At 34.5% G+C, this 72,089-nt stretch overlaps 1 protein-coding gene across 1 annotated transcript; it reads right to left on the reverse strand.

Annotated features, from left to right (window-relative positions):
- Window positions 1-18,523: 18,523 nt before the first annotated feature.
- On the reverse strand, window positions 18,524-47,635 carry PGI1 (phosphoglucose isomerase 1). The gene is made up of 14 exons (XM_089815258.1): window positions 46,940-47,635; window positions 28,536-28,658; window positions 27,988-28,086; window positions 27,805-27,888; window positions 27,169-27,312; window positions 26,982-27,047; window positions 26,815-26,883; window positions 26,545-26,652; window positions 26,372-26,424; window positions 26,121-26,259; window positions 20,465-20,621; window positions 19,344-19,422; window positions 19,159-19,225; window positions 18,524-19,002 (listed from the first exon to the last, which is right to left on the reverse strand). Exons 1-14 carry the CDS (start codon window positions 47,477-47,479, stop codon window positions 18,868-18,870), a joined length of 1,863 nt encoding a protein of 620 aa, XP_089671384.1. The 5' UTR covers window positions 47,480-47,635; the 3' UTR covers window positions 18,524-18,867.
- Window positions 47,636-72,089: the final 24,454 nt, after the last annotated feature.

Genomic DNA, 72,089 nt, shown 5'->3' on the forward strand with positions numbered 1-72,089 from the left:
ATTTCATTTCTCAAATCATAGACATATCAAATTCATTATTCATTTCATCAAAAATATTCTTACTAGATTCATCATTGCCTTCAAAGATAATGTCATCAAAAAAATATAACAATAATCAATAAACCATCTGAATTTGTCATCAAGTACATGTTACTGATTGCATTACCTTTCTTGAATTTCAAACTCGGCAAGTTTTTTTCCAATCTTCCATACCATAATGTAGGTGCTTGATTTAACCCATACAATGCTTTCTTTAGCCTACATACCATGTCTTTGTCTTCAATTAGTGGAAAACCATTAGGTTGTTCATTATATACCTCTTCCTCAAGTTCACCATTCAAGAAAGTTGAGTTATTCGCATCCATCTGATACACCTTGAAATTCTTGTTAGATGCATAAGCCAAAAACATTCTTATTGCTTCTAGTCTTGCAACAAGAGAAAAATTTTCCTCAAAGTCTATACCTTCTTGTAGTGAATAAACTTTGCCTACTAACCTTTATTTGTTTCTTACAAATTCACCTTGTTCATTCATCTTGTTCATGAATACCCATTTTGTACCACTAACATTCTTGTCTTTTTGTCGAGGGAATTAATTCCCATGTCTTATTCTTTTCTATCTAATCAAGTTCATCTTTCATAGCACTTATCCAAAATTCATCTTTGCATGCCTCATCAATAGTCTTAGGTTTAACTTGTGAAATCAAACAAATTTCTTCTTTTACCTTGTTTCTTGTAATTACTCGTCTATTTGTACTACCAATGATCTATTCTTCGGGAAGATTCCTTTCAACATAATTTGGAATTCTTTTCTCCACTCTAGGTTCATCATCAATTTGTACTTGTAGCTCATTATCCAATTCAAATAATTGTTCTTGTTTTCTTTTATGATTAATCATTAGTCTCTGACTTGTTCTAGCATGATTATCATCTGAGTCATGAATGAGTGTTTTTTCTTGCACATGGAAATATTTCATCAACCTTCACATTCTCACTTTAAACTTTTGTCTTTAATCTAAAAGTATAACATCTATATGCTTTTATCTTAGAATAATATCAAAGAAAAATAACTTCATCTCTTCTAGGAAAAAATTTCCCTATATCATATTCTCTCTTAACGTAACATTTACTTTCAAAAATTCTCAAGTACTTCACACTAGATGTGACCAAACCATAATTCATAAGGTGTCTTAGCTATTATTTGTTTGATATGAACTCTATTCATGGTGTATACTATTGCAGTGACTACTTCTCTCCAATAGACATGTGTTACATTACCTTCTAGAATCATTGCTCTAGTTTCTTCACTTACTATTATATTCCTTGTTTCTGCTATTCCCTTCTATTTTGGAGTTTTAGAAGCCGAAATATATCTTATAATTTTGTTATCTTCACAAAAGCTATTAAACTAATTTGATGTAAATTCTCCTTTATTAGATCTCATACAAAATTCATTTTCAAGTTTATCCTTGAATATCTTAAATTTGTCAAAATCTTCTAATTTCTCTCTTAAAATGTAACCCATATCATTTTTGTATAATCATTAATGAAAATACTAAAGTAACTTTCATTATAGAATGTTCTTATCTTTGCAAGAGCACACAAATTTGTATGAACAATCTCAAACTTCTTTGAAGTAGTAAACATCATGCTAGAAAATGAACTCTTCTTATGTTTAGCTATAACATATTCCTTGCACATCATGTCATAAGGTTTAAAAATATTTAGTAGATCTCTTACAACATTAGTATTCCTTTCCTTCTCAATATTATCTAGGTTTATATCAAAAATATTCTACACAATAACCATTTGTCATCAATTTTAGAAACCAAACAACTTATCTCACTAGGATTCAATTGTTTAATATTCTCTAGTTCTTGTACCTTTACCAATTATTTTTTCATTCTTATCCTTGATTGTACATTTCTTCTAATGAATTGTAGATGATAGCTCTTATCAACAAGTTGTCCAACACTCAAAAACTTATGTTTTAATCCATCAACAAAATATAGAGCCTGGGTGATAGTTTTACCATAAAGTGTAATAGATCATTTTCCCCTAATAGGACATGAAGCATTATTTCCAACTCTAACTACACCATTATAATTGTTAAACTCAAAATATTTATCTCTATCACATGTCATGTGATATGAGCATCCACCATCTATTATCCAATCATATGTTTTTCTCAATTTGTGAGACAAGTACTTTTTCTTCTCTAACGGGACTTTCTTCTCTATCTCATCTTAATCATCATTTTCTAAGAAATTTATCTCCTTAAATTCAATTTCATCATCACTTGCATATAAACAATCTTTTGGAATCTTTGACTTATAATGCTTCATAGGCTTAACTTTTGGTTTTCTCATTGGACATTTGTAAGAAAAATGACCAAATTCTTCTTAATGCCAATATATAAAAAAGTATTACCTTTAGATTCTCTCTTTACAATATGTGAAACAAGTTCATCAATTTATTTCTAAAGACTGATAATATAATGCCCATGTCTAACGTAGGGTAAGGTCTACAATGAGATAAATGTTATAATATTTTATTATAAAGGAGAAGTTATTGAATTAAGATGTTTGTTATCATCATGGACACATACAAGTTATGAAAATATTAAGGATCTAAATAAGATTCACATCAAATGATTGCATATTCATATATCAAAACTAAAATATAGTTATAGAATTTAATAAGAGAATCAATATGATATTAACTCCTACTCTAAGCATTTAGATGTACATAAAGAAGTATACCTTGAACGATCATGTTTTCATTGATATAAAATTTATTTGACATCAAATTATAATATAATATTGATGCATAAGGATAAGGTACAATGATTTATTCATTAATCTACTCATCATACTTAGTATTATTTGTTAATATGACTATAACAAGGAGATACATATATAAATAAATAGAAAGAGAAGGAAAGGGAAAGGATAAATGTAACGAGGACATTGAAGAGATGTATAGAATAAGGGAGTTATAGAGAGAGAGAGAGAGAGAGAGAGAGAGAGAGAGAGAGAGAGAGAGAGAGAAGGATGTTTATTATTTTGGTGGATTTTAGACTATATAGACTTAATGTTTGAGATGGATAAACATCATATAGACTATTATGCATGTTTATATTTATGTTTTACAAATATCTTGTAGACTTTGTAGCTATATTTTTTTACATTATTATATGTGTTATGTAAATATGTTTAGATGTTTGTTTATAGACATTTTACATGAGCATGTGTTAATATTTATATCTACTCAAATGTTATATTTATGTTTATGAACTTATGTTGTTCATTATGTGTTACATGTTAAATCATTCACATGTAAATAGACACACACATATATATACATATTTCAATGAAAGTTCTATTTTCTAAGTGACTAAATACATTGAATCTGAGATCTACATTCGTGATTAAGTGGCAAAATCTGAAGGATTCTAGAAGGTGGAAGTTCACTATTTAAGGAGATGTTCAAGCAAGTTTTTGGTTCTTGGTTGAATGTTGAATGGATTTGAATTATCGAAGGAGAAGAAGAAGAAGAAAGAAGCAAGTTGAACCAAGTAGAGCATAAGGAAGATCAAGCAAAGTTAGAGCAAAGTGAAAGTGTGAAAAAGTGAGTTAGCTGGCAAGAGATCGGAAAAGGAAGAAGATAGATTAGAACAAAGATTTGAACAAGCAAGGTATCGTTAAATTTATTAGATCATTTGAATGTTACTTTCTTACCATTTTAGAAGAAAAATCTCTTAACTAAGTGGACCTAACAAGTCTATGAAATCTTATATGGTAACATTGATTAGTGATGTTTGGAAGTCCTTTAGAGCAAGTCACTCTTCATAAAGGATCAAGGAGTGATACTTGGTCTAAATGATATTTATGGTAAGACCCTTTAACTAGGTCATACTAAAAATGTGCATGTAACCTTTAACGAGGTGGGTTCCTAGCAAAGCTCACTTAAGAAGAGTGAACTTATTTGGGTTGCCAGTCTCAAGTGGTTTTTCCTTTTGCAGGGTTTCCACATTTCATGGTGTCAAATGTTTGATTGATTTTATGTTGCAAGTTGGTTTTCAAGCTAGTTACTTAATACTAAAACTTGGTAAAAGAAAGGTAAAAGCCAAGTTAAGTTTATGATACTTGTTAAAGCTAGTAATAGTGAAATAAAAGTTTGAAGTAAATTGGTCATAAGTATGAATTGTGAAGTTGAATGAGATCACAAAGTTATTGTTATTGAGGTTTATGAAGTTTGAATTGGTATTGAAGCATGTAGGATAACTAGACATAACTAGTGACATTAGTAAGTTTGATGAACTTGAAGAAATTGATGATTGTGGAACTGTTAAGCTATAGGTAATGATGTTACATATCTAGTGAAAGGTAGAGGATCACTAATGTTGAATGAAAAAATCAGATGTGATGATGCATACTAGATACATGAACTAAATTATAATATTTTGAGTGTTTCTCAGTTGAACAATGCAAGTCACAAGCTGGAGTTTCATAACAAAAAAGTCAAGATCTTTGATGATGAACAAAATTTGATTGGAATTGGAGAGAAAAAAGAAGGTAATCTATTTAATTATCTTGATCCTACTATTGATACATGGTTTTTTTCTAAGGTTGAGGAAGTAAGGTAGTGGCATAAGAGGTTGTGTCATGTAAATTTTGAGAAAATAGTGAAGGATAGTAAAAAGAAAAGAGTTTTTGGCTTACCAAATCTGCATAAACCTGAGAATGCTATGTACAAATAATGTGAGCTCAATAAGATGTCAAAATCAAGTTTTTCAAGAAAGGCACACACTTCTAATGATACATCGGAATTAGTGCATACTAATTTGTGTGGCCCAATGAAAGTTGAAAGTTAATATGGTGACAGATATTTCATATTATTTGTTGATGATTACACTAGGATGATGATTGTCATGTTCATGAAGGTAAATCCATATGGTTTTGATATGTTCAAATGGTATATAACTAGAGCTGTGAAAGAGACTAGAAAACTATTGAAATATTTGAGATCTAATAGAAGTGGTGTGTTTATGTCTGTTGAATTCACTAGCTTTTGTGCTACGCATGGTTTTAAAAGACAGTTATCTACACTGAGGACACTACAACAAAATGGGATTGTTGGGAGTAGAAATAGATTTGTTGTAGATTGTGCAAGGACATGCTCATTGAAAATGATGTTGTATAAATGTTCAGGAGATAAGCAGTTAATATTGCAGTCTATAGTCTCAACAGAGTTTAGTTAAAGAAAGGGACAAACAAGACACCCTATAAATTGTAGTATGGTCATACTCCTAAAGTTTGGAAGTAGGTGTTACATTCATAAGGAAGCAAGGAATGGTAAATTTGATTCAAAAGAAGATAAAGGTATTTTCCTTGGTTATTTATTTAAGAGAAAAGCATATAAATGTTTGAACAAAGCAACTAATATAATGATTAAAGGTACAAATGTGAGAATTAACGAGTGTGCAGACAAGAACATTGTGCAAAGAAATAAGGAACCTAAAGATTGCAATAAGTTTTCATATGTGTCTGATGATGTACATGACACAACAGCAAAGAGTTATCGAGCAACATCCTTCTATATTCTAGCAACAGACAATACAACTCGAGCAGGAAGCTAAACCCCACTGAGTGAGAATAATGTTGGGAATCAAAGATTTGAACCCGTGTTAGAAAGATATGTTGAGAAAGAACCATTCACCTAAACAAATCATTGGAGACAAAAGTATTGGAGTGATGACAAGAAGTAAGTTAAAAGATAGTACATGTTTAATAGCTAATTTTGAACCTAGAATAGTTCAAGTTGCACTTGATAATGAGGATTGGATAAATGTTATGAATGAAGAGAATAATCAAATAAAGGAGAACAATGCATAAACACTAGTACCCTAACCTGTAGATAAGAATGTGATAGGAACAATGTGGATTTTTATAAACAAGTTGGATGAAAATGGAGAAATGGTGAGGAACAAAGCAAGACTAGTTTGCAAAGGTTATGCCTAAGAAGGAATAGACTATGGCGAGTGCACCTGTAGCAAGAATGGAAGGAGTAAGAACATTGTTGACTTATGCTACTTGCAATAAATTCAAAGTATATCAAATGGATGTCAAATATGCATTTCTAAATGAGATACTTGAAGGAGAAATCTACATAGAACAACCAAAAAAATTGTTGAACTTGATTAGAAGAACCTGGTTTACAAGTTGAACAAGGCACTATATGGACTGAAAAATGCACTGCGAGCATGTTATGAAAGGTTACAATCTTATTTTATTAAAATTGGATTTGTTGGAACAAGTGAGAACAATAATCTGTATTTGAAGAATGAATCTAAAAATATGGTGTTGATTGCTGAAAAATTGTGGATGTTATTATATTTGGAGGAAATGAATTCCTATGTGAATCATTTGCTGATCAAATGAGCAAAGAATTTGAGAAGTCAATGTTTGGTGAGACTAAATTTTTCATTGGCTTAAAATTTCATCAAACAAAGGATGGTATATATGTGACTCAATATAACTATGTAAAGGAAATTTTGAAATTATTTGGAATGGATGAGTCAAGGCTTGTTGGTACACCTATGGTGACTCGAGTGAAATTATCAAAAGAAGATACTATTGTTAAATGAACATAATACAGATCAATGATTGGAAAATTTCAATATGTTGTGCATAGTAGACTAGATATAGCACATGCAGTTGGAATAGTTGTAAGGTTTTCATTTAATCCAAAGGAAATGCATATGACTATTGTCAAGAGGATATTCAAATATCTTAAAGGAACTGAAGACTTTAGATTGTGGTACAAACAAGATGGTGACTTTACTCTTAAAGTCTATACTGATGCAAATTGGGCTAGTAATGTTGATTATAGAAAAACCACAAGTGGTGGAGATTTCTTTTTAGGAGAAAGACTAATTACATGGCTGAGCAAGAAACAGAGCTACATTTCACAATCTAATCTTGAAATTGAGTATGTTGTTGCTACAATTAATTGTTCAAATGTTGTCTAAATTAAATAATTGTTAGAATGAATGCAAGAGGAGATATTGAGCATGTTACTATATATTGTGATAACACTAGTGCAATAAAAATATCAAACAATCTAGTTATGCATGCAAAGACAAAGCATATATCAATCAAGTATCACTGCTCGAGGGAGCAAATACAAGAGAAACAAGTAAGGCTTCAATATGTGAAGTCTAAAGAGAAAAATGCAAACATATTTACTAATCCATTTCCTAATGATGCTTTTGAGTATCTAAGAGGTAAGCTGGGGATCAATCTTCTATCCAAAATTCACTAAGTGAATATACAAGTTGCATCAATTCATGGATAAGTAGAATTTTTGTTGTGGAGTTGATACAAGAGCTCACTCTTTAGAGATTGTTTATTGAAGTTGTGAAAATATTTGTAATGAAACTAATATAAACAATACATGCAAGGTACAAGGTATAAATACAAGGTTTTATAAGTTTCACATTGGAACTTATAGTTACCTTTGGCATTGTTGTCAAAGAGGGAGAAAATAAGTAAAGGAGGAGAGAATGACTAGATGATGAGATGAGTTATGAGTACAAGGGAGAATATGTTAATGAAACATCATGGGAGAGAATCAAGATTATTGTCAAAGGTGATGAAGATAAAGAGAATCTGAAATGAGGATGAAATATCAAAGGGGAAGCTAGTACAAAAGAATGAAGATGTTTTTGAACCAAAAGAGAGCATATCCTAAGGGGGAGAATGTTGAAGATTGGTGTTGCCAAAAATATAGATCGAGTACACATAATGATGAAATTTGTTGCATAGACCCTGAGTCAAGTTAAAGAACTAAAAAGTTGTATTGATGTCAATGCATACATTTAATTATCTTATGTGTAATGTTTTTTAATGTAAAATCATATGTTCGTGTTGTCATCAATGCCAAAGGGAGAGATTGTTAGTCCCAACTAATAATGTAAATGATGATATTGATAATGTATTTGACAGAGTCATATCAGTTGTTATGTTGTCATTGATGTCAAAGTCTTAGTTGGCTAGACATTACGTCAATTCAATAGTTGTTAGTGTAAATAATTAATTATTATTTACACTTTACTTAAGTTTACTTAAGTTAAATGCATTATTATATTAGTTTTCATGTAGACACCTAGGAGTATGCGTACTCATATGAGTTGTCTTGTTGACAACACAAGAGTTAGCAACTCATTTTAACACTTGGTGTCTACAACACAAGAGTTTGCATATTCAACTGAGTTGTCATGTAGAAAACACAATTGTTTGCACTCTAATTAAGCACATGGTATCTACAACATCTTTTTATGTGATACACGTATGTAAGCTTATCCTCTCATCATCACACAAACTTTTGTGCTCAATAGTGGATAATCCACTATTGGTGGACATGTGCTTAGTTGTGAGGCTTATCATTTTGCTAACTCCTAGTCATTCTAGAGGCCTTTATATACAGCCACTTCTAGTGTACATGTACATTAATTCATTCTCATATTGTTATTATGATTATACATCATTTAATCCATATTGTGCTTTGTTCTTGAGCTTCTTGATCTTGGTGCCATTTTTTCCTAAGGCAAATTCTTACATGGTACCAAAGCCATAGGAACGTCATTTCATAGCCATTGGAGACCATTTTTTCTTCACCTCTCGGACGACCACGATTCAGATCCGTAGTATTTGCAGTTATTAGGAGCGTCTAGAGCCAAAGTGGACCTCGCCATTGTGTTTAAATGATCAATTCGGTGAATTTTGACCATAAATTTTCCTACCCTAGGCTATAGTCAAATTTGAGGCAAAAAAATTTGCAAATCGGAACCTAAAGGCTCGATTTGCGAATTTGGTATGATCTTTTAGATCTATGAATTTAATTTTCAAATCTGCATATTTTTATTTGCATCTCTACAAGTTTAATTTGTGTCTCTTCAATTTCAATTTCTCTACAATTATTTTTTGGATTTGTATTATTTTTCCAAAATTTTGTGAAAAATTTTGGCCTATTAGGCCTGTAGAGGAGCATTTTTTTGTAGGCTAACCAGGTGGTCTAACCCCAACGTCCGCAAAATATTTCATAACACCATCATATTCCTCAACATAACCGGCAAAATATTCTTCCAAACCAAATCGGACCTCATACTGGCAAAGAAAGCGGCTTTCACAACAAACTAGTAGAATAACCCACGGTGGCTTCTATGCCAACTTGAACTATGTGGCCTTTTTCTTTTATACACGTTGGCGATTAAAGGTGGGGTGCATGTGGGATTAATCCCACACCACCCGCCGGTCTTTTGTTCCCTGTCGACGACAAATGTCAGCCCCTTCACCCGTCACCAATCATCTGTCGGCCACCATCTGCTTCCATCTGGCCAAAAAACTCTGACGCTATTCTTTCCTCCCACTAGCAATCATGACAATGTTTCCCACTCCACCACATGGCTTTCTCTACCACGCCATGACACAGTCAACGTCCGACACAACAGGGACACATCAGCCCGAACATGTCAGGTGACTCAGCATCCCAGTCAACCATCACATCGATCACGTCTGCCAACTCAGTCTGACATGTCAGCAATACGACCTTGCACAGTCAGCCCCAACCATACAATTTTGTATAGTCCATACTACCACGTCAGACGGACGAGTCTTTTTAACTTAACGTCATCATTTCATGAGCTTAAATTTAACAGTCATTTGATCATCACCAACAAGTTAGATTGCACCGTCGCGACGGTTGTTTGGACGTCAATTTTAACACAATGTTTTGCTGGGTAGACCCCTCACCATATGCAGTTTTGATTTGATAGTCCAACTTCAGAAGGCTATATCTCAGTCATCTGGACTACAAATCAAGAGCGAGTTTTTTTTATTTTGGCTAGAATTTCCTGAATTTTTTAGTGGTGCTATTATTTTTTGGTTTTGGTGCACAGATTTGTCAGAAAAATAGTTTTTTGTGATTGTACCTATCCAATCTTGCATTTTGCAACTTCAAATGTTTCGTACAAGCTCATCTGGACACATTTTTAGGTTCCTTTTTTTTTTTAAGTGATTAATTTTTCGTCTACTTTCCAAATTTGTAATCAAATTATAGGCTTGTGTGGATAGAAATACCATTTTCAGAAATAGGTCCTATTTTTGCATTGTATTGCTTTGATCAAACTTCAAAATTGTTGTACATCTGAGCTACATTGCTAAGTACCAGATTTGAACTCCAAAAGGAGGTTGTAAGTAGCAAAAATCAAAAGTCCACTAAGGCAAAAATTGGCAAATGGCTATTTTAAATGGACTAAGTATAAAGTGCCAAAATCATTCATTTGGGGGGTTTTTTGATTGAGTGAAAAGGGGGGGTATCTCTTGGTGTTGTGTTCTTGTTTCTTGTTGTTATCTTTCTTTCCTTGCATTATGGGAAATCTTAAGATTCCAAAATTAATACCACATAACTATGCCACATGGTCAGTTAAAAAATGGTGTAAATTGATGAATAAAGAAGTTTCTAAATATGCAAATGAATCTTTTCCTAAACCCACAAGTGATCAAGTATCTTAAAGTGATATCAATGTTTGGGAAACAACAGATAGAAAAGCCCTAGGATTCATTAGGTTAGGGGTTGATGACAAGATTCTCTATCAGATCATAAAATATAATACATCCAAGGAAACTTGGGATGCCCTTAAAAACCTATATGGTAAAGTGATTGAGGAGGATGTCTACAAGATTGAAGAGGAGCTTGTCTCCCTAGATCCTAAGAGATTTGATTCTATCCAAGATTTTATCATTAAGGTGAATGAGTTGAGAACAAAACTTATTGATTGTGGTATTCCTATTAAAGATAACAGGTTGATTTATTTCATTCATAATAAGTTGCCATCTGAATACTCCACATTTGTCTCTTCTTTCAACACCATAAAGACTACCTTAGGGGCTTCCTATAAGAAAATCGCTTTTGATGACTATGCTCAGCTGTTAGAGAATGAACAAGCTAAGTTGATAACAATGGGGATTCTCAAGTCTTCAAAGTCTAAGGCATTGGTGGCTAACAATGAGAGTTCTAAGAATTCAACTGGTGAAAGTTCAAACAAAGGAAAGGGAAAAAAGAAGAAGTGGAAAGATAACAAACAAGGGGACACAAAAAAGTCAACCTCAACATCAAATCAACAACAACGCAATTCTTCTCCTAATACCAACGAAAAGGGGGACATTAATCAGGAAAAGAAGTATGCCTATTGCAAAAGAATTGGTCATGATGAACATCAGTGTTATCACAAGTAGATTGATGAATTGAAAAACATCATGAAGAAACACAATGTTCCATTGCCTAATGCTTATAAAGAGAAAGGGTCTTCATCTTCAGATTCTAAGAGCAAAGGGAAAGCTTTACTCACAAACACTGTTAGTCAGGGAGAATGGATTATTGACTCAAGTGCCACACATCACATGGATGCTTCAAAGAGAGATTTTTCTTCCATGATGCATTCAGAGGTACCTCACATCTTTGTAGGAGATGATACTAAAGTGGAAGTTGAAGGAAAAGGTGAAGTTGAGATGGAAAATGGAGCATTCAAGGATGTTCTCTATGTTCCTAATCTTACCTCCAACCACCTTTTAGTCTACCAAATCACTCACTATGGAGGTGGAAATAAGGTTGAATTTCTTCTAGATTTAGTGGTAGTGAAAAGCATCAAAGATGACTCTATGGTTGCAATAGGTGAAGCTAATCATGATTCAAGGCTTTACACTTTCTCTTCCTTTGTGCCTAAATCTAATGCACTAGCCTTGTTAATGCATTCAAATATAGAAAGCAAATTGTGGCATGAGAGATTTGGACATCTCAACAACAGGTATCTTCAACAACTTAGCAACAAGAACATGGTTCATGGTCTACCTCAAGTCCAGTTTTCAAAAGGTGTTTGTTCAAGTTGCACACTTGGGAAGCATCTAGAAAAAATGTTTGATGAGGGGAAGTCTTGGAGAGCACATTGTGTTCTTGAATTGGTTCATAGTGATGTGGTGGGCCCATTTCCAATGCCATCATTTGGAAAGTCTCGCTATGCACTCACCTTCATTGATGATTGCTCTCGTTATACTTGGGTATTCTTCATGGCTCATAAGAGTGAAGTGTCTGAAAGATTTATCAACTTCAAGGCTCAAGTGGAAAAGCAGTCAGAGAAAGCCATCAAAGTCCTTCGAACAGATAATGGGGGGGAGTATGTGAACTCAAGACTTACAGATTTTTGTACTCGAGAGGGAATTGACCTTTAGCATTCAATACCATACATGCCATAGCAAAATGGTGTTGCTAAAAGGAAAAACATAACCCTCAAGGAGATGACCACTTGCATGCTACTACATAAGTCTCTTGATCAAGTCTTTTAGGCTCAAGCAATGAATTGTGCTAATTACATCCAGAATAGGAGTCCTCACAAAGCTTTGAATGGTGTCACTCCTTTTGAAGCTTGGATTGGAAGGAAACCTTCTATAAGCACTTTATAGTCGTTGGTTGTCCAGAATGGGCAGGAGTACCTCCACAGAAACGCAAGGCATTGGAACCTCAAAGTAAACCTTGCATCTTTGTTGGTTTTGCGGACTCACATAAAGCCTACAAGTTGATGGATCCAAAGACACATGACGTTTTTTTATGAGAGGAGTGTTCACTTTGAAGAAAGTTGTCCCAACTTTACTTCTTCAACTCCTCCTTCTTCCTCCTTCATTGAAGAGAGTGACAATGATGATAGTGACTTGGAATATGTTCATCCACAACCCAAATAGAGGCATTAGCCAGATGAGGTTGAGGATATCCCTTCTACATCTTCTTCCACAAGACCTAAATAGGCTCAGCTGACATTGGATGCGGCAGGACCATTGGCAAGAAATCCTTCAGATACTAGGACAAGATCACAACACAACTCACTCCCTCATGCTTATATAGTAGTTGCTTTTGATCCACAATCATTCAAAGAAGCTTCAGGAATTCCAGAATGGGATAGAGCAATGGAGGAAGACTATAATTCTCTTATGAGAAATGATACATGAGGGAAGAAAATTGGTTTGGTGTAAGTGGATCTATCAGACCAAGTTTGCAACGGATAGAAGTGTGGATAAACATAAGGCTAGACTTGTTGCAAAAGGTTTCTCTCAGGTTTGCACCAGTTGCAAAAATGAACTCCATTTGTTTGACACTAACTATAGCAGCAGCTCAGAGATGGGTTGTTCATCAGATGGATGTGAAGAGCACATTCTTGAATGGTGATCTTCATGAAGAGATTTATATGGAGCAACCACAAGGGTTCATGCAGGATTCGACCTTGGTTTGCAAATTGAAGAAGTCTATCTATGGACTTAAACAAGCTCCAAGAGCTTGGTATACCAAGATGGATTCTTTCCTTCTCTCAGCAGGGTTCACCAGATGTCTTTCTGATCCAAATGCCTACATTCTTCAGAGGGATGATTCTCACTTGCTACTTGTGCTTTATGTTGATGACTTGATCATTACAGGGAGTACAGCATCCATCATTGATCATGCCAAGGCTACTTTGCAGGATAGATTTTCGATGACAAACTTGGGCCTACTTCATTATTTCCTTGGTATCGAGATACATCAATTTTCATCAGGGATTGCATTACCACAACCCAAGTATGCTCTTGATCTACTTGCTCGATTTTGCATGACTGATTGCAAGGCTACATCTACTCCATTTCTTTCAAGTGTTAATTTAGAAGCAAAGTGTTCCACTACACTTGTTGATGCTACTTTATATAGACAGTTGGTTAGAAGTCTCATCTACTTGACACATACACGCCCTAACATATCCTTTACAGTTGGCATGGTTCCTCGTTTCATGCAAGAGCCACATGAACTTCACTGGAAAGCATCCAAACGCATTTTGCACTATATCCAGGATACACATACATATGGGATATGCTATGCAGCTGGTACTGGACTACAATTAGTGGGTTATATAGACTCAGACTATCTAGGGGATCTTGATTCTCGCAAGTCTACTTCAAGATATATGTTTCATCTTGGTTCTAGCCCCATTTGTTGGCAAAGTAAAAAGCAGAACACTATTGCTCTTTCATCGACTGAGGTTGAGTATCGAGGAGTTGTCAATGTGACTACAGAGGCTATTTGGTTACAGCAAATTCTGAAGGAGTTTGGTTTTGATCTACCTAGACCCACAGTCATACATTGTGATAATCAGAGTGTCTTTGAAATCTCAAAACATCCAGTGTAACATCAACGCACAAAACACATTGAGGTTCATATGCACTACATCAGAGAGTTGATTCGTAAGCAGGTTGCATTGTTGTATTGTCCTACAGAGCAGCAAATTTCTGACATTTTCACCAAACCCTTTACTGAGGTCAAGTATCTTCATTTGCAAGATCTCTTGGGGGTGCGAGATTTTTCACCAAGGGGGGTCACATGACCCTTCTCTTCTTTATTGTACTTATCTCTCTTTTTGGGGGAGGATTTTTCCCATGCAGTTTTCCCACTTTCTTCATTTTCAGAGAGATTGCATTGCATCACATTATATGTAGAGCATTGCATTTGTACATGGGTACCTAACATGGCCTAGTAGCCGGGACCCATTATGCATTTTCATCATAGCTTTTGTGCGCTTAAGTGCATTCCCCTAAGTTGCACTTAGGGGGGGTGTTAGTGTAAATAATTAATTATTATTTACACTTTACTTAAGTTTACTTAGGTTAAATGCATTATTATATTAGTTGTCATGTAGACACCTAGGAGTATGCGTACTCATATGAGTTGTCTTGTTGAGAACACAACAGTTAGCAACTCATTTTAGCACATGGTGCCTACAACATAGGAGTTTGCATAGTCAACTAAGTTGTCATGTAGACAACACAGTTGTTCGCACTCTAATTAAGCACATGGTGTCTACAACATATTTTTATGTGATACACCTATGAAATCTTATCCTCTCATCATCGCACAAACTCTTGTGCTCAATGGAGGATAATTCGCTCTTGGTGGACATGTGTTTAGTTGTGAGGCTTATCATTTTGCTAACTCCTAGTCATTCTAGAGGCCTTTATATACAGGTACTTCTAATGTACATGTACATTTTATCATTCTCATGTTGTTATTATGATCATACATCGTTTAGTCCATATGGTTCTTTGTTCTTGAGCTTCTTGATCTTGGGTCAAATTCTTACAATAGTGTCATATCATTTCACTGATGAAGAGGATTTAAAAAAACATGTTGATAATGACTGAGTTGATAAGTATTTGCTATGGTTGAGGTACAACTAAGATTGGTCAAGTAGTTAAAGATTTGATCAAGTCCCTAGTAGTGGCCTCTTCTCTTGGATTTGCCAAAAAGATATTGTACATTATCTTAAATTAATATCATGCAACATCTCATAGAAGATTACACTCGAGCCCCACGTATATCTAGTTCTTGCATTTTTTAAGCCATGAATTTGGTAACAAGTAGCCATTGTATGTAGCCCATATCAATGGGTAACCCTATATAGCCATATCGATGGGTAGCAAGTTCTTAGCAACCCTTAAATCCCTTATAGCATTAAACTTTTTCCTTGTGCAAAGAGAATTTTTATTGTTATGTTTTCTTCCTTTGAAGACCATGATTTGATTTTGAGCAAGTTGTGGGTCTGGGGAAATTACTCTTTTTCCACCAAACCCTAAACAACCTCTTTCAACCTCCTCGCTGAACTACTCAATATGTTCTTTATGTTGGTTCATCTCCCCAACCTCACACTCTAGTTTTGGGAGATCTATTGCTTTGAGGACATTAGAAACTCTATTGATCATTTCTTGAAGTAGATGAGGCAACGATTTTGTTGCCAACTCTATGTTCACTTGCATTTTGGTTGACACAGATATTTTTGCTAAGGGGGCATTTTCATGCCAATCGAAGCACAAATTAGGTCAAACCCTATATAAGCCCCAAACACCATTATTGAGAGATGTGGTGCTCATGCCTAGGGATAGGCATTAGACTCGATTGTTGGATTACGAGGGCATCCCCTTTCAATGTTGTTGATGCTTCTCTATTGGACATCTAGCTACAAATAGTTCTCATTTGTGCCATAAAAGTGTTGTCACTTGGTGGAAAGACAAATGATGATTATTTGATCATTTAAGCTTTTGATTTTACCTCTGAGGACACCTCACAAGCTAACAATGAGGATGAAGCACCTATTGCAAATCTAAAAGATTTTCTTGTTGCAAACTAGGTGATGCTCATGTTGCAAAACTAGGTGATACCCTTGTTAAAAATAATGTGGATACCACTCTTGCTCCTAATGCAACCCCTCTAGCCATGTGGACCATTCTTCACCTTCTACTCTTACTCTACTCCAAGCTTCAATTGATAATGTACAACTTTCTCACCTTACTGCTGATAGGAATCCAAATGGTGCTTCATTAGTGGCTCCACCTTGTGGATATCCTAATGACAACATCACTTGGACAGTCCAATAGTGCATGAAAAATAGGTCTTCAAACTCGCGTTCTTCTCCATATATAGTGAGCATCCCTCTCATTCTTGAGGAGGGCTACTAGCCTTTACACAAGTATACTATTTATTTTGTTTGTGTATTGTTAAAATATTATTGATAGCCTATTAAAGCCAACACCCCTATTTTAGGGTTGTTCTTGATGCCTTCAAGTTGTGATTGTGTGCTAGCCCCATGTTAGATTGTTGATTAAATCAGAAAATAAAAACATCAAAGTGAATTTGATTTTAGTCACTAAATCCATTAATTACTAAAATATTTTATGACTCGTATGGTCAAGGGTGTTATCAAGATTAAGGAGACGAGTAATCTTTTAAACAAACTTTATTTATTTCATAGAAATGTGTGAATTACATTACCACATGATTTATTGGTGGTAAGAACAATATTGGAAACACATTGAGAGTGTCCATAGGCCAAATAAAACCAACTTCCAAAAGCTTTTGCAAAGCCTCTTTGACTACAAGGGCAACTTCAAAGTGCTTCACCATGGATTTCTATTCAATTGGTTTTGCATCAAGACATATCACAAGGAAAGGAACAACTAGTGAAGAATACAATCCTATTATATAGTTGTAGGACCGTACAAAAAAATTAGTCGCCACCTAGAGAGTGGGTATCAAACTTTGTTACATGGGTGAGAGATTTTTTTGACATAGATGGGCTCACTCTTGTCTTGCATCCAAGTTAACACCAAAGTTTATTTAAGACAAATTAACCTCGGCATTGAGTGATTGTTGGGGGAAGGTTGAGTTCCTCATCTTCTAGAGCCTCAACGAGGTTTTCGCTAGAATATGTCATTTATTTTTACATTTTCAATATGTGATAGTGCTTCAGCCATTCCGCTACCATTTTCACTTTTAATTTTGCAATTAAGGAACAATTTATGCTCCCCAATATAGGCTATATTGGAATATGATTATGGAATCCCGTGAGTTTTGAAATAGCCTCATCTTTTTGGTTAGTTTAGGATTCAAAAGTACTTTATTTCAATCTTTGCGCTCAAATAATGAATCTTTCCCTTGGTTCAAATACAAATATTGATGGATCTTTCTAGGAGCTGTAAAAGCTGAAGCAAACTTCAAATAATATTTTCTAATTTTTTTTTTTTCTCTTTGCCTACCTCTTTTAACCCTTATTAGAAATATATATTTAGTTAAGGAGTATCTATTTCGACTTTGAGCACAAATCATGAATTTTTCTATCTTTTACAATACAAACATCGATGGACTTTTCTTGCAGCTGAACAGGTTGCAATGGCCTCTAGCAAGGAAATAAATTGACACAAAAATTTACTTGGTGTCCTGAATTATTCTGCAGGGTGGTATAATCAGGAACCAAATACTTACAGTTCCTACATTCCCACCCTGCATGGCTTTCAAGAATAGTAAAGTTGACAAGCATAGTGTAAAGGCCTATACCTTGCTGACTGCCCCTTTTTTAAAGCAACTCTTGTAATAAACCCATATTCATTAGGGGAGTAAAATTGAAAACTAAGGAAAAAAAAATAATGATTTTAATTCAGACAAGAAATTAGTCTACAAGAGAACAAGTCTAATTCCAACAAAAACTTGAGTAGACGTCTAAACTTAGTTGAAGAAGCAAATAACTATCAAACAATTCGAAATTCAGTCATGCAAATTAACTAAGGGTCATTAAATAATCATGGAAGATCACTGCAAGGAGACTACTCTTCTTCTCTCTTCATCCCTCTTTCATTATCAATGGTTCAGAATAATAATTTTAAACAGTTGCTAAAAACAAATATTCACAATGCTGTAGCACTTTGATTTGAATGTTCAATGTCTTTGCCAGTTGGGAGTGGCTCAACTCAAAGGTTTGGCTATTCTCATAAATTGAGAACAAATTTATTCCTTCCAATATTCTCCTTTTCTACTTTTGCAAAATGACAGAGAGCCAGATACATAACCTTCTTGAAATGCATGTATTGTATTTGACTATTTTAGTTAAGATTGTGCAAAGGATCATATTACGACTCATTTTCCTATTCATTCAAAAACCTAGCAAATAAGATGATTAGATACAATGCCGCTCAGAGAAACCATCATATGCAACCAATCAATTTCAGTTGCATAGATTATTGTTTCTGCTTGTAAATCAAATGACACAAGCAGATAAATAGAAGTCACTTACCAGTTAAGTTCCAAACTAATACACAGCTTTTGCTGTGTGATTGTTTGGTTCACAAGCAGTAACAAACACAATCTAATCAGTCAGAAAGACTGGCTGTTCCAAAAATGAATTACTTACAACATTTGTAAGCTTCAGCTCCTTTCTGCAGAAAAACGTAGTTGTTCCAATAATTCTAATTTTATTCATACAGTGCTTCCACATTGCACTCTTCGGTGAAAACTTTTATACTGCGGGGGGATCCACAACTTCCTTCAGCAATCAGTGCCCGATCATTTGCCGAAATATGTGCAACAATTTTATATATCATTTCAACCTGCAAGGATGAAAAAGTCAATGCAAACTGTAACAATATGGATCAGAATGCAATAGAGTGAAACAAAAAAATGGAAAAGTGTTTGCCCATAATGATAACTAAAAAGGAACAACGAAAATAACCTTAATCCCATTATATACATATATATTTACATACTTGATCTTCTGCATGGCATCGTTCGGCTATTTGTTCCAGTGTCAATGCCTCAACTGGTTCTTTGCAACTGAAAGTGCAAATAAATCAAATTCTTTGATCACGGCAGCAAAGTAAAGACATATTATAATTAAACAAAAGAACATCGCACACATTCTTGCCACATCACAGGGAAGCTCAGAAATTACCTGGCATCATCTAGAACTGTAAGGACCCTCTTCTGAAGAGCCAATACTTCTCCTGCTGCCTTCTTTCCTGCTTCCACACCTGAAGGAATAATCCAGGTCCAATTCATTTAAACAATATTAATTATGTAACATGTATCTAGTTTCCGGATTCAATTGTGTAGTGCTTTATTTATCAAAGTTTCACATCACACTCCCTGATCAATCATCAGGATAAAGAGCGGTAGAGGAGAAGAAATGAATTTATTGTAGACCAAGTTACTAAATAGAAGGAAGTAGGAGGGAAGAGAGTGTAGATGTCACAAGGATAAAGGAAGAGGAGAAAGATTAGGATAAATAATAGGAGTTGAAAATTCACGAGAAGGAAAAAAATATAAGTAGATGAGGATGAGAGATAAGAGAACAATAAGACGGAGAATGAAATTAAATGATGCAAAAAATGAAACGAATAAAATTGTTGTGTGGAACTTTCATGTGAAAATCTCTAGACAAATACAACAATGAATGTGTTGCATCAAAGTGTAACATTGAAATGTGTTTCAATGTGGACTAAGATGATAAGAGATATGGAGGAGTAACCAATCAAACATTTAAGTCTAACAGCCAAAAAGTCAAAGCACAAAAACTTCAATTTGAAAAGGTGGTTTAATTTGCAGATAATAGATAGAGGTAGGGCACACTAGGGACAGCAAAACAATCTATGTAAGAATCATTGTCCAAATATAGAGTAACAAATGTTCCATTTGATACAAACAATGAACAATATCAAAGATAACAAATTTTAGGGCAAAATACTAGCACAAGGCTAACTGTTTGAAAGATAAGAACTACTCAATTGAATCAAAGTTTCTTTAAGCATTATAATCACATCAGACATCATTCTCAGTATGGGAAATTTCTACCATTTTCCAATGCAATAGGAAACTCCTATCAAAGCTTCTTTGAGCTAGTCAAACAACTGACAAGGGTGGAGCTACAACTTGCCAGAATTGTCCATGCTTAACCAACAATTATTAGCAGATACATTGATGAAAATGTATATTCAATGCAGTAGCTAGCGTTTTAACCTATATCCAAAAACTAAACTCACGGAGTGTCAAATTGCATGAATCTTAGGATCTTACCAGGTTGATGATAAGCATTAATGTTGACAAGGCTGGCATAAATCCCCACAGCACGCTCATAGAGGGCAATTAAAGCTCCAACAGATCGAGGAGTTACTTCTTCCACTGTCACTGTAAGAGATTCTCGGTTCTTTGCATAAAGAGCAGATCTTGTCCCCTGGTGAAAAGGAAAGTATCATATTAAACAGCAGCCAGAAGTGTGTTAACAAGAAATAGGGAAAGGAATAGTTACAGAAGCACCCAAAGAAACAATTGTCCAATACTCCAATCAACTCTATGAAGCGTGCAGTATTTCTTTAAAGTTCAATCTACTTTTAAGCTATAATGAAAAGAAAGTAATGAATACATAGAATGGTATCCATGCTGCTTATGAATATCTTGAAATACAAAGGTGCTGAATGCCTTGTGGAATGTTTCCTTAAAATTCAATCTGCTTGTAAGCTTTAAGGAGAACTAGACTTGATATATAGTAAAAGTTATTGAAATCTTGAAATATCAGAAGATTAATTACAAATAATCTAGTATTCTGAAGGAAAATTGGCATATGTATTTGCAACAGCCTGTGATCACTTGAAGGTTTTAATTACAATATTAACCATGTATGTGTGTGTGTAAATCTATATATTTATACAGACATACACATATACATACATACATACATAAACACACATCTACTCTGCTACCAGTTTGGAGGGGTCCTGCTCTTACCCAGTCCAGTTCACTATTGGTGCAGAGTCCGCAGACAGAGCTCTTAATTTACATATTAACAATATATAGAATACACACACGTATATATATACTCTATTACTAGTTTTCTGGGTTCACGTGCTGGATTCAGGTCCTGCTCTAACCTGCTCTGATTTTCTGGGGATGCAGGCATGAAACCTGCAGAGCCAGATGCAACCAGCAGCTATCAGGAACCACTTTTTTCACTTTTATTAGATGTGCTCTTTGTCGAACAGCATCATCACAGTTTGGAAGCTGTGGAAAATGTGGCAGAAGGCCATCAATCCCATCTACGTATCTACATATGTCCAGATCAGTATCATTGACTATATTTAGATTCGCCATCGTATTTGAAATGTCAATAAAAGTCACTACAACGAGATTTCATAGGAGTCTATTCTTTTAACACACTTGATGACATGTCACTCTTGGTAGCTCAAGTGTGCATCCATGTAGCTCAAGCAGCTCAACTAAACAACCAAACAGCTCAAACAGCTCAACCAGACAACCATGCAGCTCAACCAAACAAGCAAGCAGCTGATGAACATCTGATGGATTATCAGCACCTTGATAAGCATTTCATTCCAATTCTTCATTGCTTTGAGTAATCCCTCAATGTTTTAACTTTATACAACCTTGATCATCAACCTTTGATATCAATGACAAAATATTCAGCAAGTGTGCGTGTTTTGTGTGTGTCTGTGTGTCTATCTATATAATGGGACACAAATTTATTAGGCAGCTACATACATACAGCCTGACCAACATAATTATTTCCCCATGATCCATCATCAGGAGATAGTGAAAGAGAACATGTGTACCAGCCAGGAAATATCAGGAATACAGGAAGTAAGCTCAGAATAAATTCTGGTAACTATATCAATTGTAACATAACCCTTCGTACAAATATATTTGTCCTTGAGAAAAATGTGGGCCATGTATGCAGATGCTTTACATTTGCTATTTCCATGCTTTTGGCCATAAATTCAAGTTTTTTAAGAAAAATATCATTGCCGTTAGCTCTGACAATTTAGGCACACTAGAAACAAATGAGACCCAAGTATTTTTTGTTCCATAGTTAATGGTGTACCAACAATAAGAAATAGATACTTCAGAACTCCAGAAATGGAAGATTAAACAGGGAGGAGTAGATTCAGGAGACAAAAAACCTAGGGGTAAAGCTCTGTACAAATTCAAATGAAAGATAATTAAAAACTGGAAGAAATAAACTCCTGCACAAACCAACCTGCACAAACCAACAAAATCCCATTATCAATTATGTACTTTCCAACCCTTTGAATAGCACTTAAAATGAAGCTGACATATTTAAACATTTTCAGCTTAGCTAGATACCTTTCAAGAGTTTGCCCTACCAAAGACAACATTTCCAAATAAAATGGGTCAGAAACATAACTAGAAGAGGAAATTAATTCCCAGGCTCACAGAAACAGCCTAAAAAAATGTACCGACCTATAATGGTTTCTGTCTATGCACTGTTTTTATGACAGGAATCGGAAAATATTATAATAACCTACTGTAGGAGAGGAAAATGAGGGAATATTGCATGCTAACACAACCACAACCTATAAAAGCATACAAAAATTATCCTAACCTAACTTCAAATCTATGAAAGAAAAGTGCATCAATTATTGAACAAAAGCAACAAATATGATATGTTGCTCACATGTGATAATATGCACCTAAATCATGAAAGCAAAATGACAGCAAGAACACTAGAAAAATGTGGTTAGGAAAAAACATAAACAAACTACCTCAATTGAACTCCTGTGTTCTTCCCAGGCTCACAGAAACAGCCTAAAAGAATGTAACAACCTATAATGATCTCTGTCTATGCACTGATTTTATGACAGGGATCGGAAAATATAATAATAACCTACTCTAGGAGAATAAAATGAGGAAATATTGCATGTTAAGGCAACCACAACCCATAAAAGCATACAAAAATGATCTTAACCTAACTTCAAATCTATGAAAGAAAAGTGCATAAAATATTGAACAAAAGCAACAAACTCCCTTCAACTTGCTCCAATGCCTTTCTTTCTTCTTTCAAATTGATATGTTGCTCACATGTGATAATATGCGCCTAAATCATGAAAGCAAAATGACAGCAACAACACTAGAAAAATGTGATTAGGATAAAACATAAATTACCTCAATTGAACTCCCTTGTTCTTTCTAGCTTCTCAAAATAAGTGGATGTAACTCCCGTATTGACAAAATGCACTCAATTATGAAATCAAAAGACTACAACGGCAGCAAGAAGATTCAAAAGATGACGGTTAGCTTTGAATGAGAAATGGATCTCAATTTATTTGAGACTGAAGGCCAAAATGGAGAATAATAAAATAGATGCACAAAATAGAAGAATGTCATAATTGAAGAGTTAGATTTGGATGAATGTCATACTATGACGTTATAAGAGTTGCATTTTAGAATGCACAAATTAAGGACATTTTGTAAGGGAAAGGTGGTGACTAAATTAATTGGAAAATGGCAAAGGAAGGTGGTGGCTAGAAAATACAAGATGAAGCTAATTAGTAGGAAAGTGGAAGAGTTAGAGAATTTGAATTTAAAATTCATTTCTTCCCACCAAATTAGCAAATTAAAGTTAGGATTTCTAAAATTCCGACATGATAAATTAACCAATTAATTAATTGTGTAGAGTTGGGGGAAAGGGGATAAATAAAGTCTTTATTTATCCAACTAGGACTCAGGGATAAATCATGGGTTATTTACCCATAAAGCGAAGATAATTTGATTTTTTATCAAATTGGTGACATTGAGGCGAAACTGAACCAATCTTGATGATTTTGATGCAAGTTTGAAACCATTTTGATGATTTTGAAATGACATTGACAACTTTGACAATGCCTCGGATTGTCTTTGAATATGATTAATAAGATTTGAATTGATTTGACAAGGTTGATAAACAGCTGAATTGATATTGATGCAATTGATAAGGACTTGACATGATTTGATAGATTTTGAAAATAATTCGAGACAGCATCAATGACTTTGACAATTCCCTAGATTGATTTTGAAAGAAATTTGACAAAATTTGCAATAATTTTGAAATGATTTTGAAAGACTTGAGTTGATCTGAATTGATATTGGAAGGTTCGATAGGGTTTGAATCAATTTTGAAGATATCAAAAAGAATTTGAACTGATTTGACAGGTCTTGACAATGATCTTGAACGTGATCAATTTGGCCAAAGCGATAGAGGTTATGTTGCAAAATGAGAAAAATGTTAATAACTAATCGGACAATTTTCAATGCTTAATTTATGATGAAAGACACAATGCTAACATACAATGAACCTATACCATAGGAGAATAATTAGAGTGCAAATAACGATGTTTCAATCACAATGCAGAAACATTCACACAAACTTGCAGGTGCGAACCATTATGCCAAAAATGGGAATGTGCATAAACTTGGAACATAAAAGCTTTTTCAAGGTTTGCAGATATTTTAGAGCGAATCGGTACAAATTGTAGCATTTACACAGGCAAAGATGTGCAATATGGAAATAAAAGCAAGAATGTAACCTTTGAACATTACGTTTCATAATTTTTACTACTATCTGGGAATCTCACTAATCACCACTTCTACATTTAACTACCATTGTCTATGACTAAATGAAAACAGGTACGATATATTAGAAGAAAAAATATTTTCGAGTTTTTTCATTCATAGCCACTTCAACTTCGATTCCCTGCTACGTTGAAACTACAAAATAGATCAGAAAATACATTACTGCATGTATGAGCTATCAGGAAGCTCATCAATGCCCTTACTAAGGAGAAGGCACGGGAGGATTTGAAGGTGTAACAGACAGTGCAGCAGAAACAATAGTCATCAACAAGACTCTACCATGTTACTGAATGCAAGTAATCAAAAAAGGGCAAGCTTCGACTGACAACATACTAAGCAATGCACTACACTTAACAAAAAAGATGTGCAAGACCAGATGTTAGAGAGAATCATAAAGTCATAAGCTCCTTCATGGAATACCATCTCCTTTCTTTTCTTGTAATGCTGTCTACCATTGTCCTGAAACAATAACCTCAACAGTAAAATGGCTAAACTATGATTATGGAATTGACCCTGGAAGCTTTAAATTGTTTTCACTGATGGTATGACTTCCTTATTGAACCCCTTCTCTCAATAACTTAGCATTTCTAGACAAAAGCTGTCTATTTAGAAAATACCATGATTTTAGCTTATCTGTGAATATTATCTGTCACAATATCTTATCCTCCACAGTTAGTAGAGGATGAAATCTATCATAATGAAAGAAACTTCATCCCAATAAAGCTTACAAAAATCTGTTGGAGGATCAATTTTTCATAAATTTCCCTTGTGTCGCATATTCTTGTAATTGTTGATGTCCATGTGAGAGTTGTCTCTGAAGCCTGCAAGCACTAAAGGCATCTTGACACACTTTTCAACAAAGAGCAGCACAAAGGGCCCTCCGTGTCCTCATGACGGGGCAACTGATGCTCTTCTTTGAATAGATATCTATTGATGTGCCAATCCACAAATCCAATTTCAGCAGCCACATTATTGTACAGCCATAACTTGATTAGTTTTCAATGCACAGTAAGCATACTTCAAGTAGCCACACCATTATTCTATTTTCTTTACTGACAATGAAAGACCGTATTAACCACTGTTGCTAGATGGCATGTCCTATTCACCGGCACTGTCATATTATGGTGAACCATCTGATAAGAAGACATTGTCAATAAATTTCGACTGCTAAAGAATTACTATGTAACCATACTTCCACCAGAGGTATAATAAATTGAAAAACTGAATGCCTACTAAATCAAGAAATATGAAAACAGCTAAATACAATTTTTCCAACTAGCAAGATATAAACATATACTTTCCTAACTCTCACCTGCAGCATACCAAAGAGGTAGTCACCACAAGTCACACCTGGTTCAAGTTCCCAATCATGACCTGGTGGCCTGTCACGAAGCACTTCTATAAAAGTGACAAAAAAGTTGTGGACTCCTTCTCTTAATTGCTGAATATACCTGCAGAGGCAGAAAATCATAGCAAAGGAATCTGATCTCCAGTATACAGGAGTCCAAAAAAATTTAAAATTCAGTTCATAGCTATTATACATGCATCAGCAATCAGACTTACGCATGCTGATCTGTGCTTCCTTTATTTCCATATACCGTTAGCCCTTGGTTGACCTGAATGGTGGAAACATTTATCTCATAATTTCAAATAAGTCACCAATCGATAAGTAAGAAAGATATGTCTACTCTAAAAACAATGGTTACAAATGAAAAAATACATTTCCAAATAATTACCCGCTTTCCATCTAGATCAAATTCTTTTCCTAGAGATTCCATGACTAGCTGCTGTAGATAGCGACTAAACAAAAGTAGGCTATCTTTGTAAGGAAGAACAACCATATCCTGGATAAAATTGATGCTGAGAATTAATAGTGTCCAGAAAAAACACAGATAATGATTAAAATTTAAAACCAACAAAAGGAAATTGTACATTTTAGAATACTACAATAGGAAAGCTAAAATTAATATCCATACAATCCTCTAAAGATTTATTTTGGAACAAACCTTAGAGCCTATGCCATCAGAGGCCCAATACCAGCACAGTGCTAGTAAGGCTGCAGGGTTTGTCTTAACCTGAAAAAAAAATGCCAATTGTTTAAGTGGAATTCATCAAACAAAGCAGATGGAACACAAGATCCAAAAGCATCAAATTAACTAAATAGGATGCATACCACATTAACCCGTGTGGCTTCATCCATTAAAGATGCGCCCGCCAGCATTTCCCTGATATCAATCCCCTAATTACCAATATAAACTGAGCTAGAGATTACATGTATAATATTAAAACAAACAAAAAAATCCCACCTATAAGCAGAAAAGCAACAGAAATTTAATTGCTCAATCAACAAAGCAATGGACCTGAAGAGCAGCTGGCAGCAGTCCAACAGCTGACATCTCTGATGTTCGACCTCCAACCCAATCAAACATCGGAAATCTTGCCACCCAGCCTTCTAATCTAGCCGTGTTATCAAGCAAAGAATTTTCTTGTGTGATGGCAACACCCTGAAAGAAAAAAATCATGAAATTTTGTTCATTTAAATCTAGAAATACCAAAACAATAATATCCACCAAGCAATAATATCCAACCGATAAATCATACCCCAAATAAATGAATCCCATCATGTAAGTGCCAATTGTTTACAGTAAATCAAAGTTGATGTCAAAAAATTTATCTGCCCAATTTTTATTTTTATTTTTAAATGCAGATTGACACAACCTTAACTGGAGGACTTGAAGATATTCAGGGACATGAACTTCAAAAGCAATTGAAATAGTAAGAACTCTATATATTAGCGAAATTAAAAAGCAATCATAATGTCCTTTCAGAAAAAAATGTTCATAGCAATAATTTACTCCAATATATGGTAAGATAGCGCACTGTGTGTTTCTCTTAGGTTTCTGTGTCATGTGCCAACAGTCCTCATCCTATGTTTACTTCTAAAGCCTCTAATCCATCTGATACTAAACATAGAAATGTCAACAAAAGACCCAAACCTGTTTGGAGAAATCAAGGCCTGCTTCACGAAAGGCTTTCTGCACTTCCAACAGTCCATTTCTGGTTTCAGGAGTTCCTCCACTCTATACATTTAGATTCACTAAATCAATTAGTTTCATAACTCTAGCTATGTCTTTAATTGTAAAATTCATGACATGAAAAACCTTTGGAAATTCACAGACCTTAGAAATTACAATAACAAGTGTAGAGGCAAGCTCTGGCCCAAGCTGTGCAATTTGGTGATCAATGCCTGCAGGATCTGTGTTATCAATAAATCTTATCTGCAAAATGGAGAAACTGTTTTTAGCGAATTGATGACCTGATGTAAACAAAACCAGACACTGTCTTGTGCACTGAGCTAAAGGAAGTAAGATATAAGATTGGTAGTCAGTCTAGAATCCAATTAAAAAAGGCAACTTATTGAGTTATATTCTTGGCTTTAATATCTGTTATGTGAGAGAAGGATAAAAGTTTAAAACTAGAATAATATTCCACATTTGTGGAAGCATAGACATTTCATTAGGTGATCAAGTAGAAACCAATGATACAATTTCCTAATTGAATAACACTAAATTTTAAACAGTGTGAACCTCTTCAAGTTGTAAAAAACTCCAAAATTTTAAAGAAGATTTATTTCACAAGCAAATAACCAAAGGAAACATTGTATCTTACCACAAACAAGTCTACCAAGTCAAGACAAATTTACTTTTTATCTTAATAAAACGGATACCTTCAGAGGAGGATTATCTGGAGCCAATGCCTCTGCAACAAATTCTGGACCCAAAGCAGAACCTCCAATCCCCACAGATAGTATTTGAGTAAAGTGTCCCGTCGGAGATGATGGTGGTTTGATCTAATTCAGATAACCATGCATTTTTAGATGAGTTAGGACTCAACGAATATAGATGCGAATAATAAAATTAGGTTTATGTGTATCCAACACTGATAAAAATAAACGTTATCAAAGATGACAATAGGCTTCATGAATAGCACTTAGTAACAAACACAACATTGAAAACATTGATTGCTAAATTATATGGATCACTCGGCCCATAATTCATGTTTCTCACCCTTTGCATGGTTTTCCAGAATGCACGCCAATTCAATTTGCCAAATCAAATTGTGAAAGTATTTAAGGATATCTCCCAAATTAAATCAAAAAGCTAGCGAACACAATAAACACGGAGATCCCCATACTAATCTAAACAGCTAGGAATAGTTACAGTTAAGAAAACAAAATCAGAAACCCTATACATATTATATCCAAGACTGACTTCATTCGAGACCCATGTACTGTTGTCGTTCTTTCAGAAAACATAATAGAAATGAAATTATAAACTATGTGATCTGAAGGAGATCAAAATGGAAGATGAATCAACTTATATTTACTATATAAATTGTAGCCCTATGGAAGTGAAAAACAATCATGGAAGTGTATCACAGTCTAAGACCAAAACCAGTAGCTTGCAACCACATCTTTAAAATCGCTTTTCATCCTTCAGCTCTAAGATTTGGCTACAAAATTTATTTAGCTAAGGTAAAAAGTAAAAACAAATATAAAGACATACAAAAACAAGAATACACATTGCATATACCTGTAACATCACATCAGGAGTCTCAATTTTTGAGAAACATGACAGGTCTCCAAAACAGTATAAGCAAAAAGTGTATAACTAATTCTGAAAGTTATTGGAATTCAGGCTCAAAATGCCCCCACAAAGAGCCAACTCTGTCCCTTAGAATAAGAAACAACAATCACTTCTAACAAAATGGACAAGGACCAGCAGGCCATGGTCCACTGCTAAGGCAAAATAATTAAAAGCATAAGACCTGGGTTCAACCTGCTAGGCATGTTCCCTGTGTCAAACTTTCATAGGAATCTAGGGACAAGAGCCACTTATTGACGGAATGGAAAAACTCCATATGTTAGACAACTGATTTATAAACTAATAAAAGACAGATGAGAATCAGCAATGACACACTTGAACTGGGATAAATTGACATGACCTGTTGAAAGCATGCTTGTAATTAAAAATATATGATATCATATTACAGATACAGAGTGTAACTACCATCCCTTGTCCACATTTACCCATAAATGTTGATCAGTGTAAAAAATGCAAAATGTGCTCCTCCACCTCTTAAAGTATAGCTCTTAGCACTAAAACCACAACCATCAAATTTCAATAATTCAATTAAACATAGTTGCAATTTTGTACGTGCAGTCATGTTGAGAAAACTTGAGTGCCATTCAAGTTATTTCCTCAGTGCTTATGATCATGTTCAGCATTCTTATTTTTCCAGTTTCTATTTGGACAAGGACTTGAACCAACTCCTTAAAGAAAAAACATTAATTGGGAAGACAATTTGTTACACCCCTCTTTTGCTATATATTATTCACTTTGTGAGATGCACAACGGTTTAGTAATGCAATGTTTGTAATGTTTGAATTGCAATGCTGAACAAGTGGTTCAACTATTAAAAAAAAAGTGTTTATGTGGAAATGATGAACTTGATATTGGTCAGATGAACAGGATTCAGGACTCGTGTTTTGATAAGCAAGAGTGCATTTCACATTTTGGACATGTTTTTGTTCATGATCCAATTTTATAAGATGTTGGCTTATGATCCATTTTGGACACTTTTTTGTGTGCAAGTGTTGTGATATAGAGCCTAATCAGGCTCAAAGGTTAATTTTTTCCCACTTTATTCGGCACGGTATCCCCCCAGATTTTACTATGGGAGTTTGGGGGCAGTGCCCCCAAGACAATCAAAGGGTAGCACCCCTTGTAGGGTCTTGAGGCATAACCCCAAGTGCACTCCCTGACTTTATTAATGTAAAAGGCGTTGGCTGCTATTTTTCTATTGGGCAACTTATTCTAGCCATAATTTTTTAAGCGGCAAAAAGCTTGTATAAAATGGCTTACGGTTAGGGATTTCATAATGTATGATGAGATTGTAGCTTCTTGTGGCAATATTGAGTTGTAGGGGATTACAGATTGGAATCAAGTTGTAATCACTGGATAATAAGAATATTAGACTCGTTGTTGGTGGATGTAGCCCAGGGATGAACCACGTTAAATCTTTGTGTTTTGTTCTCTTCTACTTGGCTTATTATTTTCTAATATTGGTTATGTTTGCATGTAATTGTTATTTATGTCTCTTTAATCCTAACAACAAGTTGATGTAGGAGTCGTTGTCCTCCAAGAAAAGAAGGGGAATATGATCAAGTATAAGGTATGACATCTAAATAAAGGATCAAACTGCCGTAACATCAGATGTAATATCAAACATTATTTGGGTATTTGTGAATATTATGTGTTCATATTCTAAAAGACATATACTCATGATATTGAATGTGATATCAAATGGTGGAAATCTTCTTAGATATCAAATGAAATATTCTTAAAATTGCCATTTGTAATATTACGTTGAAGTAATATTTATTCTTCTGTGTTTATCCTTCTAAGCTAAGACGGAGTGTTGATGTTTGGTAGCTTCAGTCAAATAAACCTATTATATATGAGATATAATTTATTTGTGTTCTTTATATTTGAGATATAAGATTATTATTATATGAGAAAAATGTATGTATATATATATGATTACATTTGTTATTATATTAACTATATGATTAATGAATAGGCATGTCCCATGAAGGGACGTGTCTATTCATGGCTTATTCTCTATATATAAATCGTCTATTCATGGCTTATTCTCTATATATAAATCTAAGAGGATGTTGCATTTGGAAGACACATAACCAATAATGCAATGCTTAATACATTTGCAGCAGATCAATGAAATTCAACATGGTATTAGAGCAGGTTACCTACCTGCCTATGAGATTTCACAAATAATAGAAGTACAAAAAGTACTTCATGACATTGATCAAATTATTTGAGAAGAACATTCACAAAATTTAATTCATCATAGGGCTCATCTTACTTTAGTGATAAATTAGTTTGAAGAGAATGAGACCTGGCCATACAATGTTGCGTGCATCGATTTATAATTAAAATGTGTCAACTGCCATGCAAATACTGCTGTGTTGATCCAGATCCCTAATATCCATGGAAAGAAATTTAAAGCTTTAAAGCTAGTGCCCAATTGGAAGTCCTGTAATGGAACAATGGTTGCCAACATATAGAAGGGGCCACACGAACATATACTATATAAAGCGAGTTAATTTGAAGGCAACGATGAGTATAATGGTCGGCGACAAGGACCGATGATGTAAAGGACCAACAATCGTCAATTTAGATGACAATCAAAGACCAATTATGTAGCAGATATCCACTCAAAGATATTCATCTTTGCTAAGGTTTGAAAGTCCTTGTGCGATTTTGCCATCGGGAGTTAACCACAAATTCATGCTGTGATAAAAAGAAATTAATTAAAATGAAAAAAATACGATATGTAATGATGAAACTAACACTATAAAATAAGTATTATTAAAAAGGATACACTCATTCCCTGAAAAGTGCAGTATGGTATCAGATCTGGTATTAAACATTGTCCATGTCAGCCAAAGCCAAATCTGTTTACAAGATATCAATATGAAGAAGATATTACTTAGCAATATTGACTTAGCAATCGATGTAGATATTCAAGACCTGAGTCAGCAAGGGTTGAGTAAGGAATCCGCCGATCGTACCAGGATTGTGAATTGATAATGGTTACCGATAATGGAGATGTTGTACATAGGGATGGGATTTTCCTAACAAGTATCTGCACTTGGTCAAGTGGACCAGCATGCTCATCCCTATTTTTGTGAATTAAAATCGCATTGTCACATTCATTGATGAAATGAGCACTACCATTATTATCATAAAGACCAAGAAGTTTATCATTCCGATTTTGTAGCTTCCTTGGGTGCACAGCGACATTGGAGAGCACTTGGGCCTTGACTACATGACATAGACCTTAATTATCAACATGCAATAAAGATAAGTATTAGGTATTTGTTTGATTTGGCATATGAAGATAGTATATGATTTGACACATATGAGATGAATATATATTATTATTGAGTATTATATTTATCTACTCATTATTTGTATTTCTATACATACTATAAGAGTTATTTGCCTTGATCTTTTCCAAGAATTTTCTTGTTGGAAAAAAAGGATTGATATCAGATTCAAAGGGAGTTTGACACTTCTTCAAAGGAGCTCAGAAGATTGATGTTTAGAGGGAGTTTGACACATCTATCTGAAGGGGTGGATAGAGGATACGTTTCAATTTGAAGATCTTGATCATATCAGATTCAGAGGGAGTTTTGATTTCATGTAAACTTTTTGTATTATGAATGTGATTGCATGATTTAATGGGCCTACCCCCTATGTACATCATGAGGAAGTGACAACTTCCAAACGATCAACACTTATATTTGCAGAAGTTATTGAAAGGTGATGATCTTAGAATAACTTAGTTTCCTATTATGATGGATATCTTATGATGTCTATGAAAATCATGATAGATTATACTTTGCATGGTGGATGTATATATGGTAAACATTATGTGAAAGTGTGTGCACTTAACTTATAAACATTTTTTTGAGTACATGGTGAATGCTATGCAAATTAATGTTCTAGAAGGCCATTACACAGAGTACTTGGTGAATATCATGCAACTTGATGTCTTGGAAGGCCATTGCTCACAGTACTTGTTAAAAATATTGCATCACAACATTCTAGAAGGCCATTACTTAAAGGGTATTTGGTGAATATCATGTGTTGATATTGTGGAAGACCAATACTCATGATATTAGATGTAATCAAAAAATTTTAAGTACTTGGTGCATATCATGTATCAATATTCTGGGAGACCAATACTCATGACATCAGATGTGATTTCAAACCTTATTTGAGTATTTGGTGAAAATCATATGTTGATATTTTGGAGACCAATACTCATGTCATCAAAATGGTGGATATCTTCTGATTAAAGATGTTTTATCATTCCTAATATTACCAACGACGTAATATGTCTTGTGTTTATCCTCCCTAGCTAAGAGGGAGTATTGATGTTTGATAGCTTCAATAAGATAAACCTATATATAATTATATATGAGATATAATTTATATATATGTTCATTATATTTGAGAAATAAGGTTATTGTTATATGAGATATATGTATATGTATGTGTGTGTGTGTGTGTGTGTGTGTGTGTGTGTGTGTATAATTAAATTATTTATTATATTCATTTCTCTGAATAACAAATAGACATGTCCCACGAAAGGACATTTCTATTCATGGCTTATGCTCAATATAAGTATAAGAGGTTGTTGCATTTGAAAAACACATACCCATCAAGCAATGCTATTACATTTGCAACAATCACAAAATCAACATGGTATGTAAATGTACTCAACACTGCCATTTGTTGGTATGTGCGTTCCAAATGCAACATCCTCTTATATTTTTATAGAGAGAGAATAGGCCATGAATAGACATGTCCCTTCATGGGACACGTCTATTCATTGATCAGATAATTAATAATCATAACAAATTTAATCTCATTTATATATATATAATTTTATCATAAAATAATGACCTTATATCTCAATATAAAGAACACGTTAATATAAATTATATCTCATATATAAATATCTATAGGTTTATCCAACTAAAGCTATCAAACATCAACACTCCCTCTTAGCTTAGAAGGATAAAGACATAAAAATAAATATAACATCAACGTAATATTACAAATAATAATTTTAAGGATATCTCATTTGATATCTCAGAAGATTTCCACCATTTGATATTGCATTTGATATCATGAGTACTGGTCTTCCAAAATATCAACATATGATATTCACTAAGTACCCAAATAAGGTTTGATATCACATATGATATCAAGAGTATTGACCTCCCAGAATATCAATGATATTCACCAAGTACTCAAAAGGTTTTGATATCACATCTGATATCAAGAGTATTGGCCTCACAGAATATCAATGATATTCACCAAGTACTCGAAAGGTTTTGATATCACATCTAATATCAAGAGTATTGGCATCCCAGAATATCAATGATATTCACCAAGTACTCTTTGAGTAATGGCCTTCCAGAGTATTGAGATGCAAGACGTTCAACATACACTCAATTTGTTTGATCTCATAATACAAGTTATTGTAAAATCGTCACCTTACAGTAACTTCTACAAATACAAGTGACATCATTTGGAAGTCATCACTTCCTCGTGATGTACACAGGGGTTGGGTCCATTGAATCCCATAATCATGAGATATATTCATAAACTACAATCCTCTTGACTACTCCAATTTTTTAGAGAATCCGTCTCAACATGGTTTACTCCCTCTGAATCAATATGATCGAGATCACCGAAGGTTAACTAGATCGTATCCTCTATTTGAACCCTCTCTTTCAAGGTTGCCTCTAGCAAAATGGCAGGCCCCCTCTGAATCTCAATCTCCCTCTTCCTGCAATAACATTCTCAGAGGAAGATCAAGGCAAATAATTCTTATAGAAATACAAGGGAGAGCCTACAGTGAATAGATAAATAAAATACTCAATAATTTTGCATGATAATATAAGATCAGTCCAATAAAATATAGATAAATATCTAACTAAATATATACTTTGAACATATATGCATATATTCAAATTTCTAGATATATTATTCAATCTATATTTTAATTTACATCTCATCGTATATATAATGACACTATATTTTTATAAATAGAGCCTCACTTATGTAAAGGAACCGCATTACCTTAGTTTACCTCTGTGGGGCCCGATGCTTATACACTTAATGGTTCCTTATTTTATGTTAAGTCTTTACTTGTATTACATGGATGCCATGTTCATTCTCAATGCATGTACTATTATACTGCTCTTGCCCTTAATAAATGTTGTTATTTGGCACAAAACCGGCCTCCTCCATAATCTTCATAGCTTCTACAGCCTCATCAAATCTACCAACCATCGTTAGACATTGATGAACATCAAATCTTTCCTTGTTAAATTTTCCATTGCCATTCTCAAGTTTCTAATACTATATAAACCAAATCAACATCACAGCTACCAGACAATGGGAACTCGTGCAAAATCATACTATAGACCAAGCTGGAAGGCCTATTTTTATCACTGACCAGAACAAACAAAGCCACAACATCCTCCTAAAGATTTTTCTTCCGCATCTTGTGGCCTTCGTTTGTCATTCTGGTACAATACTGTGAAAAAATAATAGTCCAAAATTGATCAATGCATGAATTTTGTCATAAAAGTGCTAACAAATGTGACTGAAATCGATTTTAGTGGATGCCTAGTTGAAAACAAAAAAAATTAGAAAATTAAATGTGATTTCTGATCGATGAACAACGAATGCTTCTCTACATTGAGTGATCGAAATGCGAGTAAAGCCCCCTTTAGGTCGTCAACTCTTCTTGTCAACTGAATCATTTCAAAAGGATACCGTGATTTGCCTTTGGAGTATGTCGCCGAGCCCCTTCCAAATCTATTTTGTGGAAGCACCAATTACTCCCAAGTCAATGATTTGATATCAGGAGTCATAGAAGAAATTTCCCAAAAGTAAACATTTGTCCATTTCCGAAGACATTGATATCTCTTGGCACCATATTGTAATGATGCGATTTTACAAGCTGTGTTCCATATCATCTGCAAAATAATCCCTTGTTGACAGCGATCTCATACCATTCAAGGCATATCAAATGGTAGGATATCATCTTCGATAGCAATTTGATCAAGGTAGATGTTTAATTCAGATTTGATCTTTTGAAAGATCCCTAAGACCAAGTGGCTCTGATACCATGTTGGATTTATTCAAATATGTTGTAAATGTGCTAAGCATAGTTTGTAGACTTGGACTCGGAGAGTACTCAACAAGCCCAAAATTTTAAACTCGGAAAAAACTCGACATATACTCAACAAAAACTCGAGGAAAACTCGACAACTCAGAAAGTACTAAAATTTAAAATCTCTTAAAGAAAAATATATTATTTTGTAGAATACAATTACAAAATGTATTAAATTAGTAATTGACATTTCAATGGAGAACATGTATAGTTTTATAGCACTATAATGATGTGAAAAATGCATCTAATCCAATGTTTTCCCTGCATCAACATATTTACCTATATTTTTAACATCTATAAATATGCGAGAGTTAACCTTGAGAGTACTCGCCTAGCAGAAAAACTTGAGAGTACTCGGAGAGTTTGCAAACTATGGTACTAAGCATTGCCATTTGTTGGTATGTGTGTTCCAAATGCAACATCCTCTTAGATTTATATATAAAGAGAGAATAGGGCATGAATAGACATGTCCCTTCATTAATCAAATAGTTAATAATAATAACGAATTTAAATCTCGTGTGTGTGTGTGTGTGCGTGCGTGTGGGTGCGTGTGTGCGTGCGTGTGCGTGTGTGTGCGTGGTGCATGTGCGTGTGTGTGTGTAATTACTTTTTCTCATTATTTTGTGTGTGTGTAATTACTTTTTCTCATATAATAATGACCTTATATCTCAATTTAAAGAACACATAATAATATAAATTATATCTCATATATATATATATATATATATATATATATATATATATCTGTGTGTGTGTGCGTGGGTGTGTGCGTGTGTGTGCGCGTGCGTGTGCGTGTGCGTGGGAGTGCGCGCGTGTGTGTGTAATTACTTTTTCTCATATAATAATGACCTTATATCTCAATATAAAGAACACATAATAATATAAATTATATCTCATATATATATATATATATATATATATATATATATATATATATATATATATATATATATAATGGCATTTAATCCATCAGATGTTACACCCTTGAGCAAGGCAAGGCCATTCTCCAATTGGATACTGTGCAGGAAATAATTTGTCTCATGGTTGGGAGTAAAGCACCTTGATGATGTCTCCCCTCTCTAGCAGATAGATGTATTTGGAAACACTTCAACATGATTCAGAATTGTATTAGGTTCTGTTATTTACTTCAGTACTTGTTTTTCTTACCACAATAGTGATAAAGATAAAAGTATGTTTCAGCTTAAAGTCTATTTGAGTTGCTGCAATTAAGAAATGATGATTATTAAAAGCCGATCAGCTCTTGCACTTCCTCTCTTTTCCAAAGGAAAATTGTTATTGCTAAATGTGTAAATTTGATTTACAGCAAGTAATGTTGAGTTTATAGTATTGCATACACAATTATTATAAGAGTTTATCCTCGAGTCCTTATATGCAAGGTACACATCCTAGGTTCTTAAGGAAGCTAACATGTTGCAAACTGGATGGCTTTTGCTAAAGCCCTTATGGTGTTTATTGCTCAAGCAGCTCATTTTCTAAATGGGTCAAACTAACAACACTTCAGTGCTCTTTAGTTGGGTTTCGGCTCATTTCAACTTAAGACAGGCCTGATTGCTGGAAATAGGATAACAATAAGCTCTTGCCATTATATTTAAAGGATTAAGTGGGTCAATTTCATGTGCAAAGTGCTCCAAACACAATTAAATTTTAAAATACCTAACAATCACAATTTTAAATTTCAAGGTACTGACACATTGCATTTTCCCTGAAGCAAACACAATTTGGGACTATTGCTTGCTCGTGGAGGGTAAATGATAGTTGTGAATTCAAAATCAGTTGAACCAGCAACCACATTAAAATCTGTCACTGCCCATGCCAGAGTTTTCTTAAGTTTACTTAGGAACCACAAAGTACTATTCCACTTTCGGTGATGTTATCACATATCACTTTTCCACCTTAAGTGGGACTTCCACCTTTGGTGGACTTATAACTTTATCACTTCTCCACATTTTGAGGGTGATCCACCTTTGATGGAGCTATTACGTTCTCACTTTTCGACATCTTGAGGGTGATCCGCCTTTAGTGGATGTGCTCCACAAACTCCTTTCCACCTTGGAGTGATCCACCTTTGGTGGACATGTGACACTTCACTTCTCCACCTTATGTGTGTGATAAAGTTATAACTTTATACATCATGTCATTAGATCACCACACTCATCATAATTTTTAGCACTCCTATGTTCTTAGCTTGGTCTATTTAACCAAGGGGTCTCCTTTGTAATGATTCAATGATGTGCATTAAGTTAATTCAGTCCTCCACTAGATCAATTATATTGCATTCTTAGTAAGAATACAGTTTATTCTTGTCATATTATTTCTCTCTTGTTATTGTGCTTTACATTAGGCCTCCAAATATTGGGTGGCTACCTTCATAGACAAACCTTACAATCTTAATCACTATGCACATGCCAATATTGAAATAGCAATTAGGTCCCTGCACCAACACCAATCAATTCCTCTTCAAGACTCAACACATTTTCATTTGCATCACCATGATTTCTATGGGCTTCATATAGCACTAATTGTCTTCAACTTGATAAACACCAAACTAATATTTAGCATCAATAGATTGGTGCCAACTCTGTCATTGTTGCTCATTGCTAATTCTACGCTATGTTCATGTATGTGAAGGATATTTTATCATGGCGACACACATCCACTAGCAAAACAAAACATATTTTCTTGTAACACATGGCATGGAACCCTTTTCAATCCATCAATTGATTAGAATGTAAGCTTGTCAAACTATGACTCCAAGATGAAAAAAAATCAAAAACCACTCCACAATGAAAAAAATTCAAAAACCAAACTTTGGTGGCACCTAAAGTTGAATAATCTTACAAATTTTGTATGTGCCCCTTTTGACAAACACATAGCCTTGAACTTGTCAATACAATACAAACAAAGTTGACTTAGTCTTGATCAGCATTCAAAGGGAATAATTGTCTCAATTACTTAGCCAATACTCTTCTAGTTGGTTCTTCGGTAGTCAAGCCCATCTATAGTGCCTATAAAATAGGTAGGTGCAAGGAAACAACTAAATTTTTGGTTAAAAATTTGTGGAGGGGTGGAAGATTAGTTAAGGTGGTTCTCTCCATTTAGGGACTTGTTTGCAATGATTTAAAGGCACAATTCAAAACCACCTGAATGGAAGTAAATATTAGACAACACCAAGAACTAGAAGGATGAGTTTGTTAGAATCACCACTGCTATTACACCAAAAGCTCGAGTTGTCAATGAACGGCACAATAGCTAGAGACAAGGATCCATGAGAGGCAATTAAGCACATGTCACAAATCCATCAGTCTATGTTGAATGGTACCTTCACCTAGAGGAGATGGAAGCACCAACCTCCCAACAATCCCCTACTCAACATGGCCCAAGGGATTTAAAACCGTAGCCCAATGCTCTAATACCACTTATTGGAATCACCACTGTCATTACACCAAAAGCTCGAGCTATCAATGAACGTTACAACAGTCAAAGACAAGGATCCACACGAGGTGGTTAAGCACGTCACAAATCCATCGGTCTATGCTGAATGGTACCTTCACCTAGAGAGGATGAAGGCACCAACTTCCCCACATAGTTTTCTTTATTGTGAAAATTACAAACATACACTAGAACCCCATTTTTTGTAAGTCACAAAGCCACAGTCATCTTCTTATGCCTAAAATGAAAACCCACGAGTCAACCATTGTAGGTTTTGACACCGTAACCCTCCAATAATCACTACTAGTTCAATTTTGCAATAGTAGTCAAGAAGATATAATGTAATGTCCCCAATTGGGACTAGACTTAATTTATCCAACATTTCTCAATTAGGGTTTGAATTGTAACATCCCCAATAGGATTAGTCAGTCATCTTATTAGGTTTTCTTTAACACTTATGTCCAACCTATTAGAATAATAGATAATAGTCTATAATTAGTTAATAATAGACTATTTGTAAACTATTGTAAATATTAGAATGTTTCTAATATTTAAGTTAGCTGTTGATAACTGATAGCTAGAATAGGATGTTTCTATTCTTTATGATATTTTCCTAAAGAAACATCCTTCCATTCATTTGTATATAATGACCTCTTGGTCTCTATTAATAACAAGCAAGTATTTTACCCATTACTCCGTAATATGGTATCAAAGCCTGTGGATGTTCCATGAACGAACCAAGCATGTGGATGTTAACTGTCACTACATATGACAGCTGGTTGAAGACGGAACAATAGACTTGCAATATGTTCCTACCATAGATCAAACCATAGACATTCTCACCAAGCCTCCTGGTCCTGATAAGTTTGTCAAATTTAGAGGATAACTTGGTGTTGTGGATAAATTAACCATTAAGGGAGGGTATTACGATAATAGATAATAGTCTATTATTAGTTAATGGTAATTTATTTGTAAATATTAGAATGTTTCTAATATTTAAGTTAGTTGTAGATAACTAATAACTAGAATAGAATGTTTCTATTCTTTACGATCATTTTCTAAAGAAATATCGTTCCATTCATTTGTATAAAATGACATCTTGGTCTCTGTTAATAACAAGCAAGTATTTTACCAATTACTTCGTAATACAACCTTAGTGTCATTCCAGCTCAAGATAGAAGGAGTAGTTGTTAACCAAGTTGCCTAGATACCAACTTTGCAATGGATTCCCTCAAAGTCCTTGAGCCTTTCTTGGGACAATGCCCACAAGGCACTTGGGGTTGTTGATCCACACCCTATCTGGGTGAAAAGATCCATTGCTTGGATTTATACAAGCCCCTCCTTGGTAGCATTACAGCTTGCCTTCTATATGTCAATAGCAATAGGATTTGGATACATGTAATTTTATTAGTTTGTTATGAATATGTTTATTTTACACAAATGAATATATATAATTCTTATTTAGTATTTTTCTGTAGATCAGTATTTCTCATTAGTACGTTACAGCATTAATTGTTGTCAAAAACAGTGCTTGCCAGCATTGCAAATAATTCATCTCCTCTATTGATAATCATTTTGTTTTCTTTATATTCATTGATATAAATCATCCTTACTTTATGATGAGTAATAATTGTATTTACAATCTACTCTTCTTCCATAGAATAGCAGATATGATAATAAGAAATGTTTGATGGTGAAAGCAATGATTTTGATCTTCATTAAACATCCTAGGCACCAAAGAGTTGCATCTTATGGAGAATAGACATGCTATTTGATAATAATTAGTTAATAATAATCAAGTTTGTTAGTTAAATATATATTTTATTATGTTTTATTAAATATAGAATTAAATAGATATTTATTATGATTATATTTTTTTAATTAATAATTATTTATTTTGATGATCAATATATAATGTATTTATTTACAATATTAGTTATTTTATAAAATATTTCTCTTGCAAATATTAAAATGATTTAATGTAAAACTATAGGGCACATCACAGTCCTACCCTCCCCAAAATTACTTGTCCTCAAGCAATATTAATCTTTACAAGTCTTTCACTGCAAGTAGCTAGGAAACTCTAATATCTAAAAATTCATATTTTTGAGTATTACTATTCTAGATCAACCAAATAAGATATACATTTGAAAGAATATGCATGAATATGTGAAGACATGAAGCATACATGAAACATAACCTCTAATGCATGAAGACATGAAGCATACATAGAGTAAACACATAATACACACATTGTTAGGTTAATTCATTTATGTATGATCAATTCTTTATTAGTATAATTTCACGTATACACGTATATACATGTAGATTCGTTTTCATTAGAATGGTTCTACATTTTATCTTTTTACCCTGGAGGATGGCAGGATCATGCTCTGTTACCACTTGTAATGTGCTCTATTGGGAATGGATTTAATTCATCTTACATTTCTCAATTAGGGTTTAAAATTTAAATTGTAAGAAGGCTAATCAGGCTACCCACTAAGTAATGGTACACAAGGACCATCTTCATCTAAAGAAATAAACAAGAACATTCTGACAAATTGTCACAGGTACAAAATAAGTCATGACACAGAACAAACTTATAACAATCAGCATGAGGACGATTTGAGTGACCTCCTAGTAGATTACAGAGCAAAGAGTTTAAAAGAATCCAAATTGGATATTTCTCTCATTATATTTTTTATACATGAAACCAAATTTATAAACGCAAGCTAAACCTCTACAAGCAAGCCTCGCAAAGGCCTTCAAATCAAGCTACGAAAGATAATGGTTCCTGCATTCAATGAGTACAACAAAACCTCAGATAGAACTTGGATCCAAAAGCTGAACACATACTTTTCATTGAGTCCAACTTTGGACCCATGTTTTAATTAAACTCGTTCTTATTCTATAAATGAAGGAGGAACTGCTTTTGACTTTTGCAAATTCATTTATTCTGCAGGTGTTTTAGATTATTTTATATCCATGCATTTTTTATATTCCAAAGACTTGCCAAGGTTTTTCTGACTAAGTTTTTAGTGTTTTCAGGGTCTGCCTATGTATTACCAAATCTGAGTTTTCAAACTACAATCCAGTTCAAAATAGCATCTCCTGTAAAACAATGGCTGTGCTTGAGAACAAGAGCTGTGTTTTCAATCTAAATGCAAGCATGCCAAAGAAATCAAATTTGTTGCCACAAATTCATCAATGGTTTCCTCACTAAGGTGATTTAAAGGCTCAAGGATAGACAATAATTTTATGAGGACATTTTACAAATTTTTCCTTCAACTTGATTTGATGTCATTTTAGTATTTTATCATTCCAATGTTATAATACAATGAAACACTCTAAAAATAGGCAAGAGCCTACAATGCATCGGCAAATTGAGAGCCCCTCATCGAGGAGGTCTTGGGTTCAAATCTATTTGAAATTAACACAATAATAATTAATCTTAACAATAATAATAAATGAATAATAAATCATCTAGGCTTCGGCTGATTACCTATCGAAAAAAATTAAAAAAATGAAACAATCTAAAAATATCAAACCCAAGAATTGAAGTTGTCTGTAAATTAAATCTAGATAAGTATAGAATAAAATTTTACAAAAACCATCATCACAAAGGATGCACTCCATTCTAAATTCCTTCAGTCAGTTGCAATTAAAATTTAAGGAAACTTACCCAATAACTTTCATGGGTGCAAAATTGATGCCTTCATAAAAAAGAAAAGCTCGCTTTGGCAGGCTGGCACAATTCATTGACAAAGTTCCTTAGATAAGTTATATCGTCTAGACTTGAGCAGTCACAAGAAATTTGATAAAAAAAATACAAATAAGAGTAAGCAACCTTATCATTTGCTTGAGTCCTTGCCATGCACCCTACGTAGGCCATGGTGCCCATGTAATGCAATATTTGTTTTCAAATACAGTAAGGAATTTTATATTGGCAGCTCCACAATTGCAAAAAAGCTCACCAAGGAGAATGGTACTTTTTTCTAGTTGAAAAGATAAGAAACTGTCATCATCATTCTAGTCAATAGAGATGATGATTTATCAAAACATAAATTTTTGCACCAAAAGCAAAGCATACTCTGCTCCACTCTGTTACTGGCTACATCAGAAGTGAAGTCCTGGACTGTAGGCCCAGCCCAGTTCTGTCCCTAGAAGAGGCCCACAGTCTGGTACTGTAATGGGGTAACTCACAACCCCAAACAAAAAACATATGATTTCAATGAAAGATGAAAAATTAAACAGTTACAGATAAAAAGACCTAAAATAACCCTAAAACTAAGTACATCAGTAACCGCTGACTATTCCTATAATTTGAACATATAAAACTTTTTGATTTATTGTCAACTATTAATATTGAATATCAACTATTTGATTTTGTAAAACTTGTGTACGATGTTGCTATTTATTATATTTCTAATATTAAAAATCTCTTTGGCTATTTGTTATATTTCTTATATTAAATGATTTTATATGGTCATGCCTAGGCATACCAAGCCTGGGTGAAAAAACAATTGGTGAACAACAAAGACAACACATGTACACAAAATGACAACTTAGGTCGAGGACCAAATCCATTTTGTGCATCCTTAAAACAAATCAGAATAAACAATAAATAGATTGATCAAAATATAACACACACAATCATTTGGAGGGCTATCTTAGACACTATTGCTCATTTTGATAAAGTACAAGGCAGGAGAATCCCCAAAGGAGATGTCCTAGCCCCCAGCAAATAACCACACAATACACAAGATATAAGATCTGATACCAAACGCAACTCTTTATTCATAAAATAACCGATTGCATGCAATGTGTCAGGCTGTAAGGCCTTCCCAGTTACGGCAAGTAATAGTTCTGCAAAAGCCTCAAGATCCAATCCAAACCCTAGATAGTCTAGATCCACACTCTGCTAGAAACCTCCAAGGGAAATCTAAATTTGTGCTCACAAGTCACCAAGCAATCTCCTTGTTTCCCAAGCCGCAGCTACTAGCTCTTCTCAAAGTTCGCTCCTCTACTTCATCCTTCCCTCCAAGCTTCTACTAAGTAGAGATCACACCTTGAGAGCTTGATTACAAATGCTCATATGCCTTGCTTAAATAGGCACTTACCACCCAAGATGTTACAAACACAGCCAATGTGGGATAAAAAGTTATTTGCAACTACCTTGCAACAAATATTTAATTCTGACCCAAATACAACTAAGCACCACCATGTGGCCATTTAGAAGTTTACATTGCCTTTGTGGATCACAACAAATATTAAATGCATGACTTAAGGAACTTTCCACAAAATCTTAAGATGCCACCTACACACCTCGACAAACGAAATAACAACCATTTTTTCTTATTTTTCTTTTTATGTCACCCATGCACCTCGGTAAATGATAGAGCCTTTTCTCTCCATTTTTCCATTTTCTGTTTTTTTGAATAATTTTTCCTCTAATTTTCGTCACTTTCTCTCTCCTCCACTTTTTTTTTTTTTTTAATTTTAAATCACACCCCATTTCGTGATGCAAGATGCTCCTGCATCACATTTTCTTTCAGCTTAAGATATCATGAATCTTAGGAATGCAATTTCTGAATTCAAACAAACCGAATGCCCATCATCAGAAATTTTAAATTATATCCAGAAAATGATATTCTCTCAATGAAGTCTCAAAACAATCGAGTTGCAATTTAAAAAGCAGCCGCAAATACAGCAATGCACCCAATCCAGAAAATTGGCAATGCAAAAGAGTTTTAAGTTCTCAGCACTTCCAATTTCTGCTGAGACTGCAAAACTAGTACTATAAACATCTTCTTTGAACTTGTACTAACGCAAAGTTTTGAAGCTCCTGACACTGGTGAGAAACAAAGTCCATAGTTTGACCAGAATACCTAACTCTTTTCTGTGCAGACTAGCTTCCGTTTAACAGATCAGCTTCTCAGTGGCATAGCTTAACCAATTTAGGAAACATAAATAGAAATTTCATAGCTTAACCAATTTAGGAGACATAAATAGAAATTTCACGTTTGTGGTTCCACAAACTATAGCGGCCCTCTTGTAGAGTTGGATTACACAAAATTGCATGCAGCTACAGCTATGTCTATACGTCTACTGCTCCCAATCTGTCAAAGCAAATATACCCATGCCTCTGCATATACGAATATCAGAATTTCCCTTGAACTAGGCAAAAAAATAAAGAATCTACTCTTGATTGCCTTGCAGATATGCAGAATTGTTCATTTAAGTTTATATTTGCCGAAACTGTTGAAAATTCTGTGCTATATGATTGATTGGATGCATTGTTATACTGAAGACCAACATTCAACCCACAAGGTTCTGGCAGGTTCTGGCCGAGAAGGACACCCTCAAAGGGCATCGGAAATAATGCCTGCCAGATTGCCCCTAACCGTGTCCCCAGTTGACCTGGGCTGGGTGACGTCTCATTTACCCTTGCCCGAATTAAAATATTGACAAATGCCGATAAAATAATCATCCGACTGCTTCAACTTGCGTATGATGTGTGAATTGATTAAGATTCTGTACTTCCTTTGATTTCAAAATTCAAAAATGATCTAATTATATGATTATGTATGTTGTGGATAGCAACATAAAGGAGAAGAGTTCACGTAAAAATAAGGAAAATCTAAGTCATTGAAAAGCTTGATACCCGAAATTGCCAAACAATTAAATGAAATTAGAAAAGCATAAACACAAAATCACATTTGCAATCTCAAAGAACAAATGCATGAATAAGAAAAGCCTCTGCGATTGAATAAAATCGTAGTCTATCAAAATCTTTTTGGCAAAATTCAAAAAGAAGGAAAGGGAAAACCCACCAACCTTGCCACAGATGACATCGTCGGCAAACTCGCAGATGGCGTCAAGCGTTCTATCAATCTGCTTCCGCAGAAAAGGATTGGGAGCAATACTGGACTTCCTGAGCCAATAATGCCCGACCATACGACCCTCGTCCGGATTGGCAATCGAACCACCCTCAAGCTCTTCCATGGCCTTAAAAGCGCGTTGAAATTTGGGTTCCATCGCCTCCACGAATTCATCGGTAAACCCAATTCGGCTGACATCGATATACAATCCGAGCTCCTTGTGCTGATAAAGCCAATCCAGATACCGATTCCACAGGACCGTGGGCTCGGTCTCCAGCCCTTTCTTCTTTTTCAGAGAAATTGTATCAAGAACATTAACCTCTCCAGCCACAGCAGCCCGAGTTCCACTCACAAGACGGCATTTTTTAACGCTGATAATGCCGAAATTTGAAATCTTGGGCGAAATCCTCTCACTGGGAAGCAAGCAGCTTTTTCCACAGGCTGTTGCCTGTGCTCCCCCGCGGAATTTGAGACAGACAGGATTTTGGGCCATCATAGTTGTTCTTGGAGCCTAAGGAGACTCGATCCCCTGATGGCCAACTGATTTGATGAAATGCAGAGCGGCCAAGCAAGTTTTGATAGACGACTTACGGCCTTACATCGCCCAAAGTTTCGTCTTGTCCGTCTCTGGTATTCTTCTTTTCGTCTTTTTCCAACTGTGGTAAGCAAATTTTGTTTATATTTTCACCGATTTCTCAAGTCAAATCGATCGATATGGAACTTGTGACCGGGTCGGAAAAAGAAGACGGCCATCAGTTTTTCCTTGTGACCCGGTTTTAATAGGGAATGGTTATTTTGTACTATATTCTTTATTTTTAAATAAATTTCATTGGGCAAGTGGAGAGTTAGTTGGGGGCACTTGTGAATGAATGAATTTTAATTATATCTGTGAGATCATGCAATGCAAATTTAAGGGGTCAAGAGAACTAGAGTTATCAATTTTTAAGTTTTTTTAAAATGTTGATTCTATCTTCTGTCACCTTCTTAATTAAATGAATTGATAAATTTGTAACATCAAAGAAAATTAGGGGAAAGGGGGTGATGATGATATCAATATGTGTGGATAGGTAAGATGCAAATGTATATTGATTACCCCTAATTTTAAGTGGTGTATTAGGGAAAGTGAAAGAAGGTCAAAGATGTATAACCCTTCAAAGGGGACTAAACTAGATCAGCACAACCGTAGCAAGATGCAAAGGATGTCAATGTCAAATCTAAGTCCCTTATCAAGATCTATACTCCAAGGACAACTATCTATCAATGTTCCTTCCCTTGATTATTATGTTATAGGTTGATTTGATTAAGTGATTACTAAATGCAAGTAAATTGATCAAATAAGATGCAAATTATGAATGAACTTCCATAACAGCTAAAACCATGCATTTTTTAAACCAAATGATAAATACGATGAAATGATAATGTAAAGTACCAACCTCACCTTGTGGGCCAAGGTATAGGAAAAATTTGTGAAATTGTTGTCAAATTTTGTCAAAATTTGAAATTATTTAGGATATGGGATCTACAAGCTAATATTTATAGATTTTCTGAACCTTCGGACCTCTGGATAGAGATGACTTGGAGGTCAGGGACAACTTGGGTGAGGGACAAGGCCATCCCTCACCTGATCTGCACAGATTTTTGAGATCCAAAGTTGAGTTTGCAACATGAAACCCTAGATCTAAATTCTAAGTTCTTTGATCTAAAAAATTATAGATTTGCACCTACAAGTGGGAAAATGGGATTTTTTGGGTGGGGATGGACTTGCATTGGTCAAGCCCTAGTTGAGGAATCAACGTTCAAATGATAAAGCATAAATAAGAAAGACGTGTAAATATTCACCTTATTTTTTAAACCTTTGTGGAAGGATTCAGATTTGTTCTCCACGAAGATGTATCAATGCTTGTATGTAGATGATGATGTAAAGCAAATAGATCCATTAATACTAATTTATAGATTCATGAATGAAGACGTGATTTTGAATGCTTGGACAGTTGGACTCTTGAATGTTCCTTGAAAGCTTGCTTGAATAGATGATGCCTTGGATGAATCTTGCTCTCAAATGGATGCTTGAAAATGATAACGGATGATTGATGAATGTGTGCAATAGCTTACATTAACTATGAATCGTAAATGGACTACCAAATGAGGAGATAAAACCTTTTTTATAATAATTTTAGAACAAAAAATGAGAAGGGTTGACTCAAGAAGGAAAAATTAAACATGTGATATGAGGCAAGATGCCTTGGGTAAGGGACTACCTCATCCCTTATTAGGGGTGAGGGACAAGGTCATCTTTTACAAAGGCTTCTCCAAGTCTCCTTGTCCACTTACAAGGGATATCTCCCCTTTTATACAAGAAAATAGCCATTTTTGGTTTACAACCAAATAAGCATTTTCCTATTTTACCATAGAAAAATAATCCCTAAACATATTTTTGTTTATAAAAATAGATATTGAAACAAACTTATCCCTTAATTTGTCTTTAAAAAAAGGCTCATAATGTTCGAGCCTTAATAAAATCTCATTTCTTTAGCTTATCCATGAATAAACTAAGTATCACCTTAAAAATAGTTGAGATACCCAAATGGTCTAATGGTGGGAAATATTAATACAAAGGGATAGTTCTTAACTCCTCATACATAACCGATTGGACACAATCTTTAACAAAATTCGCTGACAATGGTGTAGAATGTATTTGAGGATGCTCAGTTGTGGGTTCAACTCACACTAAAGGCACTTTTGTCTTTTACATATTTTGTCTTATATAACATAACGAAACAAAGTTGTCACCACCATTTGGAGGTAAACTAGAGGATAGAAGAGTCCATGGTCGACTCCCATAGCTACCATTTTGCCACCACACACAGCACACCAAAGTCAAATGCAACTTGTCATTGTCAAATATTGATTGATTCATAGATGACACATGTCAACTTGTTATTGCTCCATGTGTGTCCAAATATGATTGGTCGACATCATTCAACTATTGTTTGTACCTACTCACTATGTGTTTATGTCATCGTGATGTCACTATTTCACTAGTCAAGCTTTTTTCCTAGGTAACTTTGACCAACCATACCTTTTGCGTATAACTTGGATTTCATCCGTTCAAAAAGCATTGAAAAGATTTTGATGAGCTCTTCAATTTGAGACCATTTTTTACCAATTTTAAAATGGTCAAATTTTCACCTTTTTGGTCAACCTCTTCTATGCCTATTTGACCAAATCATTTACTAAGCATGTCTCGAGCAAATGGACTCCTTTTGACATGTTTCAAGTTGTGTCAGGAACACTCCATCATGCTCTATGCGTTGATGCCAATTTTAGTAGATTTTGAGTGGGTTGAATTTTTGAGGTCTTCAAGATCCACTTGGATCAAAGCATCACTGATTTTCTCTATAAGTCTTTTTAGTTTATTTTGACAAAAGAAAACTTTATATGGTCCTATGGTATTCTTATTTGTATAATTAGTTTTGAATTACTCAATTCTCAAACCTTTTTTTAAGTGTAAAATATTTGTTTTCTACAATATAGGAAAAAAGAGACTTTTGAGTAAGCTTAATCCTTTTACTAACTTCTCAATATCGCATTACTCTAAAATTGCTAAAGTATTCCTAAAGTTTATGAAGTGAGATGGAACACATTTAATCTAGTTATTTTTTAAGTTTTATTTTCCAACTAAATGATCAAAATAAGCATATAGTCCTATCTTGACTTCTTATTACTTAAAAGTTAAGTTATTACTCTATACAACAAAGTCTTTCTTATATGGTGAAGGTAGGGATAGAAACATACACTCCCTCAATTATTTATCATCGAATATTACTACCAATATAATCTTTTATTACAGTCAACACAAGATATATTGTTGTTTTGAAATAACTTATAAATGTGATATCCCCTAAATCTAGCTCAATTTGTAGAGTGAGGATGTGTGGTTAGGTATTTGCTAGTCCTAAATGCAGTTTTATCATTTGTAGAAACAATATTTTATTCTCTTTTCCAAAAAAATGCAACTATAAGGTATGGTTATGCATTAAGAGTGAATTATTGTATTCTTATAGTTCCCTTACACCAGGTGCAACCACATAAATTTGTCAATATGCATTATCCAAGGAACACAACTCAAAATAAGGTATATTATACTACATAGAAGCAAAATCAATTAACAATATAATATTATATGCATGAAGTCATATCATGTGAGTAAAATTATTGGTTATCTTATAAATGTTTATAGGGTAGAATGAGATACACAAATGAAGCCTTATTTTCTCTTTTTCTAAAGAAGAATTGAGGCATAGTTGCCTAAAGGTATTAACTAGGTCGTAATGATCCAAAATTCTAACATATGTATGCTAATAGAGATAAGTCCAGCATAAAATAGAGAAGGCATTCATTTAATCTCTAGTTATACTAACCATCTAGAAGGCACACAAAGAGTTCTATCTAACATTGAGGTTATAAATGAGCCAAATTTGAATCCTTAGAGTTCCCAGTGTGGAAATATAGGGCTCTAATACCAAATGTAATGCCCCCGCTAGGGAACCCAAAAGGACAAAGCTAAAAGCTACTATGTTTGGTTGATAAATTTATGCAATGATTGTAACACGAACTCCTTATAAAGGATTGGAGATTATGTGTATATGTATCAGGAATTGAAAAGATAAGTAAAGGGGAAACAGGACATCTCTAGGAGAAATGAAGGGATGTATGAACACATTGTATTATTTCAAAAAGATCAGTGAGGTAATAATGAGGTCATGGTATTGTATGTTTCCTTGTATATAGATGATGATAATGATAATATGTAAGATGAATAAAATAATAATATACTCTTTATAATGTTGTTAAATTAATGATCAAAGTAATTATTGAATAGAATATAATTTGATAAATATGCATAGTTAATTGTTTAAATTTGTCTAATGTATATTTATTGCATGTTAAGTAGATGCTTTTGATTTACAAAGCTTAAGACATTAGCTCCTAATTTGGAAATGGAAGTTGTATAAATATTGCTTCAAATCAATAAAAAAATATTTAGGAAAGACTATGAAGTGTTTTTTATCACACCCTAACTTCTACAAGAATAGATGCGGAATAACTTGATCAAAAGTGGCTCAACCTTATATGATCTCTAAGACTCTAAAATAATGCAAAGAAAGAAATATAAAGATGAATACCAAATCAAGTAAGAAATGGGAAGTAAACATAAACTAGAAAGGGACATAAATTAAGTAGGGAAATGTTAGAGAAATTTAATTGAGAAACAATTAAGAAATGCTTGTTGAGTTAGATGAGTAAAAATAACTCTTGAATATGGAAACTAAGAAATGTGTTTAAGGAAAGTGTTAGGGAACATATTAGGACTATTACATCTATGATTAAGTAAACTAGTAAAAGGTGTTCAGAAAAAGAAAAAAAAAATTATCCACCAAACATAGTAGCTTTTACCCTTGTCCTTTTGGGTTCCCTAGTGGAGCATTACAATATTGGAAAGAGAGAAGATAGATCTTGGTTTAAAGCTATTTATTTTAAGTGCGGAAAAGGATGTAGAGATTTTGAATGTAATTTTTTGGGTAAGAAGATAGGAAGTAGTAGCATAAATGCTTTGATTTAAGAAGTAGTTGATACACATAATGAACTTGAGAAAAGAGAGAATTTGATGGCTAGAAGAACCTTATGGAGTGAACAAATGAATAAGGAACTTATTTTGAGGAAAATTGATTTCAAGACCAAATGTAAGATTGAAGAAAAATGTTGCAAAGTAATCATTTACAGTGGTAGACTTGATAATTTGTCATTGAAAGAGTTGGTAACTAAGTTGATTTTACAAAGATTGAGACACCCTAATCCCTTTCACATTACTTGGATCAAAGATGAGCATAAGTTAGTGGTAAGTGAACAATTCCTTGTGAAGTTTAAGATTGGGAATTAATTTTATGAAGTCTTATGTGATATTATATCTATAAATTGTTATCATATTCTTTTAGGAAGACCTTGGTAGTATGATAGACAAGCTTAACATGATGGTAGATTGAATCAATATGTTATTTGGGCTAATGGAAAGAAATAAGTATTGTTGCCTTTGGTAGAGAAACATGAGGAAAATCATTGTACTACAGTTAGAATTTGATTGGTTGAAGGAAATGAATTTGTGAAATATATGAAGAAACAAAATGTTTACTTTTCTTTGATTCATAGGAAGACTAAGAAACAAAATGAACTTGAGCACGCACCTGAGGTTAGATCTTTGTTGATTGAATTTCAAGATATTATTTCAAATAATTTATATGATAGATTATCCCCTATAAGAATTGGTTGAGAAAGGTTTGATTAAGGAAAGTTTGAGTCCTTGTGTAGTACTTTCTATATTGGTACCGAAGAAGAATGGAGAATGGATAATGTGCATTGATTCTAGAGTTATAAATTAAATAATAGTGAAGTATAGGTTTCCTCTGTTAGATTAATTATATATTTCCTAATTAATTGTTTTCTTAAGCTAAAATTTAGGCATATAATAATTAATTATTTTATTAATTATTATCATGCAACCTAGGTTAGTTACCTGTTAGGGTTTTGATCTTCTTTTATAAGGATTGATCTCTTTGTAATTTATTCATTCACTTTTGATTATAGAAATTTATCTTTTTGCTCGTCAAGAATGTCTAATCTATGGATCTCCATAGCTTTTTTATTCTCTTTTTATGTGACAAGTGTTTGCATGTAGGTGATTCCTGGGAGTTGTGGGGTTGATCTTTCATCAACTTCAACATGGTATTAGAGCTCCAAATCTGCATGCCCTTTTTCTATTCTTGAGAGATTTGGCATCAGTTTTTAGATTTGTGGTTTTCAAAGGATTTTTGTATTGAATCTAGGGGGTCATTGATTTTCAATGCATTTTGAGCCCAAACAGACATCACCATTGAGCTCAGAGTGCCCAAAAACTCCTATTTTCATATTAAATTTGTTGAATTTGGACACAGTTGGAATTTGAGGCAAAATAATATTGCTTCCTCATTTGGCACGTTTCTTGAGGTGGTGATTTTCTAATTCGATTCATTTCTCGAGGCTGTGATTTGCTAATTTTTTACACAAAATTGAAGATTTTTTGATACAAAAATTGAGATTTTTTGGTGCACAAATCAAGATTTTTTGGTACACAAATCATGATTTTTTTGGCACAAAAATCAATATTTTTCAATGTGTGCATCGAGATTTTTGGCGCACACATTGAGAAAATTTGGGTGCGATACTAGTACACTTCTCGAGGTAATTTCTAGTTCTTGTGGGAATGCTTCCCAGTGTATTTTGGCATGGATCCCGATGCGGTGATTTTTTTCCTTCTTTGATTTTTTTTGGACCTACATGTGGTTTTTATGCCATAACTTGCTCATCCAAACTTTGTATTTCACAAATGAGATATTGCCATAAAGTTGATTTCGAGCTCATCATGATGGTACAACTTATTTATATTTTTGATGCCATTTGGTGGCTTATTTTGGCTGTCAAAGTTAGAAGTTCTATTTTGCACTCCAATGATATATTTTAAGACATTCAATTTTCTAGATTTTGCGTCAGGCACATCCCATTTAGTTTTTTGTTTTTCTGCATTCTGATGGATATCTTGGTTGTTTCAAGTCTGGGATCGATTTTGTTGTTTCATATGATTTTTCATAGGTTATACTATCTATGGTATTAGTCTTGTGTCTCTTTTTATCTTTGTTGAGATCCTTTTGTAGTATGCTTGCAAACGCACTGAGATAAAGTGGCCCTTTATTGCATTTTGGGATCTTGTACATCTTTGTGTTTTGTTGTACTCACACTACATTATAAAGTGACTTGGAGGTTTTCATATTAGCCATATTCTCCATCTTCCTATGTCAAGTGAGTGTTCTTTCCATGACATTAGCCTCATGACATGTCGATGACAATGCCATTTTAGGTTTTTGTACTTCTTTTGCACTCTCGATGTTCTCGATTCTTCTTTCTACAAAAGATATTGCATTTAGTTTCAGTATTCATGTCTTACCTCTCAACATTATAAAGGGGTTATGTTGGTTCTGTTGTTTTATTGGTTCGATATACTAGAAAATTGCATTGGATGAATACCTATGCATTTCGGTGAGATGGATTATTTACCATATAGACATTCTTTCATTCCTATTTTTAGAGGCCATGAAGATACCCTCCATCTTCGATTGATAAGCTCTTCAAACTTATTATTCTCTACCTGGTCATGTTCTATATAGTGGAGGTTCTTCGGATCAGCAGTTTGGCAGTGTTTGCAGCTTCATGCATCAATGGTGTTCTTCATGATCATCCCTTTGTTCCATCTTCTAGAACATTCTTTCCATCTCTTTTTTGCATAGGGTTTTTCCCATGTGGTTTTCTCTATTTCTCCTCTTTTTAGATATTTGGTTGTGCTTGGGTACCTCATCAGGCCTTGTTGTCAAGATTCAATTTCCTTTTTGTAATAGTTTCTAGGTTTTTAGCTACTCCCTAAGTTTATCTTGGGGTGTGGGGGTGTTATAGTAATTAGATATTTCCTAATTAACTCTATTTTCTTAAGCTAAACTTTGGGCACATCATAATTAATTATTTTATTAATTATTATCATGCAATCTAAGTTAGTTACTTGTTAGGGTTTTGATCTTCTTTTATAAGGATTGATCTCTTTGTAGTTTATTCATTCACTTTTGATTACATAAATGTATCTTTTTGCTCATCAAGAATGTCTCATATATGGATCAAGAAATTCCATCATCCATAGTTTTTTGCTTCTCTATTTGTGTGATAGGTATTTGCATGTAGGTGATTCTTGGGAGCTATGGGGTTGATCTTTCATCAACTTCAACATCCTTTTCCTAGGATGGATGACATTATGGATCATTTGAGTAGTGTTAAATATTTTTAAAAGATTGATTTGAAAAGTGGTTATCATTAGAGTAGGATCAAGGAAGGGGATGAATGGAAGACTTCTTTTAAGACTAATGAAGGTTGGTTATGCCTTTTGGTTTGACTAATGCACCTAATACTTTTATGAGGTTGATGAATGAGGTTTTGGGGAATTATTTGGGTAAATTTGTGAGTGTATACCTTGATGACATGTTAATCTACATTAAGACTTAAGAGGAACACCTAGTGCATATCAAACAAGTATTGCAAAGACTAAAATAAGAGAAGTTGTTGTTAAATTTGAAAAATTGAAAAATTGTTCTTTGATGAAGAGGAGATTGTATACTAATGGATTGAAGATGGATTCCAAAAAGGTAAAAGATATTTTTGAGTGGCCTACAACTAAGAATGTGGGAGAGTTCAATTATTTCATGGCTTGGAAAGTTTCTATAGGAAGGTTATTAGAAATTTCAGTTTAGTATGTAATGTGATGACAAAGATAATGAGAGATGATAAAAAGAATTCAAATGGACACATGGAGAAAATAATTTCTTTGAAACATTGAAAGAAAAGGTTCCAAAATTACATGTGCTTGCTTTACCTAATTTTAACAAAGTTTTTCAAGTTCATTGTGATGATAGTGGGAATGCAATTGCACTTCTATGAGTCAATAAGGTAAGCTTATAACTTTCTACATTGAAATTTAAATGATGCTAAGAGGAAATATTCAATCTATGGTCAAGAGTTTTATGCAATTATTCATTCTTTTAAAGAAATAGAGACATTATTTGATGCCTAGAGAATTTATGTTGTACACTGATCATAAAGGCTTACAATATTTGGGAGAATAAGTTGAATCACAACTTTTCTTTTGTGTTGAAGCATAGACCAGACAAGGTAACAGATGCATTGAGTAGAATAATTTCGTTAACAAAGATAAGAATTTAAGTGCTTGGATTTGAAGATTTGAAGAACTTGTATGAAACTAACCTTGATTTTGTAGAACCTTGGAAGGATTATAAGAATTACATCACCTATGAACAAGATAAGTGGGTTGATTATTCCCTTTAGGAAGGCATGTTGCTTAACAGAATTCAGTTGTGTATACCAAAAGGATCTATGTGAGATGATACCATTAAGGAGAAACATAATAGAGGACTTGCAAGATACTTTAGGATTGATAAGAAAGTGAAGTTGGTTGTAGAGAGATGCTTCTGGCCATAGTTGGTATAAGGATGTTAAAAAAATGGTGTAGAGTCATAGAAATTGTTAAGTAGCTAAGGGAACTAATCAAAATATTGGGTTATATACACCTTTGCATATTCCTAGTAATCCTTAGGAAGATGTCATTATGAATTTTGTTCTTATATTACCAAGAACTCAGATAGGTAATGATTCTATATTTATAGTGGTTAATAAATTTTCTAAAATATCACATTTCATACCTTGTAAGAAGACATAATGTGCAATACACATAGTAGATTTATTTTTTAGAGAGCTAGTGAGACTTCATTAATTGCCTAAGATCATTGTTTCAAATAGAGGTTCTAAATTTACTCACTATTTTTGGAGAACACTTTAGAAAAAAGTTGAATACTGAGCTTAGGTTTAGTTATACATTTCATCCATAGGCAGATGGACAAATTGAAGTTATAAATAGAAGTTTGGGTAACTTGTTGAGATGTCTAATTGGAGATAAACCTTCTAATTGGGATTTTCTTTTTGCACAAGCAGAATTTGTATATAAAAATTTAGTGAATAAAAGTACTAAGAAGATTGGTGTAAGGGAAAATCTTTCTCTTTGCCCTATCTTCTTCTAGGGTCTTTCCTGGGCCTCTTCTCTAGCCTATTAGGGTTCTTCCACTAACCTAACCTCTAAAAGATTCTAATCCACTTCTTCTTCCCTTCAACTTGCCCACACCAATAATGCAATCAACTTAACTACTAGCTTGTTTCTTGGATCCCTTCTTGGTTCATCCACACTAAATGACCAAAGGTGATTAAAATTGACTGACAGTGGAGAGAGGGGTTTATCTCTAGCATTTTGGATCCAACCCAAGACTTGCTAACCAAAAAGTCAAATTCATCCCTATCGATTTCAAGAAATTGCCTTGAACTAGGTCTAATAGGGCTACAAGGAATTAGGCCTCCAAACTCACCTTTTGGCACATAAATTGGAAAAAGGTTGAAGAAGATGAAAAAAAAACTTCTTATCCTAATACCCTTTTGGAATACCTTTGAGATGCACCTAGTCTCACTTCGCCAATATGTTTGTACAGTAGGATGTTATTTTTAAGCCTAGAGTTTCATTAGACTGCCGACAACATTCACATCAAGGGTTTTCTCAAATCCTTATAAAAATGTGTCCATAGGGATTCTCCTTCGGCACATGGATTCTCCCCCTTCATAACCTTATCTTCATCCACTTGGGTTGAAGCTACCAATGCATTCAACCCCATTAAATGTTGTTCCCATCATTGTGATCCCTAACCATGCTCACTTTGCTTACCTAGGGAATCATTGTAAAAAGGCCAAACTTGCATTTTAGGGGCCATGCATTTGCATTCCTATGGTACAAGGAATCATCTCACACATTCCAAGAGACCGTAGAGATGTCGTAGTGGAAAGGTGAGTTATGACCCCATCTTCAAAATCTGCCTAGTTCAAACCAACGATAGTGAAGAACATAAAAGATTTTCAAGATGCAAGGAAATGAAACTGAAAGTACTAACTAAACTCACACATAACCTAGTATTTACATCTACATGTAGACACCTAAAAATCCTTTAAAAAATAAAGTATTTTTATTTTTTGAAAAAATCCCTGATGACATCATCATTTATTAATTAATTATTTAATTAATTAATTAATTAATTTTTATGCCATTAAATCCCTTTATCTTAATTAAAAATATTTAATTAAGGAATCCCTCCCAAAAATGTTTAAATCTTATTTAAACATTATTTCTTTATTTATTAATTATTTAATTAATAAATTGACCAAAAATCCCAAAATAAATAATTTATTTATTTTTTTCCCAAAAGTTGGCCAATTTCCTTAAGACCAATAACCTCTTCCAAAATCTTCTAATCCTTCTTTAATTTCGATTAAAGGCTAATCTCATCATTTCCTACCCCTAATCCCAACTCAAAATATTTAATTAAGATTAAATATTAATCCTCATGTTTATTAAAAAAGTTTTAATAAATATCTCCTCAACCCAAACCCTTGAAATAAATAAAACTTTATTTATTTCCTAAAAATCTAATTTATCCTCATCCTAAGAAGTTCTAGACTCTTCTAGAAAGTCTTCATCTTCATCCTAGGAAATTCTAGACTATTCTAGAAAGTCTTTATCCTCATCCAAAGTCTAGACTCTTCTAGAAGATGTCTTTAAACCTAATCCTAATCCCCTCCTAACCTTGTCACATTCCCTAAACATGGGTTAAAACTTACTAACCCAAGCCAAAGTTAACAAATATCTCCTCCTTCACCCACCCTCATTAAATGTCATCCACTTGCCTATCCCTAAGCTAATCCTAAACCATCCTAATCCATCCTCTAATCATTTGCACAAGCCTAAGCAAGCTTAAAACCTTCCTAATCAAGTCCAAGTCGAAATTGCTCTCATCACCCTCAAAATATCTCAACCATAAAACTTTATGAAGTCCACTAGGTCATAAATGACTCTTACAAGCCCTTTTATGGCTCTTACAAGTCATTATGAGGGTCTTTATGAAGATTTTATCCCTTGAGCCTCCTTTGTTGACTCATCCTTCCCCTTTCCTCCATCCTCTTACCATGTGACATGTGTCACTCTTTGATTGGTTGTAAGGAAGCACAATCCATGTGCTCTCCTCTCATGCAATCTGAGCCCTCCATGAGCTTTTTCCCATCCTTGCATCTTAGCTCTCAATCCCTCAAGCCTCTTGCCTATAAATTGGATCCTTCCCCTTTGCAAAATAACACAATCCATGAAGTAAAGTTATAATGCTATTTTGACAGCCAAATCCATACTAAAGCCATCTATCCACACCAAAAATCCACAATCATCCATTGAAGCCTTTGGAAGCATATTGAGCATACATCCTATCCATTTAGATAAAGCTACTCAACAAGAGAGCTTCTTATTGAGAGAGTCCATTAATGGCTCATATTCTCAATTGAGAGCTCATCTTGGTCTATCTTGAAGTTTATGAATTTTGTTTAGTTTGTAGAAGCTTTATTTAAATTTGGTTTCTATTAGCATACTAACATTGCTCATATACACTACCAACCTAAAAAAAAGTCACAGTATGGAATTCAATCCATTAAGTACCCAAAATGAACCAAAAGAGCTATGTCTGTGGCAAAATAACTTAGCACACAATTTCTTCATTAACCGAAATTCTTCACAATGTCATCCAACCTTCTTACAGGTTGAGGGAGGAATTATATAGATCCATTACACCTTTTGATTGAAATTTCACTTTATGCAATAGAAGTTGTCATGACAACTCTTACAATTTTGCAAAATTGTCATGTAACTTGACAACTTTTGTCCTAGTTAGACCAAGCTTGGTCAAAGCCTTTTTAAACTCTACTAAATGCTTGAATATGTCACTTAGGACATGAAACCACCCCTTTACCCTCTCTTTGTCAAATCTAGTACTCTAATTGCACAAATGGCATACTTGACAACTTTGACAATAATTTCTCATTGCCTAACAACTTTGGACAACTAGGCAACATGGCATGTTCCTAGGGACCTAATTAGACCTCTTGATGGAAAGTTCATACTCTAGGACTCACTAGACCCCTTTATTACACTAGGGGCTTGGATAAGGCCACTACAAGCCAAAACTCAACTAGGAACCCTAGGTTACTAAGTAGCATTAGCTAGGCGCTCTTGCACCATGCTTCCCACAAGAGAAAATCATGTCACTCCTATAGACAATATGTCATCAACAATTCCCATCTTCTTGAAATATGTAGCTGCAATCCATGTTACCTCTAACTTTGGTTTAGCTTTCCACTTGATGAGATGTTCCATGTACACCTTGTGTCTAGTAGTATTCTTGACTCTTGAATCCAATACTTTCTTTGCCTCTAGCTGCATCTTGGGAGGCAGGACATCAAATGCCACATCCTTTCCAACCTCCTATATGTTCAAATATACTTCAGTTAAAGGCCCTTTAAACTTGAACAAATCTGCCACATTGAAAACAGTTTGAGATGTTTAGATCACTAAGCAATTCCACCTTATATGCATTAGTCCCATATTTAGCTATGATCTTGTAGGGTCCCACTCTCTTCATCTATAGTTTTATAGGTACTCCTTTCTACAACCTAGATTTGTTTAAATGTACCATGACATAATCACCTACTGGCAAACTAAACATCCCTCCTTTTCTCGTCCACTTTATCCTTCAAGCTCTGTGTAGTCTCTTGTATAGTCCTTTTCACCTATTCTCGAATCTCCTTCATGGTTTGGGTGAAGTCTTATGCATGTCCACTCCTAAGCTACATAGCTCTAAGGTCTCTAAGTTCACATACACCCCTTGGATGCATCCCATAAACAACTCTCAAATGGACTTCTACCCGTTGTCCTGTTCACACTATCATTATATGCATACTCTGCTTGGGGAATAATCACATCCCATGTATGACCATAATCTTTTGTTAGGAACCTTAACAAGTTACCTAAAACCCTATTAACCACCTCAATTTGACCATTAGTCTAAGGATGGTAAGTTGAACCAAAAGATAGGTTAGTTCCCAACCTGCTCCACAAGGTTTTCCAAAAATGACTCATAAATTTAACATCCCTATCAAAAACAATTCTTAAGGGTAGTCCATGAATCCTCACAATCTCCTTAAAAAATAGTTATGCTATATGGCTAGCATCATGGGTAGTCTTACAAGGTATGAAGTGAACCATCTTGCTAAATTTTTCCACCACAACATAGATGCTATCACAAACTGATTTGTCTTAGGTAACCCTAAAATGAAGTCCATCCTAACACAATCCCGTGGCCTATTAGGGACTGGTAAAGTTTGGTACAAACCTGCATTACTAGCTCCTCCTTTTACCTTCATGCACACTACACATTGTTCAACATATCTTGCCACGTCTCTTGACAATTTTGGCCAATAGTAGAACCTCTTAACTAACTCTACGGTCTTGTTGATGCCAAAATATTCACTTAGACTTCCATTATGTTTTTCATGGATAAGGTTCTCTCTCATAGAACCCTTAGGAACAGACAATTGGTTTCCCTTTAACAATAGTCCACTATGCAAGGTATAAACAACAAAAGAACTATGAACATGATTTTAAAACTCAGTGCACACCTTATAAGCTTCAAAAAAGTCTTCATCATCCTTGTAGAGGTCCTTGAAACTCTCTATGCCAATGATATGTAGTTTAATTTCTTAGATGGTCAACATCCTCCTGCTTAGTGCATCTGCAACCTTATTCAATTGCCCCTTCTTGTACTTGATAGTGAATGTAAATACTTGAAGATATTCCATCCACTTCAAATCTATATTGCTTAACATTTTTTTTGTATTGATGTAGCTAAGGGCTTGATTTTTAATAAATACCACAAACTCCTTGGGTAGTAGGTAATGCCTCCATTTCTTAAGAGACTAAACCAAAGCATACAATTCCAAGTAATAGGAAGAATACTTCTTTTTGTCTTCATTTAGCTTCTCATTGAAGAAGGCTATTGGCCTACCTTCTTGGCTCAACACACCCCCTATTGCTATCCCACTTGCATCACATTCTGGGGTAAATAATTTATCAGAACTAGGCAGTTTAAGGATAGGTTGTGTGGCTACTTGTTCCTTCAATTTTTCAAATACATTTCTTCTTCATAAGTCCATCTAAACATGGTTTTCACTCCACCCTTAATGGTGTCTAGCAATGGTGCATAGATACCAATGAAATTCCTAATGAATTTTCTATAAATTTGAGCTAACCCATGAAACTTCTTACCTATATCATTGTAGTAGGTGGTAGCTAGTTTAGGATAGTTGCAACTTTGTCTTGTTCCATCTTCAAAGACCCTTTGGATACTACAAATCCTAGGTAGACAAGCTCTTGTTTCATGAATTCACATTTCTCCAAATTGATAGCCAACTTCTCTTCATGCAACTTGCTTAGCACCATCTCCACATGTTCAAGGTGTTCTTCTCTTGTCTTGCTGAAAACAAGTATATCATCAAGATACACCACTACAAACTTTCCAGTGTAATCTTTCAACACTTCATTCACGAGTCTCATGGATGTGCTAGGAGAATTTGGGAGTCCAAATGGCATCACAAGCCACTCATACAATCCATCTATGGTTTTAAAAGTTTTCTTCCACTCATCACCTTCCTTTATCCTTATCTATTGATAACCACTTTTGAGGTCCAACTTTGTGAAATATTGAGCTCCTCCAAGGTATTCCACCAAGTCTTCAATTCTAGGTATGGGAACCCTATACCTTATGGTGATTCTATTGATGGACCTTGAATCTATACAAAGCCTCCATTTTTCTCCTTTCTTAGATGCCAAAACTACTGGCACTGCTATCAGGTCCTGATCTAGGAGTTCTTGCACTTGCCTAGCTACTTCTCTATTTTGATATGGGTAAGTTTATAGGCTGATTTATTTGGTAATGAAGCACTAGGTACAAATTCAATCTGATGACTTATCACTCTCCTAGGAGGTAAAGTTTTAGGTGTCCCATCATTGACAATATCCTCATACTTCACAAGCATCTCTTGGATCTCAATTGGTAAGGGCTCTTGTTTAGTCTTTTATTCTTCCTTAGGATTGAGAAGAATGTTATACCCTTCACTATCTTCATGCTCAAGGGCATTAATAAACTCTTTTCCACTACTTAATAACATACTAGGAGTTTTAGACTGTGATTCATCCTCCTCTAATAGGGACTGAACCTTAAAAGTTCTTCAATATTTCTTGAAAGATATGGAATTATCCTTCCCATCATAAACAACACCTCTATCATATTTCCAAGGTCTAACCAATAGTATATGGCATGCATCTATAGGAAATATGTCACAAAGCAATTTGTCCTTGTAGCTTGCAATTGAAAACTCAACCCAAGTTTTCTCATTCACCAACACACTCTTCCCTTTTTTCAACCAAGTCACCTTGTATGGATTAACATGAGGTACTTTTACCAACTTTAGCTTATCCATTGCTTCCTCTGATATGATTTTATCTATGCAGCCTGAATCCACAATAACTTTGCACACCTTGCCCAAAATCTTGCACCTAATTTTGAACAAGGCTCTTCTATGCTTGGGTTCATCCTTGGTTGGTTGTCTAATCAACACTCTCTTGAAAATTAAGCTATCTCCTCTCTCTAACTCAATATGGTCCACCTCAGATACCTTAGAACTCATTGTGTCCTCATGAGCATACACAACTCTCTTATCACCACTTGAATAAGTAGGCTTGTCAGGATATCTATAGACAGGGTGGCCCAATTGACCACAAGTATAACACTTCATACTTGCAAAATAAGAGATACTCTTACCTACATCTCTCCCTCTATTAGAGTATCCTTGATTACCTCTTCCTCTTGTATAACCTCCCCTTGAAGCAGTTTCACTACCCTACTCAGCAAGTTTAGACTCACCTTGGTTCCTCTAATCATTACCCCTGCCTTGGTATCCACCACTATGTCCTCTTTGATCTCTTCCTCTTCCTCTATCTTTGAAGTTTGAATCTCCCTTTTTCCTATTATTCTCTTCCACCTTAAGAGCCAATTGATGACACTTCTAAACAATGGTAGGGGTCCATAGGCTTAGCTCTTCTTAGATGCTCCACTTTAGTCCACCCAAGTATCTTGCTACCTTAACAAGTTCCTCTTCCTAAATCTTGGATCTTAAGCATAATTTTTGAAATTCCTCTATGTAAGAGGTCACATCCAAGTATTTTTTTCTTCATTCCTTGCCTCTTTCTATGTAATTGTACCTCATAATCTTCTGGCAGATAATTCTTCTTCACTTTGGTCACCATGCCATTCTAGTTAGCTATAGGTTTTTTACCCATGCTGACTCTTTCATCTTGCATGTATTTCCACCATGTCAATGTTGAACCTTTGAGTCTTGATCTGGAAACCTTTACCTTTTGTGCCTCTATTACACCTATACATTCAAAGTGATTCTCCATTCCCTCAATCAACTCCATCACTATATTAGTGTCCATCTTTCCACTAAACAATGGAATTCCTTCTAGGGTTTTTCCTCCTAGTGCTTTGATGGTCTTTATGAACGATTCTTCATTCAATGGAGGATTTGGTTCAAGGATGATATCCTCTTCATCAATCTTTTCCTTTACCTTATCACTACTTTCACCTTCTTTGTATTTTTTATTAGCTGCTTCAACAACCTCTTCTTGCTTTGTCTTCATTTGTTCTAGGGCCTCTTCAAGGATTCTATTTTTTTCCTTTTGTTCACCCATCTCTTTGGATAACTCTACATTAGTTACCATGATTGTTTCACCTACTAATTCTTCTTTAGTCTAAAACATCTAACCATGATCCAAAATATTTTGGGCTCTAATACCACTCTAGTGTAAGGAGAAATCTTGCTCTTTACCCTATCTTCTTCTAGGGTCTTGACTAGGCCTCTTCTCTAGCCCGTTGGTGTTCTTCCATTAACCCATCCTCTAAAGGATTCTAATCCACTCCTTCTTCCCTTCAACTTTCCACACCAATAATGCAATCAACTTAAATATTAGCTTGTTTCTTGGATGCCTTCTTGGTTCATCCACACTAAATGACCAAAGGTGATTAAAACTGCTTGACAATGGAGAGAGGGGTTTATCTCTAGCATTTTGGATCCAAGCCAAGACTCACTAACCAAAAATTCAAAGTCATCCCTGTCGATTTCAAGAAATTTCCTTGAACTAGGCCTAATAGGGCTACAAGGAATTAGGCCTGCAAACTCACCTTTTGGCACATAACTTGGAAAAAGGTTAAAGGAGATGACAAAAAAACTTCTTATCCTGATACCCTTTTGGAAGACCTTTGAGATGCACGTGGTCTTACTTCCCAACTTTTCTATATAGTGGGATGGTATTTTAAAGCCTAAATTTAAGGGTTGCATAACCTTCTCTCTATCCACTTGGGTTGAAGCTACCAATGTATTCAACCCCATTAAATGTTGTTTCCATCACTGTAATCCCTAACCATGCTCACTTGGCTTACCTAGGGAATCACTATAAAAAAATTCCAAACTTTCTTTCCAGGGCCTGTGCACTTTTATGCCTATAGTACAAGGAGTCATATCACACATTCCATGAGACAATATAGATGCCCCAATGGAAAGTTGAGTTATGACCCCATCTTCAAAATATGCTTGGTTCATACCAACGATAGTGAAGGACACAAGATTTTCAAGATTCGAGGAAATGAAACTATAAATACTAACTAACCTCACATAGATCCTAGTATTTACATCTACCAACCTAAAAACAAGTCACAGTACAGAGTTCAATCCATTAAGTACCCAAAATGAACCAAAAGAGCTCTGTTTGTGGCAAAATAACTCAACAAATAATTTCTTCATTAACCAAAATTATTCACAATGTCATCAAACCCTTCTTATAGGTTGAGGGAGGCCTTATATAGATCTAGTACACCTTCTCTAACCACTTTGATGTGGTTATTCAACCTTCTGGTCGAAATTGCACTTTATGCAATAAAAGTTGTCATGACAACTTTTGCAATTTTGCAAAATTGTCATTCAACTTGACAACTTTTGTCCTAGTTAGACCAGGCTTGGTCAAAGCCTTCTAAAACTCTACTAAATGCTTGAATATTTCACTTAGGACATGAAACCATCCTTTTACCCTCTCCTTGTCCAATCTAGTACTCTGATTTCACAAATGGCATACTTGACAACTTTGACAATAATTGCTTGTTGCCTAGCAACTTTGGACAACCAAGCAACATTGCATGTTCCTAGGGACCTAATTAGACCTCTTGATGGAAAAGTCATACTCTAGGACTCACTAGCCACCTTTATTACACTAGTGGCTTGGCTAAGGCCACTACAAGCCAAAACTCAACTAGGAACCCTAGGTTACTCAGTAGCCTTACCTAGGTGCTCCTACAACAAAGACTCCTTTTAAGATTGTGAATGAAATGAGTCCTAGAGGAACTAATGATTTGAGGAAAGTGGATATTGAAGTGAAAAACAATGTTGAAGTAGAAGAATTTGTGGAATTTATGAATAATTTGCATTAAGAGGTAAAGAGTAATTTGAATAATAGTAATCAAGGATATAAAGAAATATCTTATAATAAAAGAGGACATAAGGCTCTTAAAGTTAAATATGATATAATGGTACACTTGAAGAAGAATATATTTCCTGTCGATAATATAGTAAGCTAAAGATGAAGATATTTAGACCTTGTAAGAGCTTGAAGAAACATGACACTGGTAATGCTTTTGAAGTTGAAATACTAGAGGATATGGATATTTCACCTATTTTCAATATTTTAGACATCTTTGAGTACTACGAATATGATGAGGAAACATACAATAAACTTGATTATCCTAAGAAGAAGATAGAGGGAATTGGTAGAATTTTGGATACCAGAATTAGTAAGAGTGCTAGAGGAAAATATTACAAAGAATATGTGGTTCAGTGGCAAAATAAACCCACTGAAGACAATTCATGCATATTTCAAGCTGAGTTGGATCTTTATGGTACTTTCTAGGTCATTATGGCTCCTTTATTATGAAGGTACCCCAATTTTTTGATGCAAAAGCATCTTAAGTACTTCAAAATATTGCATCAACAAAAAATATTTCATGTTTATTGTGCATGTCTTCTATTCTTGAAATGACATTTATTGTTTGTTATTTCTTCTTCCACATAGTTGGCTCCTCAATAAGGAAATATTGTGGATCTTGTTCCTATGCTTGTGGAAATTAATTCCATCATATGCAAGTGTTATCCTTTTCTTTGTTTTAGGTGGGCTTATTTCTTGGTAGTTCAAGTAATGAGTGGATTTGTCTTTAGTGAGGTTTCATATGGTATCAAGGATTTTTGAAGCCTTAGAGATTCTTTCCTGGATCACATGTGGACCTATCTTTGTCCCCGCAAATGTTGTTTTTCTTAGTTGTAAGGTCATTGATTTCTCCTTTGGGGCAAGTGTTAGAATTGCTTTTAGAATAACCGGGGGGGTGGGCTGGTGGTGAGGGGGGTGAATTAGTTATTCAAGCTCTAGATGTCCTATTCAAACTTTTCTCTCAATAAAGTGAACTAATCCAAGCATTCACTCTATTTAACTTTATCTTGTCAAATTAGCAAGTTACTGTAAATTAACATGCAAGTACGACACACAAGAAATCAACACATAACACAATGATTTACGTGGAAACCCAATTTGGGAAAAAACCACCAGTAACATGCTACTTAATTCTCACCCTTTTGAAGTGATGCCCTATGAAAGGCCTACCTTGTTAAAGGCTTACAATACACACTATTAAATGTGACCTCATTAGAGGATTTAACCACCCTGTTAGAAGTGGGCCTGGTAAAAAGACTTTAGAACATTCACTTGGAATGCCACCCTGTTAAAGGATTTAAAAATGGCTGTTATGCCAACCTAAGTCCATTGGATTTTTAGATCTAATACAATTGCTAAAGAGTATTAGAAAATCTTGACTTGACTTCAACATACAACTTATCTTGCAGATTTCAGATCACTTCTCAGCTCATATCCTTGCCTGGCCTTTTATCTCTGCAACTCTTAACTGCTTGCCTTTTCTTTCAAGCTTTGTCTTTTTGAGTCTCCATACTCAATGTACCAGTGCAATCATATCTTCATGACCACTCTTATAAGTAGAGCCTCTATGTTATTCCTTCTCCTAGATGTCTCCTTCTTGACACTCTTTCAATCACTTCATAGATTTTTGGCACTTCTGTAGCAATAGGATGAACAACTCTCTGCTTCTTGGTCTATGACATCTTAAATAGAAGTCTTGGAGTTCCTTTTCTCGCTCGATTCTTCCATTTTTCAATTTCAATTCACATGGATTAGGTAGGATACATTGTATATATTCCATATTCTGTTTCCTCTATAAACTTCTTGAATAATTCATTAGAATTCGCCCAAAAATGGTTCACATAAGATTCTGTGCCAACAACTCATCATCCTTATCTTCCAAATTGTTCACAAATTCAATGCAACCACTATGTCAGCTCAGATTTGGTGAATCTTCATCATTTGAAATAATGTAGCAGCTCGACACTGTTGAAATAGTGGTGCTTGGCACATACTGTGTTACTCAACATTAACTATGTTTTTCTTGATGCTTGGCACCTGAAGATTACTCAGCACCTGATCTTTACTTGGCACTTGAAGATCACTCAACATCAACTAAGAATTTTGTTACTCGGCTTCAACTAACTTGCTCGGCACCTTCTGATGATCAAAGTTAAAGCTTTGCAGTCAACCTTGTTACAATTTCTTCCTCCAATTTATCTAAGTGTGACCAACCTTTATATCTTTGAGTTTGTCATCAATACATTACTTGACCATTGTCTTAACTGATTCTTACACTTCATTACAATATCATAACTGAACCTTTCACTTAGGTGCTCTTGTTACATCTTGTTGATCAAATCCTCTTCATCAATCAACTAAGTGATAGTGCATGAATCTTGTAAGCGAATATCATCCCTACATATAGCAGGTTTGACATCAATGGCAAAATAATGATTGAAAACAATCTTTTACAATAATATCCCTCTTTGATCTTCAACAACAATGAGCTTTTCAATCAGATTTCCAACAATCTCCCTCTTTGGCATTGATAGCAAACCAAATTGATTAGCCATCAGACTAAACTATTCCACAAAAAGCTTACTAGGTTAGAACAAAAAATCAAATGCCAAAAAGTAAGTTGTAACATCACATCTTTATTTCACTTCTCGCTCTTTGTTGTTGTATCCTTTATCTTTATCTTTCTTCCTCTATATTATTCCTCTTTTGTTGTAAGTTGTAACATCACATCTTTATTTCACTTCTCCCTCTTTGCTATTGTATCATTTTTCTTTAACAATCTTGTCAATCACTTGTTCACTTCTCTCTCTTTGACACCAATGCCAAAGACATATTAACATCTTTAATATGTAGATGTAGCTCTTTGCAGATTTAGTCAGCCTCTCCCTCTATTACTTCTATTACTTTAGGCATGAATCCCAAAGTAAACATCCTCTGCATCAATGTGCAAAATCTTCATCATTCTACTTATTTGATGTAGGGCATACTTGCTTTTTGGTTCAAGTAGCTTTAGCTAGGGGTATCACCCCTAACTTACCTCTAAGATACTCAAAAGAATCTTTAGATAGTGCTTTTGTGAAGATATCAGTAATCTGTTCCTTTGAGCTGACAAATTCCATCTTCACTTATTTGTCTTCCACCAGTTCTCTTACATAATGATACTTGATTGCAATGTGTTTAGTTTTAGCATGCATAACTGGGTTCTTTGATATATTGATAGCACTTGTATTATCACAATAAAGTGTCACTAGCTCAATTACTTCTTCCTTCATACCTTGCAGTAAGTGTTTAATCCACACAATATTAGTGCAATTTATAGTAGCTACCACATATTCAGCTTCAATAGTAGATTGTGAGGTGCAGCTTTGCTTTTTGTTGGTCCATGTGATCAACCTCTTTCTTAAGAAAAGTGCTCCTCCACTAGTGCTTTTTCTATCATCAATGTTACCTACCTAGTCTGCATCAATGTAAGCTTTTAGTTCAAACTTCTCATTCCTCTTGTAGTATAAACCAAAGTCATTAGTTCCTTTCAGGTATCTTAGTATTCTTTTTACTGCCATTAAATGATTTTCTCTTGGATTGGTAGAAAATCTTGCTACTATTCCAACAACTAATGTAATATCTAGTCTACTATGTACAACATATTTCAATTTTCCAATCATTGACCTATACAATGTGTGATTTACTTCAACAGATTCATCATTCTTTGATAGTTTATGACCTGTTGCCATTGGTGTGCTGACTGATTTTGAGTCTTCTAGCCTAAATGTTTTGAGTACTTCCTTGATGTATTTAGATTGGGTCACAAATATGCCATGCTTCAACTGATGTACTTGTAATCCAACAAATAATTTGATTTCTCCAAACACTGACATCTCAAATTAATGCTTCATTTGGTTAGCAAAATCTTTGCATAAAACATCTTTTCCTCCAAATATTATGTCATCAACAAAGATTTTCTAAATCAAAATGTCTTTACCTTCCTCAGCTTTGATGTACAAGTTATTGTTGTCATCTATTCTTTCAAATCCTATCTTCACAAGATATTTGTGCAACCTTTCATACCATGCTCTTGGTGCTTGCTTCAGTCCATAGAGTGCTTTGTGTAATTTGCAGACCAAGTTCTTGTTCTTCTCATCAACAAACCCCTCTAGTTGTTCTATGTAGACTTCCTCCTCCAGTATACCATTTAGAAAAGCTGACTTCACGTCCATCTGGTAGAATTTGAAACCTTTATATGCAACATATTTAAGTAATGTTCTTACTCCTTCCATTCTTGCAATAGGAGCAAATGTCTCTCCATAATCCAATCCTTCTTCTTGTGCATAGCCTTTGCAAACTAATCTGACTTTGTTTCTTGTTATTTCACCATTCTCATCAAGTTTGTTTCTAAACACCCATTTGGTACCAACTACATTCTTATCAGCTAGTTTGGGAACTAGAGACTAAGTTTTTTTCTTCTTAATCTAATCTATCTCTTCTTTCATGGCCTTATACCAGTCATCATCTTGCAGTGCATCTTTGAATATTTTGGGTTCAACCTTGCTTAGTAGACATGATTCATTCCTAATTATATTCCTTGTCATTGGTTCAACATCCTTATCACCAATGATTTGATCTATAAGGTGATGTCTTCTTAAATACTTAGCTAATCAGGGTTCAGTCCTTCTTTCTAGGTTTGATCCTTCAGCTTCAAAGTCATTTCGTTCTTCTTCATCAGGTGATTCATCATTCCTTTCATGTATACTATTTTTAGAATCAGAGTGTGCATGTTCCATATTTTGCAGCTCGGCTTTTGAATGCAACTTGGCATTCACTGGTTGAGACTCGACAGATACTGAAGTTTGTTTTTGATTCCCAACTTGATTTGCAACATTGTCTTCAGCTGTCATTCCTTCATAGA

This window comes from Cupressus sempervirens, chromosome 2, assembly GCF_028749045.1.
Source record: "Cupressus sempervirens isolate cs-2001-9-10 chromosome 2, ASM2874904v1, whole genome shotgun sequence".
Taxonomy (NCBI): domain Eukaryota; kingdom Viridiplantae; phylum Streptophyta; class Pinopsida; order Cupressales; family Cupressaceae; genus Cupressus; species Cupressus sempervirens.

Excerpts from the sequence above, each read along its gene's own strand:
- PGI1 (XM_089815258.1), bottom strand. The coding sequence starts at position 47,479 with ATGATGGCCCAAAATCCTGTCTGTCTCAAATTCCGCGGGGGAGCACAG. Across the intron at positions 27,048-27,168 it reads TGCTGCCAGCTGCTCTTCAG|GGGATTGATATCAGGGAAAT; the intron begins GTCCATTGCTTT and ends ATTGGTAATTAG. Across the intron at positions 26,260-26,371 it reads GGAAGCACAGATCAGCATGC|GTATATTCAGCAATTAAGAG; the intron begins GTAAGTCTGATT and ends CTGCCTCTGCAG.